The 72,089-nt window shown below is 35.3% G+C and overlaps 2 protein-coding genes, 1 long non-coding RNA gene, 2 other non-coding genes and 1 pseudogene across 7 annotated transcripts in view; 3 read left to right on the forward strand and 3 right to left on the reverse strand.

Annotated features, from left to right (window-relative positions):
• Positions 1-3,103: 3,103 nt before the first annotated feature.
• LOC147386354 (LOB domain-containing protein 21 pseudogene) lies at positions 3,104-3,613 on the reverse strand (annotated as a pseudogene).
• Positions 3,614-3,763: 150 nt separating this feature from the next.
• Positions 3,764-3,837, forward strand: TRNAI-AAU (transfer RNA isoleucine (anticodon AAU)). Its single transcript has one exon. It is a non-coding gene; the product is annotated as a tRNA-Ile (tRNA).
• A 10,401-nt stretch (positions 3,838-14,238) lies between these two features.
• Positions 14,239-30,742, reverse strand: LOC147386356 (putative phytol kinase 3, chloroplastic). 2 transcript variants are annotated; one of them, XM_086422575.1, is made up of 6 exons: positions 30,321-30,728; positions 16,747-16,814; positions 16,216-16,347; positions 15,563-15,678; positions 14,917-15,031; positions 14,239-14,792 (listed from the first exon to the last, which is right to left on the reverse strand). In XM_086422575.1, exons 1-6 carry the CDS (start codon positions 30,648-30,650, stop codon positions 14,609-14,611), a joined length of 945 nt encoding a protein of 314 aa, XP_086278701.1. In that variant the 5' UTR covers positions 30,651-30,728; the 3' UTR covers positions 14,239-14,608. The 2 variants fall into 2 exon arrangements, with proteins under 2 accessions (XP_086278701.1, XP_086278702.1); XM_086422576.1 differs by lacking the exon at positions 16,216-16,347 and having other exon boundaries at positions 30,321-30,742.
• Positions 30,743-64,505: 33,763 nt separating this feature from the next.
• Positions 64,506-64,612, reverse strand: LOC147386357 (small nucleolar RNA R71). Its single transcript, XR_015172368.1, has one exon. It is a non-coding gene; the product is annotated as a small nucleolar RNA R71 (small nucleolar RNA).
• Positions 64,613-65,832: 1,220 nt separating this feature from the next.
• Positions 65,833-66,240, forward strand: LOC147386358 (uncharacterized). The gene has a single exon (XM_086424535.1). It carries the CDS (start codon positions 65,833-65,835, stop codon positions 66,238-66,240), a length of 408 nt encoding a protein of 135 aa, XP_086280661.1.
• A 4,259-nt stretch (positions 66,241-70,499) lies between these two features.
• LOC147386359 (uncharacterized) overlaps positions 70,500-72,089 on the forward strand; it is a 3,271-nt gene continuing 1,681 nt past the window's right edge. Inside the window, exon 1 of one of the 2 annotated variants that reach the window (XR_015172021.1) lies at positions 70,500-70,658. This is a non-coding gene — a long non-coding RNA (uncharacterized LOC147386359). The remainder of the gene's footprint in view (positions 70,659-72,089) is intronic. The other variant, XR_015172020.1, reaches the window with a different exon arrangement.

The raw sequence follows: 72,089 nt of genomic DNA on the forward strand, positions 1-72,089 counted from the left end.
TTATAATTGAGCCGTCTACTTTGTCTGGGCGAATCTTCCTTGTTCTTTTCATATTTTGCTATTTTGTCAGTTATGCCCTTTGTTATGTGTGGTTGATCATTTTGCTGAGATTTTGTGTTGTTGAAGATCTTTTCTCCTAGTGTCACCAGGGGTATGGTTTTGCCTTGTTCCAACTTAACCTTCTCCTTATGTACGACTATCTAGTTGGTGTTGTTTGTTTGAAATGGTGGCACGGCTTCTTGGGTTTTACCGCATGGTCTCTGAGTTTAACAAGGCTTCCCACGAATGACACCAAAAGTGTGGAGAGGTTTTTAGGCTTTCCACTCCTTGAGATATGTGTAACTTTTGGATGAAGAGCTCAATTTTTAACTTTTTTGTCTTTTCCTTGGGATGGTCAAACATTGACTTCCTCTTGCTCCTCTGATGTCTTCTCAATCGATTATAAAGGAAGAGGTGGTTGAGCTCGATTTTAAGCCTTCTTGATTGGATTTTCGTTTTGAATTCTTTTTCTCAAGGCCCTTTGTGGGTTGTTTTTAGATCTTTTCGGAAGCCTTTTGGCCTTCCACACCTCAGGAAGACAGTTTCCGTTCACTTCAATCAATGACCTGAGGTGCCTCTTCTTGCATGTACTTCTACGTCATGACCAACTTCTTTGGTTTCTACCATTGATTTTCACCTTTTTTTCTTGGTCGAGTCTGGTTCCTTCCAGTTTGAAGTAGTAGCAATTGGGGTTTCTCTTCTGGTGGCAACCTGACTCCTCTTCCTTGACCAGAGTTAGGTCGGATGCCTCCCTATGTTGGAAGACTTGACTTTGAAATTTATTCTTCAATTTGTTGATCCCTTCTCCTTCCTTGCTGACTTATGACTTTCCCATCTCTTCTCAAACCAAATTTTCTCCATTATTGATGGGGGATGGGCTGGATCATTATTTCGTTGAACTTTATTCCACTCTCTTTGTTTCTTTTTCGTGATGACAATAGTTTGGAACTTCTTCACTACTTCGAGACTCATGAATGATAGTAGTCCTGAAGGTAAGAAATAGAGTCCCTGGTGTGGGGTCAGCCAACATTCCTCCGACTATCTTATTAGCATAATCTTACGAAAGAATAATAAGCTTAAAAATGCAAGAAAGATGATGAATAATATAACTGCAGAGTCTTATAGTACTAACTCGCATTCATTTTTTCAACCCAACACTCTTTCCAAGGGGTGGATTTACAATAAGGGCACTTATCCCCACAATAATTTTCGAAGTCTATGGATAAGTAAGCTATTGCAACAGATTTTAACTGTGGATAAAGAAATCTGCCACTATTGCCCCCACAATTTTTTTATACTCTTAGTTGTCCCCACAAAAAGAGTTCTACTCTTGGTTGCCCCTATATGAGCAAAATCCTGGCTTCGCCCCCCTTGCTTTCTCTTTTCCTTCTACTCACTTACTCTTTCTAATGTCTCTAGCTTAGCTTATATAGTGAAGTTTTCTAGACAAGTGATGTTCTGCTACTAATCCAGGTGTTCTTCTATGAATCATGCTATGTTAGGTTTGCTCGAATGTTTTAGGCAAGGAACATATCATGTCAGTGGGATTGGATTTGATGTGCAAGTGTTGTGGGTTCTTAAATATGGAGAGAAATATCTTTGACTTGTAGTATCTTGCCAACTAGATTCAAATCTTTCTTGAGCTTATCTTTGATATGCTCGATCTTGAGTGTTTATCTTGGTTTTCATTTGTATACTTTGTGCCTAATTTACTAGTGTGATTGTGGCCTAGATCCTGAGCTCGATCTATGAAAAATGATTACTAGGCTTGTTTGTAGGTTGATCTTTTGTTCCCATCTTCCTGGATCTTTTATGTCATATTGTTCATATGTTCTTGGTCTATACCGTGCTCATAGTACGAGATGTGACTTTCTATTCGTTCGCGTTTACGCTCCTCAATGGTCTTCATTTTGGCGATATACTTCTCGATCTATGATTTTGCATAAATTTAGCTAAGTTGGATCTTAGTTTCTATTTTTTACTACACGTGTCCCTATCGCGTGGTGTGAAAAATATGATCTCCACAATCATCAATAAAGATACATGTTTCTTTTAGAAATCCAATTGTCCCTCTTAATCTTTCTTCTCAAGCCTTAAAATATTTTAACATTATAATTGTACTTTGTAACTTGCATACTTGAATTATATTTAGGCACAAGCCAAAAAATGATTTATATTTTCACACCCCTATAAACCGGATTCGTTCTAGAGGTGAGTCCTGAATTTGAATCAAGTAAATAGGTTTTGAGAGAGTTTTCTTAGCTTTATGGGATAATATATAAATAGTAATTGAATTTGCTACTTCTTTATGAACAAAATGGATAAATTGGAAGAAAAAAAATTAGGTTCGATGAAAGACGAGCCCCTATAGTTTCTATCTATTCCATCCTGGGCCTTGTTTGGATAATTGAGAGTGTCATATGGCAAAGAAGTAAAATCACTTCGTTTAAATTTAAGAGTTCAATGGCCATCTATTTTGAAAACCTTTGATCAGATCAAAAAAGTTTTATTTTATTTTTGTGAAGGCCATGAACCCTAGAGAGCTGAGGTGTTATTTTTCTTTCCAATGTGATGGTCTCTCAAGGGTTGATTGATATATATTTAAATTTTTATATGAAAGTTTTTAATATTATAGGAGGGCTCAGATGGAGGAGGGAGTATATTGTTCATGATTGCCAAACACGTATATGTAGAAAATCAGTATTGGTGAGTAGGAAACTATTCGACTCGCATCTCAAACGTCATTAAAAGTTACAACAGTCCATCTCAAATTATAGATAGATGCGAACTGTTCTTCAATTCTTTTACTGTTTTCTTCTCAGATAATGTCAGAAAAAAAACCCCTGAACACACAGAGCTAAATTGGTTGATGTTCTTTACTGCAACTGAAATGTGGTGTGGGTTTGATCCCACCAACTTTATTTACAAAGAAAAGAAAAAGAAAAAGAAAAAGAAAACTATACTGATGATTTATTAACATTACAAAGGCACCCATTGATGGAAAGCCAACACCAATGAAGTATAACTGATAATAAACATTAAAACATAATTTGGGAGAGATATATTATGGTGGAAATGAAGTTCCAATAGGAGGAACATGGAATGACCATGGTTGTTGAAATTCCAAAGAATTAGAATTAGAATTAGAAGTATAAGTGGTCTCACTTCTCATTCCATCAGAAAACTCAAAATCGTGATTAAAAGGCATGGCATCATGATTGGCTTTAGCCGAATAATGAGCAAGACGAGCTCTTGCTATGGAAAGATCATGTTGGAGCTGAGCCATTTTGGTTTGCAACAAAGCCATGGTTCCTAGACAACCATAAACAGGATCCATGAGTCTAGTTTCCGCCTCGTAAGCTAACGAGTTAACCGTGTCGGCTCGTCGTTCCACGGGGACTTCACTAAGGATCTTACTCACGTTGCTTGCACCAAACACCTTGTGAACTTTGGCAAATTTGGGCAATTCGTCGGATCGAAAGTAAGGTGCAAAGATACAATTTGGTGTGCATTTCCTCTTGAGGAACTTGCATGCTGCACAAGAAGAGGTTGAACGACACTCTTGCCCTTTCATGGTTTCAACTACACAATTTCTTCAAGCTCTTCCTTATCCTCACATTCTATATATAATTAATAATATGGGTCTTTCTCTTTGGGAAACTTTTTGAATTTGATACTTAAAAAAGGTTTTATAAATTAATTGATAATGTCATCAAACGAAAATGGCCTATTAGCTCAGTTGGTTAGAGCGTCGTGCTAATAACGCGAAGGTCGCAGGTTCGAGACCTGCATGGGCCAACTTTTTTTTTATGTTTTCTTTGCAGAATTTTATGAATAGTGTTGTAGTTCAGTCTCCCATTGCAATAACGAGTTGACTCACCCGAATACATAAATCATCTTGTTAGCCAGAGATTAGATCGTTTAACTCAGTTTAAATTATCAATTAACATATATTTATATTTAAATAATATTAAATAATAAATTCTTATAAAATAAGTAATTACATGGTGATCAATTAAAAGATCAGATTTTATTCAGATAATAAATATGTACATCACTATAAAATTAATTATTTAAAAAAATATATATACAAAATCAAAATTGACTCAACCAATATTTTCAAAATATTGGACAAATTAAAGTCACACTAATACTATAGACATTAAATATCCTACTTGTTCACAAACAATACACTCGAGTTATCTCGATCTTGGATGATTTTTAAAAGAAAAATATTAAATTAACTTTAAAAGAAAAATGCTAAACTGACTTCGAAAATAGAACTGCCTTTAAGACGGTGTGTGCATGAAACCATAGATGCTTTTTCCCGAGATACGAATGTTGTACAATCAAGAGAAACCAATGGTTCTCTGCAAACAGTGCTGAGGGCAATGTGGTAGGAAGTCAATAACGTTTTTAAAATCATGCTAGACAGGATAAAATGAAATTATCCAAATTTGTTTAGTTGAAGTATTCCACTTTTAGTGTGACATGGATTAGGAGAGTTTTTTTTTTTTAGTTGTTGTTGTTGTTTTAAAACTTGAAAGGACCTCTCCTAAAATTTTTTCTTTGTAAATAAATGAAATGGGTCCACATAATTTATCCCTAAGATTTGAAAAATGGGAATTCAGACAAGACAGTTCATAAGATCAAATAATGCAGATAAGATATTTTATTGGAAAAGAAAAACAAAATGAGAGAGTTTCAGAAGAGAAAGAGAACCTCTCTTTCTTCTTCTACTTCATTTTGTGATTAAAAGTCATAAAAAGTTTTGATAATTCAAGGGGGAATCAATGGGTTGTCCCTCCCTAGTGTCCAACATCATTGATTTTAGGACAATAGCATTTATAACTAGTATAACAACGACATCGCAACAGCTTATAAGTTACCCCTAGAAACATATGGTGTTGTGGAGCCTGATATTACTGGTCAATAAACAGTAACTATTAATCAAACTACATGTCCCCACCGGTCGAACTGTAATTTATAATTGTGTTTTTTTTTTTTTTCATAGCAGAATCAGTGTGATTCATGTACATACCTCAATCTTATTGAAATCACATAAAAATCTTTGTGTTTTGTGTGTGGTGCATCTTGATTTAATTTTCTTTATGTATTGTTCTTGGATCGATTTCTTTACCTATGGAATCACTATTTTTTTTTTTATTTGAAATTTACCTTTTAATACTAACTGCATTTGATAAGTCCAAGTTAAAAAAAAAAAAAAAAATGAAGTTGAGTGAGATATCTCGGTTCAGTATGATTATAATCTAGATGGAATGAAATGACATGGGTTATTTATTCTTTGTTTTTTGGCTAAGCAAGCAAATGAATCAAATAAAGATAAAACTTGGATATTGTTTGGAATTCCAGAAAAAAAAAAATCAAAAAATGAATTTAACTCTACTCCGAACAATTCCAAGAGAAATTAAACTAAAAAAAATGAATTGAGCCAAATAATCTTAAAATCTGATAAGAGTTGATCTTATATATTTGAATTTATTGTCAATTAGGGATCTAAGTAGCACCAAGACTTTTTCCTCCTCGATCTACCCTTCTTAGGCCATGCTACTGGTTCAGATTCAATAGCTCGTATACCTACCTCTTCCAAGTAGTCTATTCTTACATCACATGCTATTATGATACGAGTCTTAAAAGAAGTGGGCACTTGCCATTTCACATTATGTTCATTTTAAAGATAAAAAATATTATTTTATTTTATTGATAGATTATCTATCCATTAGTGAGAAATATTTCTGTGATTAAAAAAAATTTAAGATAGATTTCAATCAACAATACTCACCTTCTCTTATTATAGTTTAAGGGAAAAATAGCTCAAGCATCAGGAATCGAGAGACTAAACACTAGGCCATGGAATATGTATGTAGGCCACGAGCCGAAACAATGCAGCCTAGTCAGACTCGGATCATCCCTCACGCCAAATTTTCTCTTTTCCGACACCTATTAATAAATGAATTGCATAAAAGCCGAAGCACGTGTTTATATGGAATTGCCAATCAACCAAAAATCGTCGATTAGATATCATTTGACAATTGCAAATGTACTCATGGAAATTAATCCAAGAGGTGAGCTTACCCGACATATGTAAATCGTAACCATCACAGGAAAGCATATGGATTGAATTTTAACACCAATTTGACAAAGTTCAGTTAATTTAAAATCGTAACTTTGTCAATGTTCTATTAATATAAAATCACACTTGAAGTTTTTTTCGATTGTTTTCGTTAGCTTTTTTCTGGTCTAAGGGTTTTATTTTGTAATTTTCTTTGAGAGGTAATTTTGTATGTTTGTTAATGGGTATTTAAGATCATTTTTCGAATCTGTAGTTAGTTTATTTATTTATTTTATATTTTGTCGTAATTTGAAAGAAAGAGATAGACTCTTCATCTTTCATCATCTTCATCTCATTTTGCTTAATTATGTTAACCTATCAAAAACATACAAAGGATAAATTCCGAAAAATGACATCATAACACAAGTGTACACAAGAAGCATAGCACTAACATAAGAGCCAACATTTAGTCCAAGGATCCCAAAATTTTATAGATAATTATCCCAATGAATAAAATAATGTCTGAAATCTTCATCTCTTCTAAGCTAAACTTTATCAATTTCAGAATTAACTTAATAATCAAAATATTTTTAGGAGGGTCTATTGAAAATTCAAAGGGGGAAAGCAATCTAGTTTCAAAATCTTACAAACATAGTAATAACATGAGAGTACAAATAAAAAGTCTTATATATTCAACAATCCTAAACAACTTTTGAATTTCAGTTCTTTAAAAGAAATGGAAATAAAACTTATTTTATTTTAAAATTGTATAATAGTTTTTCAATTATAACTGTTTGGATTTTTTTTTTTAAACAAAAAAGAGCTCTTAGTTTTCTACCATGTTTAGATTTAAAATATTTTCAATAAGTTGAAGATTTTTCTTTTATTCTACCAAAAAGATACATTTTAAAGGAAGTGAGCAATTTTTTGAAAGAAGCTAATGACAGCTTATAAAAGGTAGTTCCGAATGGCATGGCCTCAAACCCCACAAGTAATGGAAATGGTTAAGGTGAAAATTCCTTAGATATAATTTTCCATAAAACAATATGGCTAGTATGGGAGAAAAACAAAGGTTTTCCCATTGACTAATAAAGACTCCCTCAATAATCTCCAGATGTAATTTTCACAAGAATCCCTAGATATAATTTTCCATCTTGATCTATGTTTAGTGTTTTGCATATAATGTCATTTGAGACTATTTTTTTTCTAAAAATAAAAATATTAAATTGGAATTGTTGAGTAGAAAAATAACTTAAAATAATATATTATTTCTTACTGTTGTAAAATTCATAATTTTATTCATGTATTTTGTTGGGGGTAAGATTTGAATTCAAGACCTCTTGAGTATTATTTGTAAAGTGTACAGATTTCCTTGATTGATAAAACCTAAGCTAAGTGAATTTTTTCATTTTTTATATAAGTTGAAAATTAAAAATTCTCTTAATTTTCTTGTTTGTGAGAATTGTGGAGACAACTCTTTAAATCTTTAGTCCCACATCAAATAAATACAAAAATTGTATTGTACTAATAAAGGATCTCACTCTCTTTCTTGCTTGGATGTGAGTGAGAAAGAGAGTGAACCTCACGTACATAGGGGCCCAAGACATCATGAGATTGATACTCATTGTGTTTTGGGGCCAATCCATTGGAAAATCTTAGTGCGTGTGTGCACATGCGATGCGTGCTGGGGGGGGGGGGTGCAAATTCCGAATTTAAACCTCACATGGATTCACGTGAAAAACCCACTTTTCATCTCAACCATTGATCTGACTAATCTTTAGAGTTAATGTGTTAACCATTTGGATCCTCCAACATTCAGAAACATGCCAATTAAGGTCTAAACGTATCTATGATTACTTTAGTGAACCGTTGGGCCTATTGTCTATAAAACAAATCCTTTCCTAATGTTTGATCTCTCTCTTCATATGTTTTTTTTTTTAACAATATCTTGTTGCTTGTACAACGTTCGATTCGATCGAGTTTGACATAAGTCCACTATTTTCGAGTGCGCAATTAGTAGAATCATAGTTAGTATAGACTGTGACAGTTGAATCTTGGAAACTAAATACCTGAGATCGACTGTACTGCAAATTCATTTCTAAGGGGGCGAAATTACTTTTAAGGACAACAACTTTTTCGTGCCTTAATCACCAATAAGTTCTTCCAATTTCTTCATGCTTTTTCATTCTATTATTGTTTAGAATCTTTTTGTTTCAAGGACACAAAACCAAAACACAAAACACAAAATTACAACATTTACTTCTAGCAAGTGATAGTTAGCATAGTTGGTAGAGTCGACAGGTGACGATGTCTAGACCTAGGAACAATTCTTAGCCTACTAATAAAAAAATTATGAATATCAAGTTGATTGTTCTCTACAAAATATTTAATAATATAGAATAACTAGAGTTTGCCTACAACATGACATGGGCATCCTCTTTGATGTTAAGGGGGGCAAAAAGAGAGACAGAGTTATATTGGAGGAATATTATTGTAGAGAAGATGAAATATAATACAATGGAAGGGGGCGAAGAGGAAAGGCAATAGTGAGGTAGTGTGGAGTGTGGACCCTACTCCTTTATAGTTGAGTGGGGATGTTCATTCGACACAAAATTATAGTTGATTGGGGTTCATCATTGTGTTTTATTATATAAATTTGTTGTTATAAAAACTAATTTTATTTTGTTATTATATAAACTAATTTTATATTAAAATGGTGTAAAGAATAATATTAATAAATAACTCATTTTACTATATAGAAAGTAATATAATATTAATTATAAGTTTGACCATACCCAATAATTATAGTTTTGATGATAAATAATTCATTATAGAATATAAAATTTAAAGTTAATATTATATACTTCATCTATATAATAAAAACAATAGTGGATCGCACTCCAGCTATAATTTTGTGGGGTTATAAACGTCTTACTCGAACTACAATGGAGTGGGTCCACATGACCCCTTTAATGTCTTTTCTCTTCACCCATTCAACTTTATTGTGTTTTATTTCCTCCCCACCCCTCTTTGTCAATAACATCCCTCCAATTTGATAAAATTTTCTTGTTAAGTCTTTTTTCAATAATACCCCTCTAACATTATCATCTTTTCTCTTTTACCCATTTAACTCCAAGGAGGATGCATGTGCCGTAGGTATAGGCAAACTGTAGTAATATTATAAGTCATATAACCCATTTCAAATTAGTTGGCTATATTTTATATTTTTTTTACATAATAAAATATAAATATTATTTATATTAAAATTAAAAAAACATTTATATATATATATATATATATATATATATATATATATATATATATATATATATATATATATATATATATAGGGAGCGGTTCAGCAGCCCTAAAGTTTGCCAAACATTTTCATAGAGATCATCCTCATAAAAAATCAGCCCATTCCAAAACTTCTAACCCCATCAAAAGTGATTCAAAAATATTGGTCGATTCACGATTCTTCAATATGTAAATTAGGGTTAGAAATTTCAAAATGAATTGATTTTTGGAGAGGATGATCTCTTCACCAAAGATATCATCCTCACAAAAAATCAACTCATTCCAAAGTTTCTAACCCATTTTTTGAAAAATGTTTGGCAAGCTTTAGGGTTGTTAAACCGCTCCCATATATATATATATATATGGGAAATGTTCAGCACCCTAAGTTTTACCACACACTTTAACAAACGTTTTTTGTCCTACATGGGTTAGAAGTTTTGGAATGAGTTGATTTTTGGTGAGGATGATCTCTATGATTAGAAGATCATCCTCCCCAAAAATCAGCCCATTCCGAAATGTTTAGCCCCATGTTTACACGTTGAAAATTCGTGGACCGTCCATTTTTTGTAAATCAATTTTGATGGGGTTAGAAGTTTTGGAATGAGCTGATTTTTGGTGAGGATGATCTCCTCACCATAGAGATCATCCTCACCAAAAATCAGCTCATTCCGAAACTTCTAACCCATGTAAGACAAAACGTGTTTGTTAAAGTGTGTGGTAAAACTAAGGGTGGCGAACGGGACCCTATATATATATATATGGGAAATGTTCGGCACCAAACATTTTGGCAAAACATTTTTCAAAACATGAGTTAGAAGTTTTGGAATTGGCTGATTTTTTTTGAAGATGATCTCTACGGTGAGGAGATTATCATCACCAAAACTCATCTCATTCCAAAATTTCTAACCCCATCAAAAATGGTTTATAAAAAATGGATGGTCCACGATTTTTCAACTTGTAAACATGAGGTTAGAAGTTTTGGAATGGGCTGATTTTGGTGAGGATGGTCTCCTCACCATAGAGATCATCCTCACCAAAAATCAGCCCATTCCAAAACTTCTAACTAAGACAAAAATGGTTGGTTAAAATGTTGGTCAAAATGTTTGGTGCTGAACGGGACCCTATATACTAACCCATGTAAGACAAAAATGGTTGGTTAAAATGTTGGCCAAAATGTTTGTCCTTCAGCACCAAACATAGGGTCCCGTTCAGCACCAAACATTTTGGCCAACATTTTAACTAACCATTTTTGTCGTGAGGATGATCTCTACGGTGAGGAGATCATCCTCACCAAAAATCAGCCCATTCCAAAACTTCTAGCCTCATGTTTACAAGTTGAAAAATCGTGGACCGTCCATTTTTTGTAAATCATTTTTGATGGGGTTAGAAGTTTTGGAATGAGCTGATTTTTGGTGATGATGATCTCCTCACCGTAGAGATCATCCTCACCAAAAATCAGCCCATCCCAAAACTTCTAACCCATGTTTTGAAAAATGTTTTGCCAAAATGTTTGACTCAAACATTTTGGCAAAACATTTTTCAAAACATGGGTTAGATTTTTGGTGAGGATGATCTCTACGGTGAGGAGATCATTATCACCAAAAATCAGCCAATTCCAAAACTTCTAACCCATGTAGGACAAAAATGGTTGGCTAAAATGTTGGCCAAAATGTTTGGTGCTGAACAGGACCCTATATATATAATATATAATATATACATTTTTACTAGATTCATTTGAAAAAACTCATGAATCATCAATTGGACTTGATTGGCTGGTTATTTGATTCAATTTGAGTTTTCAAATTTTAAAAGTATGGTATTGGCCCTATTTTAGTTCATCCCAATGGGTGACAGTAATTCCTGTTCTAGAGGTAAAAGCTTCTCTTGAAGACCGATTTCCTAGAATTTATTATAGTAAATAATAGCAAATATTGTTTAAGAACACTAGCACATAAATATTATTTGAAGATGCAACTTAACTAAGTTGGAAAGGCTTAAGGAGTTTACTCTGTTGGCCACCATCTCCTTGCTTGTTGAAAAATTTTTGATTAATAACATTAAACTATAAATTAAAATAAAAACTCAATGTTGTTTCATTTTTTTTTTCTTGTCTATTTTAAAATTTAACAACGTTGTTTTCAAATAAGCCTATGAAACTTGTAGAGGTCGACTTTGTGATAAATCAATCAGATAAGTCACTGATTTTTTATGTGATTCAACAAATATACTTACTTTTACGAGTTCGAGAACCGTTTCACTATAAATCTCATGGTTATATAAACTCCTCTCAGTTTTTTCCTCTTCTTTCCTCCTCTTATATCATCTTTTTTATGATGACCTCAAGATTTTTAAATAGAAAAATCTTAAAAAGAGTCATAACTCTAATTAAGTTATAATTGATCATATTATTTTTTATCCAAATTAATAATTACATAAAAAGGAAAATAATTCTCTTAAATTGAGATTGTTTATTAATAAGATAGAGTCATCTTCAAATAATGCCACATGTCCACCTCTAAATACATGTTGATGGTACGGATGAATGATTTGGATGAAGGACGATTTTATCCCTCCACAAAGTCAATTATACATTTGTCTTTTAATTTCACATAATGAAAGGTAAAAATGTCACTTCAACTATAGCACTCAGTAGAAATAATTTTTAAAAAAATGGGAAAGAGAAGATAACGTTGCAATGGTCCACTTAAAGAGAGAAAGTGGGAGTCGTTCTCCAAAAAATTGCAGACAATATCCCTTCACAAACATCATTGATAGTTCCACTCTTATATGTTGTTACAAGAGATCAACAGTGCTTATTTCTCTTGCTTGTGTTTATGTTTCTTTTGCTTTTTTTCTTTAGAGTGTAGTGTGTGTTTCACACTATACTTTTATACTTTTCTGTGCATCACCATATTAAAGGTATCCACGTTTCGATTCCCCTACACCCAATCACAAAGGAAAGAAAAAGAGAAAAAGCAATAACAATTTGCTCTCTCTCCCCCCAAGCAGATATCTTCTTCAAAATAGGGATGGAGACATGATTTTTGGTCAGTTGGGGCTAAGTGTTAATTATAATTGTTGGCCAATAAGTTTGATTCCTTTCTATGCAAATGTTAGTCTCGTTACGATAAATTATATTTAATCAATAATCCTCATAATAATAGTGGAGGATTCCCACTAAAACTATATATCTTAGGACTTTGTAATATAAAAAAATTTGGTTTAGACTTGATATCCCCAAATTTTATTTTCTTCAACATTAAAATCTCAAGAATAGGAAAATATTTTTAGGGAGTTGAAGATGATGGATTTTAGCAAGAAACTCTTAAAAACATATTTTACATTTCTAAAAATTTTCTCGACTTTTTTAAGAAACTTTTTCAAATTTATCAAAGATTAATCGAAATTGAATCTCCGTTGAATAATTACTGAATTCAAACTTTATCACTATGTTTCTTGAGACTTAATAACGGTTTTCATTAATTTAGGAAGATCAAGGCTGCATGTCATCAGTTTGAAAAACACCGCAATATTTTTAATATATATCACAATTTGGGAAACTAAATCACCAATTTTTTTTAAAGTATAGTGGGGTCCCTGCAACGGACGCAAACACAGGTGCATCTCTAATATTGACCAAAAGGCGGGGGCGTTAAATCACATTATTTTTCAAAAAAATTGAATAAAGGTTGAAAGTGAGGGTACTTAAGTCATTTTTCATTAGTATAGTCACCGGAGATCGAGGCTAAGAGCTGCATGTCATCAATCAAAACGTGAGGGGCTAAATCATCGCTTCTAAATCACTATTTTTGTTTTTAGAAATTTCAGTGGGGGGCCACTATGTAACTCCACCCCTTATCTAACTATGCAATTATTTAGCAGGATCCATTCAGTTTTGTTTGGATTTATCCAAATAAGTTTTTTTTTTTTTTTTTTTAAATATTTGAGAAATTTTCAGATATTATACAAGGCTAATGATTTTCTGACTCGATTTTTTTCACTCAAACAATACTTGGCTGATGTGATAAGGGCACAGAACCATACATCGTTTTTCTTGTTTCTGTGCCCTTGCCACGTCAGCCGAGTATAGACCGAGTGAAAAAAAATCGAGTCAGAAAATCACGACCCGTTATACAAATAATATTTTTGGATTTCTTTCCATAAACCCATTTTCAACACCTATAAAACCTTACCTTGTTCTTGGTACTTGAAGATTGAAGAAGATATCTTATGGTTGAAGGATAAAATTTTTACCAAAGAGGTTGAAGAATAGACAAAACAAAGTTCTTATATTGAAATTTAAAAATAAATTAACATTTAACAAGTTTTTGGGTAAGGAAGAATGAAGGTTAAAGAATTGGTTTTAAGGAAAAAAAATCAAAATCAAAATTGCAAAATAGACCAATAAACCAGCTTGGATTGGCAAAGGGGAGAGGACTCATCGATTAATCAACAAATGACTAATTAATTCATTGTTTAAATTGACTGGTCCCTCATTCAGTTAATTTTGTTTTTTTTCCAAATTTTCAGAAAAAATTCACCAAATTTTGTGACAGTGAACTGTTCTACACTTTGGGCCATAAATGGATAGGTTAACTGGCTAATCCAACTCGAGTCCGATATCCATCTGGAACCCAATAGTCAGATCCAATTCAAATCCTGGGATTCCAGCCTACATAAAACTTCGGAAATAATTAGCATGCGTAATATTGCCGAGCTGCTTAAATCTATCGATGATTATTAAATTACACTTGATGACAGTTTTCTGTATAATTGTTATGTTCACAATCAATCCCATACTTTTACAATGATATTTAATCATTTTATGATACACAAAGCAGCAGATAGTATAAATAGAAATTTTGAAAAAGATATTACAGAAGTTGGTGAAGAAAAAAAATTGACAATGTCACAATCACCTCAATTGTGATGCAAAATGACTAATTTAATGGGTATAATAATACAAGTGAGTTTTTCATCTATAGCAACCATGAAATTCAACTCTGAAGCAATCCTCAATAGTCATCAAATCCTGTTATTTTGAAATTGTCGTGTAGGATTCGAAAAGTGAAACAAGTTGCAATGAATCGGGTAATGGTGGCACCATAGGTTTCCACATGCCTAAAACTCCAATTGACCTGATAAATGTTACACAACTTTACAACAGCCTTCGATTGGAAGGAAGTTGATTCTACCTAATTAGGTATAAAAAACAAGGCTGCCCACCAATAGAGAAGTCAAGGGAACTGTAAGGTTGTCATCAAGCTCAGAACTAATGGGGAGTGACTCCACTAGTGTTGTGGCCACAGAGACAATGAAGAATCCAAGAACCATACCCCAACTTCCTTGAAGTAACCCAAACAAGGAGAAGTAGTGCATATACCTGTAGGACATCATCCATCACCAAAATCAACAGTATCTATCAAGTTGTCCATTTGGAAATTAAAATTAAAAAAAAAAAAAAAATTTGAATTTTCAAGATGTTAGGGTGGCCAAAAGAAAGTTACCCAACAGATGCTATAAAACCAGAAGTGGCCATTGCGATGCTCCCTGCATAGGACTTGTTTCTATTATATGGAAGCTTCTCATTACCAAACCGCCTTCCTGCTATGTCTGCCATACCTGAAAACATATACACAAACATATGCTAAGCCCATGGACGAGACTTTTGAGCCGAGTTAATTCTAGTGTTGCTTTCTTCTTTGTTTTGAAATAGTCTCAAGCAATTCTTTCCTGTTTCTTCGAAAGTTGGGGGGAGATACTTTTGTGTGAATGTCTTTTATTCTATTGGTGGTACACCGAGTTGCAGGGACCCAAATTTTTTAGGATTACGGAAAAGGCAATTGTGTAATATTTTCTGAAGGGTTTTCTATTTTTGTGGAGATAGACGCGTTTTAGCAACTCCCAGTTTTATAAATAGAGATCTCTTGTGCTGTAAGACTCGAAAGAAAATAGTGATTTGTTCTTGTTCTGATCCGTGGAAGTAGGCACACTGCCGAACCACGCAATCCTTGTGCTTATGAGTGCAATCTTTGTTCTCTTTGTTGCTTTGTTTCTTCACAGATACAAAGTCTACAAGGTGTTTCAACTCTGCGTCTTAACTGAGTTGTCAACTAAATGAGAGTCAAATTGAAAACTAAGTAAGAGCAGTACCATCTCCAGCACAAAGGTTGCAAATTGCCGCAATCGCAATAGGAGAGGTTCGCCAGTAAATTGCAGAAGCCAAGGTTATTGTGCTAGCATAATATAATGGTCCCTTCATAAGTTCCCTAAAGTGTCGAGGAGGAAAGTTAGAACCAAAATGAGAAGTTAAATTGCTACATAAAATAAATAAATAGATCAATGTACCAGTTGACAAAATCTTAAAAATGTCCAACCAATGTCCAGAGCCACCAACAAGTAATAGCAGATCTCTTTTTGAGAACATGTACTCACCACCCGACTGGCTCCTCTAACAATATTGCCTTTAGGGATTTAGACCCATAGCTCAGTTGGTTTGACACATGCCAAGCAACTTTGAGGTCGTGGGTTCAAGTCCAGCTTACCCCTAAAAAAAAAAAATTATTGCCTCCAGATAAAGTCAACCGGAATGGATGATCCTAACAATCTCAGGCATACTTTTGGATTGTTGGAAGACAAATGATCCGGAAAAAAAAAGGAAGCCTATTAGATGGTTAGGATCATCCACTTGGATAGATTCTTGGCTTATAGTGGTGGAACTGAATCCTCTGTATAGGCACCAAACATAAGGCACAATTGGATCCTGACAGGTCTGACGTGCAAAATAGTCAACATTAAGTTGTAACCTGTAGTCTCCAGATCTGCTCATTGACTTGACTATAGCCTCATCTTTCAATATTCCAAGTCCCAAAAGAAGCATCCGTATAATGTTGATGCCTGGGAGAAGAGCTGCCAAAATTGCTGCCTCACGTCGATAACTAAAACAACCAGAGACAGCTGATTCATCAGGCTGATGTGACCAGACATAGTGAACTTCTTTACCAAGTGGAATCATAGTGACAAAGTCAGGGTTGAGAATAATTCGGCAAGAGAGAGCTTCGGAAAAAGTCGGTAGAAGTTAGGAAAACATCGGATAAGTTAAAATGTAAAAATAATTATTTTAAGTATATAAAATGTATTTTATATATTAAATGAAAAAATAATACTAGAAAAAACAACAATCTGTAAATTTTCAACAAAAGAAAAAAAGTTGATTAAATCACAATTAATCGTGATTTTTTTTAAAAAACTGTGATTTATTGGACAACTGTTAAAATTGTGATTTAATTGCTATTTTTTCAAAAAAATTGCAGATTTTTTAAATTGTGTGAGATCACCTGAACAATGGCCAGAATAGCATGAAGACCAGTCCAACGCTTACATGCGCAAGCTTCCTGTTCAGATTCTAAGGAAAAAAGACACTTTTAGTGATGAATGAAACAGATATTAGAAATCTAAACTTAATGGGAAATTAAACATGAAAGTTTTGTTAAAAAGATATAGTGGCTCATTTCCATTATCTGCTCTCATCATTATCAGAATCATCATTGAAGCCTTATCCCAAAAATTTCGGGTCGGCTGAACGAACACAATTTCTCCACTCAATTCTGTCTTAATTCAATCGATAATTCTCTTTAAAAATAACAATTGACCAGGAAACCATTTGGGATCCCTTTTTGGAGCATATATTTGGGGCGAGGACATTGTCATTCTTCACACTGTAGAGAGCTTATCTAGAAACCGAATTCAATTAAAGTCCCTAATTTCATTCGTAAAGGGACATATTGTTTACTAGGCCAAAAAGGACAGAGAGCCGTGCAATTACTTTGACATGCAGATTGGACGCAAGTGTCAAGGTGGCCGGCATGACAACCTTCATAAATTCCAATAAAGAGACACAGTTGAACAAATATCAAGTAATTTGTGGCACATTAACAAAACTTAGAGTGAATAGCCATCCAAGTTACTAAAGTACATGATCCACACTCTTAAGGTTAATTCATTTTAGAAATTTAGGGAAAACTGGTTCTACCATATGTATGGAAAGTGCCTAGAAGTATCATATCGTGCCATGAAGTGGCATCTTGTGTTCGGCAGGCTCGTACATAACAAAAGTGGGAAATTTGAAGTGCCAAGGTAACAAACACTGCACGACACATGGAGGAAATAACAAGGGTAAACTGTTGTTTTCCTTTATAGGGCATTTTAGTCCATCATATTGTAGTACTAAATCATTCATAAAAACCAGACAGCCTTGAAGACATGGATGCACTTGAGCAATGGAATGAAAATCTAAGCAAGTATAAATATAGAAAACTCTTATAATAATCGGAATAATTGAGATCTCATTGATCACCTGTGAGATTCCATTAAAAAAAGAAAAGAAAGAATAGTTAAAATAGCTAAATGCACACAAAAAGATTTCTGGAGTAATGGTAGTTAAATTGGTCTCCCGGGATCTCTGTCTTTGTTTTTTTTAATAACTTGATCTACAGGATGAAAAATCACAAAACCTGCTCAAAAAGCAGGAAAAAAGATGAACTTAACACAACATTAATAACCTATAGTGTGGAATACCCAATATACACTGATTAATTGACCAAGTTGTTACCATTATAAAGCTTGAACTTTAAACTCCTTGACTCCAACCCTAAACATTGGAATAAGGAATGCTTTTGTTTCAGTTATTGGAGGGGATGCTTATTTGAATCATAAGGTACTATTTCTAGTTGAAACCTAAAAGCAGTTCTAGGGAGAAGATTAGGACAATTTATTTCACAATTGGTGTAAGTTGGTTAAAGGGAGACAATAGCATTTTTATTTTTAGTTTATTTTTACTTTATTTACATTTTAGTAGCAAAAATCTTCTAACCGAGACTAATAATCCTGCTTTAAAATCTAGCTCTTACTTCAAGACTTCAAGATTCTCACAATTAGCAATCAGTAGTACAAATTTGGAGTAAGCTTGGGGTTAATGAAAGAAAATTGCAATCAATGATACAAACATCTTCTAGAATCATCCAAAAGCATGCTAGAGAACCTATCCAGAAAACTCTGGAGAAATAACAAGAAACTCATTTTGTTAAAATGAGTCTATATGTGTCCTTTTTGGTCTTTTCCTCTACTTAGGTTAATGTAATACCTTTAAAGCCTAATTAGGGCTAATTAATGAAATTAATCTTCTTTCTCAATTTTAACTTGGTATCAGAGCCTCCATCGATCTTCCACTACTTCTTCTTCTGCAACAAGCTCCGTCGACCTCCTTCTCTTCCTTAAAACAGCACCCTACAACCCTCTTCTTCAATTCATATCACCCCTACTGGGTTCTTTGTGGATACACACCCTAATCGCATCATGCGATAGGGAGTTAAGATCAGTTCAAAGCCTGCGATTAGGCTGTATTCACAACAGTGATACTGTTGATGACCTGCGACACTCAAGATGGCCTTGTCTAAGCCTTACGACACTCAAAGTGGCTGTTTTTTAGCATTGCGACACCCAAGACAGCATCGTTCAACTCTTACGACGCTAGGAGGTTGCTGTGTGAGCCCTGCGATCACAGCAGGTGTTTGTTTTTTAGCAGGTGAGTGTTTTTCAGCAGGCAACACCAATAGGTGACTCCCCTGCATTGTGCGACACCAATAGGTGACTCCCCTACTTTGTGCGACACAGCAGACTGCTGTTATGAGCCTTAAGATCACAGCAGGTAACTGTTTTTTTATCTTTCGATCACAATAAGGATTATATGAGGGTAGCGGCAGTTGTTTTGAATACTTACGGAGGCCGGTGATTACGGCAAGGTGCTGTTTGGAGTGGTTCTAACAGTAGTATTACTCCTTAAGTCTCTACACTTGCACGAATGACTGCTCGGTAACTCACAGCAGTGTTTTAATCAGCTCTCACGGCTTTTTCTAATCGTGTATTGTCACCTTTAGGGTACTGCGGTCACGTTATCCTAGGGAGTCATGCCTCATATTACTTGCCCTCTCTTCCAATCAAAATACTCGGATTTTTTGATGGCTTCTGAGACATCCTCTTCCTCGATCACTGATAATAGTAATGGATCGAGTGGTCCTCTGTCTCACTCAACCGACTTTCCAGGTATTCAAATTACTACCGTGAAATTAGATGGTCCTTATTATCTCCTTTGGGCACGATCAGTTGAAATATTCATTGGTGGAAAAGGGAAGATCAATTACCTCACAGGGGCAGATAAACAACCTGCACAGACCGACATTTCTTACTCCCAGTGGTTTGCTAATGATTCTATGGTCTGTTCTTGGTTAGTTACTTCTATGCAACCACACATTGCGGCTAGTTTTATGTTTTCCTCAACAGCAAAACAAATATGGGATTCTGCAAAGAGCATTTTCTCGCAACGTCAGAACAACGTCAGAATTTTTAACTTGGAACATGAGATTTCTCGTCTTTCACAAGGAGACTCTTCAGTTACCACCTATATATCACAACTACGTGCTCAGTGGGAAGAACTGACCTTCTATTCCTCGTCCTATACCTGGAAGGACCTCTTAATGAGACATTATATGCGTCGATTCTAGATAAGAATCGGGTCTTTCAGTTTCTAGCTGGTCTCCGAGATGAGTTTGAGTATGCGAGAGTTCATTTATTGGGTATGCATATTTTTTCGTCCATTCAGACAGCGTATTCGTATGTTTTGGCTGATGAGAATCATCGTGCAGCTGTCTTACCTCATTCTTCAGGAGATCACTCCACTATGCTTGCTCGCCTATCTTCTCCACAACCCCCAGTGGGTCTATGCCTACCCATCAACGACATAAGTGTGATCATTGTGGAAAGTTGGGTCATGTGAAGGCTCGATGTTATGCATTTCATGGTCGTCCTAATCAACAACGTCAACAATCTCAATGATCTTCAGCTCATGTAATTTCTCAGTCAACTTCTGATTCAGCACCTCCTTCAACAACTACATCCTTATCAGATTCGGTATCTCTATCCCAAGCTGAGCTTGACAAGTTCAGAAAATTCTTCAATTAGATGGAGACTTCATCTCAGCCAGTTTCTACGTTCACTCACTCAGGTACTTTTGCATCTGCACACAGTGTTTCCACCACTTCCTTACCATGGATCATTGATTCTGGTGCCTCCGATAACATGACCGGTACGTCTTCCCTATTCAAAACCTATAATGTTTGTTCTGGTCATCGCAAGGTTCGCCTTGCTGATGGTTTTTTATCTTCTATAGCTGGTCAAGGTCATTTTCCTATTACACCTTCTTTATCTTTAACTAACACACTACATGTTCCTCAACTCACTACTAATCTTATATCTGTTAATAGCATTACAAAAAATTTGAATTGCGGTGTAATTTTTTCTCTCTCTCATTGTGTCTTTCAGGATCTGGGGTCGAAGAGGACGATTGGCACTGGACGTGAAATGGATGGCCTGTATCTCTTGGACGTACCTGGTTTACCTAGCACCCATTCTGCTTCTCAAATTAGTAGTAGTTGTCAATTTAATAAGGCTCTTGTAATGCGTTGGCACTTACGCTTAAGCCATATTTCTTTTCGACATTTGAAACACATGTTTCCTGCTTTATTTAATAATAACAATTTGCTTGATTTTTCTTGTGAAACTTGTCAATTAGCTAAACATGTGCGTTCTTCCTATCCTATTAGTATGAATACTATTGCATCTGCTATATTTGACTTAATTCATTCTGATGTGTGGGGTCCTTCCCCTGTCCCATCTACTCTTGATTTTCGTTTTTTTGTCTTATTTATTGATGACCACAGTCATATCACTTAGGCCTATCTTATGAAACACAAGAGTGAAGTTTGTGGAATCTTTAAGCAATTCATTGCTATGGTTCATACCCAATTTGGTCGTACCGTCAAGACCTTCTGATCTGATCATGGCACTGAATACACTTGTAGTGAGGTCTTAAAATTTTGTTTAGAGTCTGGCATTGAACATCAAATGTCCAATGTCAAGACTTCTCAGCAGAATGGTCGTTCAGAAAGAAAAAATTGCCATATTCTAGAGTTAGTTTGTGCCATTTCTATTGGTATGAATGTGCCACAATATTATTGGGCCGATGCCGTTCTTACTGTGATTTACCTTATCAATCGAACCCCTTCCCGGATTCTTCAGTTTGCCACGCCCCTTTCTCGGCTCTATCCGAATCATCTCCTGTTTCCCCTTTCTCCATTTGTGTTTGGATGCGTCTGTTTTGTTCAAATTTCTTACCAAAATCGTACTAAACTTGACCTCAAGGCTATAAAATGACTTTTTTTGGGTTATTCTTCTACTCAGAAAGGCTACCAGTGTTACCATCCTCCTTCTCGACAGCGTTTCATTTCTCGGGCTATTTCCTTCTTTGAGCATACCCCATACTACAATGGATCCATTGGCACTCAATCTTAGTAGTTTCCCCTAGACTCCCTAGATGATCCCCTTCCTGTTTCCTTTCCTCTTTCCTTATCCGTTCCTTCCTCTTTACCCCTTGTCAGTTTGTCACCTCCTCCTCTGCAGGTTTACTCTCGGTGTCTACGCGATACTACCACCACTTCTATGCCAGACCAGCTCGCCTCCTTGCCTCCAGATCCGCCTCCTTCAGTTCTTTGTGATGATCGTCTTATTGCCACTCGTAAGGGTAACCGCTCGTGTACCTATCCTATTTCTAATTATGTATCTGATTCTGCACTCTCACCCTCCTATCGGAGTTTTCTTGCCTCTGTTTCCGTTGTTTCTCTTCCTACTACTGTTGTAGATGCTATTACCCATCCTGAGTGGCGAACAGCTATGATTGATGAGTTGAATGCTCTTGAAAAGACTTAGACTTGGGATCTTGTTCCTCTTCCACCTAGAAGGAAAGCTGTGGGATGTCGTTGGATTTTCACACTTAAGCATAATCTGAATGGTTCTACTGCTCGTTATAAGGCCCGTCTAGTGGCTAAAGGTTATGCTCAGACTTATGGCATTGATTATCAGGAGACATTTACTCCGGTTGCCAAAATGACCACCATTCGCGTTCTTCTATCTGTTGCGGCTATCAGAGGTTGGCCTCTCTATCAATTAGATGTTAAGAATGCGTTTCTCAATGGTGATCTTCAGGAAGAGGTTTATATGGTCCAACCTCCTGGGTTTCTTACATCTACTTCTTCGACAGATGTCTGTCGTCTTCGTCGTTCTCTTTATGGCCTAAAATAGTCTCCTCGCGCATGGTCTGAATGCTTTACTAAGGCCATGCATCAATTTGGCTTTCATCAGAGTTCTACTGATCACACCATTTTCTTGCGTCACTCCCAAAGTAAAATTGTTGCTCTGATTGTTTATGTTGATGATATTGTTCTTACGGGAGATGATGATGATGGCATTACTGAGGTTAAAACTTACTTAGGCCGTCAATTTGAGATTAAGGACCTTGGGCATCTTCGCTATTTTCTAGGTATTGAGGTTTCGCGGTCCCAGTTCGGTATATTTATTTCTCAGCGAAAGTATGTCCTTGATTTACTCAGTGACTCAGGTCAGCTTGGTTCTCGTCCCGCTGATACTCCTATTGAGCAGAATCATAGGTTGGCTGATTCTGAAGGGGAATATGTGTCGGATATTGGGCAGTATCAGTGACTTGTGGGAAAATTGATCTATTTTTCTATGACTCGCCCAGACATTACTTATGCTGTTAACGTTGTAAGCTAGTTTATGCACTCGTCTCGAACATCTCATCTTACTGCAGTTTATCGTATTCTTAGATATCTTAAGGGATGTCCTAGTCGAGGTATTTTGTTCAGTAATCATGGTCATTTTCGTGTTGAGGTATGGACAGATGCAGATTATGCTGGTTTAGTGACTGATAGACGTTCTACTTCTGGGTACTCTACTAAAGTTGGTGGTAACTTGTTAACTTGGCGCAGTAAGAAATAGGATATGGTTTCTCGGTCGAGTGTTGAGTCAGAATACAGAGCCATGGCACTTGGAGTGTGTGAGTTGTTGTGGCTGAAGATTTTATTCGCTGACCTACGTCTTCCTGTGCCAATCCCATTCTTACTATCTTGTGATAATAAATCAGCTATTAACAAGTGGCAAATCCGGTTTAGCATGACAGAACAAAGCATATCGAAGTTGATCATCATTTCATTCGAGAAAAGATTGTTTCTGGACAGATTTATACTCCTTTTATTCCTACATCTCAATAACTCGCTGATGTTCTTACTAAAGGTGTTAGTAAAACCACCTTTGAAGGTGTCTTGTCCAAGTTGGGCGTTATTGATATCCACACACCAACTTGAGAGGGAGTGTTAAAATGAGTCTATATGTGTCCTTTTTGGTCTTTTCCTCTACTTAGGTTAATGTAATAACTTTAAAGCCTAATTAGGGCTAATTAATGAAATTAATCTTCTTTCTCAATTTTAACTCATTTATTGTTAGAAAGGGGAGAAGAAGAAAAAAGCTACTATTCTATTAGCTTCTCTAGAAGTATGATTGAATGAGAAAGTAGTAAACTTCGACATAAAGAGGAAACCAACTAACGAATTCTTCCCGAGTGATGTGGGAAATCCAAATGGTTAAGAAATTCAACTACTATATTCTGCATGTTTCTTGAAATTGAAAGGTTTAGTCTATCACCAATAGCTCCTAACTCAAGGGGTGAAGGACTGATACTTGGAATCTAGCTGAACAAAACCCCAAAAAAGTAACACTACTGTGATGGTATTCACAATAGGTTTTAATTATTTTGGTCTTATTTATAGTTAGAGGTCAAAATACATATAAATAAAATTAATAAATTTTCAATGGCACCAAATGAAAACATATGATTAGTTCTTATGTAATATAACATAGAACCCTTCAAGTTGTTCATGCTAAATTTCCTTTTTGAGATACCATTTTTGAGCCCCTGCACTTGAATCCACAACAACCTCAGGCTCGCTCTTCCCCACTTTGTTACTACACATTTGATTGCAAAAAACAATCATATTCCTAGGTAAGTGATGGGCAGACTGAAAGAAATGAAAATAATAATCTCAAATGAATTTGTATTTTTTGAACTTGAAATCGGGTTTGATGATCTTTAACATCATCCTATTTGCTTCTCTAGATCAAGGGCTCTGATAACTGGTTCTACCGCAAATCAAGAGAAACCAAACAGAAAAATGCAGTATTGTTCTTATTCTGCGTCATTTTTTAAGTCCTTGGTCAATAAACAATCAAGGGCGTCAACTTCGAAAGATTGAGGGCTTCAAAGTGAACTGCTTAAAGTTTCAAAACCCCAAAACTTGGGCTCATAGATGACACCATTATATCTTGGGATGCTTTTCCTTCACAATTTTCCATCATCATGTCAAAGCCTTATCCCAAAAATTTGGGGTTGACTGAACGAATCTGGTTACTCTTTTCAGTTATGATTAAAGCCATGTCTTTTGGTTCATTCAAGAGTGTTTATATCCACTCCCACTGCCTCAATCCACAATTTTTTTGGTCTCCTTCTCGTTCTTTTAAAACCTTCAACTTGGACTGTTAATAGTCTTTGTTGCACATGTCCAACCATCTCAATCTCATTTTCCTTAATCAATCACCTATTGAGGCTACTCTTACAATTTCACGAACGTGTCCATTTCTGATTTTATCTTTCTTAGTCTTTCCACTCATCGATCTCACGTCCACATCTTTGCTATGCAAAATCTATGAACATGTTGTTTCCTTTTTGTCTAACATTCAAGTCCATCAAGTATAATTGGTCTTGCTGCAATCTTATAGAATTCTCCTTGTAGTTTGACTGGAATAGGTCAATTACACATCACTCAAGAAGCACAACTTGACTTTCATCATCTGGATTTAATTATGTGGACAATATCATCCTCAATCTGCTCATCCTTAAGGATAATAAACCAGGGTTACAAAAAGGTCGCTTCAGGGTAATTAGGGTCATCAATTTCTATTGGCCTTCCTCTCTGTGAGTATAATTACTAAAAGTGTACTTACTATGCGTTAGCTCTCCTCTCTGTTTGTTCTCACATTAGTCACAACTCTCTCATACATGTCCTTAATAATATCAGTAATTCAGTATATCCACTTTGGACTCATTTCTTTCCCAATACTCATCAGGTTAACTTTCTAGGAATTTTCTCATATGCTTCCTCTAAGTGAATAAGAACTATGTAGAGATTCTTCCTTTTCTCTCCAAACTTCTCTATTGTTTGTCTAAGTAAAAAGATTGCCGAGATAGGTGACTTCTTTCCATAAAACCAAATTGGTTATCTAATATCTTTGTTATTTTCTTAATTTTTATTCCATCACTATTTCCCATAATTTCTTAATACGACAAATATGTTTGATGCCCCGATAGTTTGTTTAGCTATGTATCTCATTTGTACTTACCTATAGGTATTACGACATTATTTTTTCCAAGCAAGCATCTTTTGTCTGAAAAATATCATTGAAAACTTACTTAGCAATGACATTTTTAGGATTTGTTCATCCGGCCCCAAGTTGAAGATTCTAAAAGAGGTAGCTTGTGTGGTAGTACTGATATGAACACCCTTGAATTAATAAAAGACATGACTTTAGACATTATTGAATGGAGTAGTAGAATTTGTTCAGCCAGCCCCAAATTTTTGGGATAAGGCTTTGATGATGATTAGTCAGCCACGACAATCTAATACTTCCCATGTATATTGATCTATGTACTTCTCGAATATTCATCTAGTCACTAAGATGATTGTGTTTATGCTTGGAGAGTTCACATTGTTGAGTGTATATTTTCCTTTACTCTCGGGTGAATCATACCCAGTTAAGCCCTGTGACCCTCTTACATTCATAGTTATCCCCCTCCGCAACAGATCGGTCTTTTGGAGTAGTTGGTTGGTTAATATGGTATCATAGTGCTGGATTCATATAGGTCACGGGTTCAATTATTTCCACCCTTATGGGTGAGGGAGAATGTTAAGTGTATATTTTCCTCCACTCTCGGTGAGTCATACCCCAGTTAGACCCTGTGATCCTCTTACATTCATAGCTCTCCCCCTCTCCAACAGATTGGTCTTTTTGAGTAGTTGGTTGGTTAACACACATTGCACTGCTCCCTAATGTAAAACTAGGTTTGATTTGGAGTGTAATAGAGGAACTCCTTTTGCTGTTGATATCCCTCTTTTGGTTGGTGATGGATGAAGATGTTAGGGACACTTGATTATCTTGAGTGGAGATTCAAGTGGCTTAAGATGCATTTGGTTTGTGCAACTTGGAGGCAGGAATTGCCAAATTCGCATGACTTGGTTAATTATATGTCTGATTAGACAAATCACATGACTCACAAGTTCTACTGGAGTTCAAAGTTGCAGTCTCGATTGGGGGAAATGCCGCATCCCACTTACAACTTGGGAAGTCATGTAAGAGTTTAGCATTCAATTCCTACACCATTCCTCAACCCCTTCATTCCAAAGTTAGCAATTTTTTTTGTGAGGCAAGCTAGGGTTAATGGTCAGTGTGAAAGTGGCTTCACAGGGAAACCAGTTCATGAGATCAACAGTCCACACGCCTTACCAACTTAGCTAAGTTGGCAACTTCATCCCAAGCTTAGCACAATCTTATTATCATTTCCGTTGCATCTCCGATATATTCATACTAGTGATGAGCGGTTGTGAATGATGGAAAGCCCAACATTGCTGAAATTTTTTGAAATGGGAACAAATTTTCTGCTTTCTCTCTCACACACAAACACAAACAACGGCCATTACTTTCTTTATCAAATTTCTCTTTGTTTGTCAATCTTTTAAATATGTCCCCACTCCCCCACCTAATTTGATAGGAATGAGACGGACACAAGATCGAGCTACATGGGTAATTTTGGTACATGGGTTACCCTGTTCCCATTCATGTGTAACATATACAACTATCCCCATATAGAATTATCAAGGTTATTCCAACAATGAAAAATAAAGTCATATGACTTTTCAATTCAATCCTCATGGCCAAACAAACACCATCAAATTCAAAGTCACATAACTTTGGAACTTTAGAAACTGTGATGATGCACAAGACAAGCACACCCTTGGTGTTGTTTTCTCAAAGGCATTCCAAAAAAATACTTGGTTAATGGGTTCAATTCTTCGATAGTCAACTAGTAAGAGTGAATTAGATTTCCAATACCCATCACTATTGTTTGAGACAATCTTATATGACTACATTCCAACATGATTATGATGCTGTCCAAATGTTTATTTTATTTTTCTTCATTCGTTTAGATAACTAATGCGGGACACAAATGAAATCAATTGTCATAGGTTCCAATGGCAATTTTGTGATAATTTAGGTAGCCACTTCTTTAGATCTAGAATTATTTTTTATCACTTTTATTTTATTGGGATTAGTTTTAGATTAGTTTATTTTAATTTTAGATGTCTTTCGATTATTTTAGGAGTCATATATGAGTCCTAGTATTATTTACATTACTTTTATTTAGGCCTTATTTTGTGGGGTTAAAACAAGTCGTATTAGGTTGATTTTGTATCCTTTGAAAAGTTATTCAGTAACATATCCAACGAGTCCAAAATTTTGCGATTTTGATAAGTTTTGAGGAAGTTATAGTCAAAATACTGATCGGGTATCAGTTCTACATGGGATTGACTTCTCAAGATCAAAAACGTCAATTTTTTAGTTATATTAGGATTAGGGTTTTGAGTCTAATGTGTGACAGTCTATATATGACTATTGTAATTGATTTTACATAGTTAATGGAATAGAAAAAGAATTATAGAAGTTTATATTTTTTTTCTTGTTTGAATGTTGGGGAATTCAACTTGGTGATGCCTTGGTCATTGAGGTGATTCCAAGGTAAATCTATCATTTTTTTCTCTTTTAATCTTCTTCTTATCCTCTAACTTCTTCTTCAATCCATCTTTTCTAAAAGAAATTTGTATTAGTGAGAGATTAAGAAACCTTAAAAAAACACCTTATTAAGAAATCCATCAAATTCTTCATAAACCATAAACACCTATACCAATAATCTTTTCTCCAAATCTACCCTATAATTTATTGTCTAATCCTATTTCTTAACCCTAAACCTTATTACAATACCCTATTGCAAAATTTTGTGTTTTACATACTCAATTGGCCTTTGTTGAAACTTTTCACAATGACCAATAAGACCTTTTGGGCTTGAAACCCCTTTCCTTCAATCTGTAACTCTTTTCTTTATCCTATAAACCTATACCTCACAATAATTGCAAAAAGTCTTAATTAAACCCCACAATCCAAACCCTTTTAGGTTTACCCTAAATCTTTATGGTGATCGTATTGTAGTCTAAATCATTAACCTAAATCCCAAATAAGATTTCCTACCCCAGATTACATCTTCTTCCCTTTTCGTGTTGCATCAATAAAATATCTTTTTGGTGGGTTGTTGTGCAAAAGCGTTTCAAGAGCAAAATGATAAATCGAAAACAATCACACAAAGAACAAGAATTTACATGGTTCAGCGAATTGTTTCCATCCATGGAGAAGAGACAGATCAATCCACTATCAATGATAAAGATTACAATTTCACAAACCTCTACATTTCTCTCAGCCGCCAGAAACCTCACAGAGCAATCAAAAGAACAACCAAACTCTCAAAACACTAATTCGAAAATACATATATCTATATACCCAGGAATTTTTGCCTAAGGGTGCTGCCCCCAAACCCTTGCATGGGCTGGTCAAGTAGCTTGATCAAGTCCTTTACCTCCATCTTCAGGTTTACTTTTGAATTAGCCTTTTGAAGCCCAACCTAGGAATACTAGACATCTCACAACCTAGGTAAATGTCAACCGAGCTAGGGTCCAAACCCATAAAATTCTCATATATAATCAATTACCAAAATTCACAACCTATGTAAATGTCAATCAATTGAGCTGGTGTATAAACTCCATAAAATTCTCATAAATAATCAATTACCAAAATTTTCGTTACACCTTGCAGGTAGAAATGTTTCTAAAACCTTTCATTCCACAAAGCACAAGCTCCTTTTAATTGCACCTTGCAGCTCCCTTTCTCATATTTTTCACTCTTAAAACCTCACTATGAGGTGGACCCCACAAATGTTGAGAAGATAGAATGTCCCTCTTTCCCCAACATCTTTCACATGGGTGGTGGTCGTGGTTGGTAAAAGTTGAATGCTTCTCTCTCTCTCTCTCAATCTATCTCCTCCATTTTGAGCAAGAAAAGACTTTTTTGGGTTTTCTTCTTTAACACATTTCACACCAAAAGAAAGGAAGAACAAGAAAAACCAGCCCCATTGAAAAGTGATTTTCTAGCTTGTTTCCTTTGTCCTTATGATTGCGGTTTTGATAGTGCATCATCAGATTTTTGAAGAAGTAATCCACAAGTTCAAGGCACACATCAACATCTCAAAAGTGGTTATGTTAGTGGCAATTAAAGCTGCCCCAATTAAAAATAAAGAAAATAAGTAAATGGATGAAAATAAGTAAAAGTTGGGGTGCCAATAGAAGCTCTCTCATTTTTTATTGCTGGATTCCTATTTTTTGGGTTTAAGAGTTTATACGAGCGTAATCATAATTGTAAACAACTAAAGAAATTGTTTGAATGAGTGTTATAATGTTTTGTGATGCTGAGATAATAATTGGAGCCGGATTTTTAAAGGTTAGGGTACAACAAGCCACTAATGGTCTGCAACTAGTCAGTCCCTATCTTTTATTCCCCTTTTTTTTTTACTTTCTACTTGGTGAATTTCCATTGGTTTGCACAGTAGTTTCCCAAAACAAAGAACTATCGAAATGTAAACCTAGAAATTCAAATCCCCTCAACAAGTGGATTCTCTTTCTTGAAGATTACTATCGTAAAAAAAAAAAAAAACACTAAATTCAAACGAGATTCAACTCTTACAATTACAAACTAACTAACACCAATTGAGAGCGAGAAAATTTGAAATTAAAACCTGATCAAAGATCCCCCGCTTTGCGGTTTCTCCCCACAATCGAAGCAGCGAAAGAGCGACACCGCCAGCTACAGTTGCGACAAAATAGTCGTTCAAGACCGGGTCATTCGGAAACATAGTGGCTCCCACAGTCAAGGACGTCAGATTCCGGCGAGAAATTCCGGCGTTAGACGTTCTGTTAGAGCCGAAATTGGAGATAACAGACCTACAAACAAACTTTGGTCTGTCTGTTAAAATCCTGTTAAATTGACAGGATCGTGTGGTAGAGGGCACATAATTGAATTTCGTCACCAACAACACTCCGTTCGTTACCGTTAAGTTTTTTGTCATTTCCTTTCTTTTTCTAAACCCCCTGATTATGTTGCTGTGTGTCACGTAAGCTAATATGATATCCGTACGACATTCATCTGGTGCGTATGATATACCCACCAGGCTGTGGCGCTCTCTTTGCACACGCCAAATGCATCATGCATTGTACCCCCCAACTCTTATTACCTTGAAAAAAAGAATTGTGGTAATCTGACAATCGACTATTTGACATGATATGTTCGGAATCGTTGATCTGCGCTCCTTGGGATACACGGTTCCCTCTAGATATATTTTTATGGGAAAGTGCAATCGTGTATCTTGAGGAGCACAAATCTATGGTTCCAAAACTTGTCGCGTTAGTATAGTCGATTGAGTTTGCCACATGGGGTAGACAGATCATCACGATTCTTTAAAAAAAATGAAAAAAAAAAAAAAAGTCGTGCTACTTGCGCCTACCTACCCACTATGTTTGCTCTCCATTTGTCGATTGAAAACTCCAAATCATCTTCTCTTTTCATTCTCTCATTCTTCTCCACTATCTGCCCATCTCTCACTCTCTCTCCCTCAATCTTCTTTGTTCTTCTTCTTCAAATTCATTTCCCTTTGATTGTGAGAAGTTGAATCAATGGAGACTAGGTTTTAGGGTTTTTCTCTTTCAAAAATCTTTTTTTTTTTTTTTGAACTTTTACTTTTTTGCATTTAATCATTAAAAAAAAGATGGAAAAATCACCATTAAAACCTTTAAAAATGAAGATTCTAAATTGAAGAACTCAAATTTTTTTTACAATTTTGTTTGATAGGATCAGATTGAACTTGTTTTAACAAATTCAGTAGGTACTTATCAAAACGGTATTGTAATGATCGGTAAAAAGTTATGTTCAATAGGTATCTACCAAATTTGCTAAAACAAGTTTTGTTTAAATCTACCAAATAAAACTGTAAAAAAAACTTCGAGTTCTTCAATTTGACAGGTCAATTCTTCTTAAGTAACAGGACTTTGTTCAAAAAATTGCATCACGAGGTTTTCCTCTATTGCATCGTAGAAGTAGAAGTAGAAGCTAAATAATTGATCGAGACTGTACATAGGGGGTTTACGAACCTCACATTAATGATCACATGCTCGCCATAAAGATCATGATAATGTGATATTACTGAACGATAATGAAAACTGATTACTATCAGTACGTTCGTAAATGTCATCTTTATCAGATTTACACCAACAAGATCAACGCTTTACCTTCAAAATTGCACAACATGACTACCCCTTGGCCCTTCTTACTCTGGGGTATGGACATCATTGGACAGATTTCATCGAAAATTTTAATTGGATATCATATCATCTTAGTCACTATTGATTAATTTACAATAGTGAATAGACAAGCCTGTAGATACACGGGCTTCGAAACCTTTTGAGAGGTTTTGAGCTTATCTACACAAGTTTAGGAATCACCATCATTCAATTAAAGTGTGAATAGACATTATATAAAAAAATTTAAAAATTTTGTCTTTTGGCTTGTGATGACTTACATATCCAATGATAAGAGAAATTGTCTACCTAGAAATCTAAGGTAAGAAAGTTCAGTTGAGGGACAAAAAAGATATTAGGCACCTTGCCCCCCACCCTTATCCTAAGATGGTTACAATATATGACCATAAGTAAAGATTATAAGTTCTTCTTTGGGTTTTGTAAATAAAGGCAATTATAGAGAAGAGATGAGAAAATTTAACTATAATTTAGTTTTAGAAAATGAACAACTTAAGACAACGAACAAGACTCTTTTGTGAGCCTAGGATTTTGGTGGAAATCCATATGGATTTCATTTTCTTAGATCCCAAGGCTCTTTTAGAGGGTTATGTGCTCACTTAGGAGCATTTTTTTGTTGGTCTCGTCTTTAAGAGATGTCCATGAGTTGGACACCACCATGAAAGATTAGGAACCTTATACCTGAGATGTGTCCTCTTTGGGATTGTTTTTGTTAACTTAGAGGATTAGGTGTAGATCTAGATAGATGCAAACCTTTGACCCTTAATTATTTTAGAGAAATATAGTGTGATGTGTGTGTACATAGTGAATGCATGTAATGGACTTAGAAATAGAAGATTACCTCTAAGAAGGAATTACTCTCTACCTTTTAAGCCATTAGGAAAGAAAGTAGAAAAATCTATATTCTAGGAATTTAAATTTGTAAGAAAAGTAAAGAACAACTAATCTAAAAAATTAAAATTTTTCAAGAAAGTAAATGATCATCTAATTTACTTTAATACTCTCATGGAGCTTATTGAGGGCTTATAGGAGGAGATTACCTTTAGAAGGTTTTATTCTCTACCTCCTAGCCTCACTAAGGAAAATGAAGATCTATATTGTTACAAGCAAAGAAATGAAATAAACTTGATTAAATGAGTACAATTTCCAACCTGGTTCATATTTATCTTCCTCTATCTCTATAAAAAGAATAGTTTCATTTGAAAAGTTGGTTTTTAGTGGTTCATAGTATGGAAGAGGGTGCTCTACTAGATGGTCTGCAATAGCCTGCCCCTTGATTGCCTTCTGTGTGCATATTCGATATCAAATTCAGATAGTAATAATTTCTACTTAGTAGTACAACCAATAAGTGTAGGTTTCTCAAACAAATATTTCAATGGATCCATCCTAATAATAAGTTGTGCTTTATAGCTTAACAAATAGTGGCGCGATCTTTGAGATACCCAAACTAGGGTGCAACATGTCTTCTCAAATGGCGAATACCTTGCTTTGTAATCTATAAACTTTTTACAGAGGTAGTATATCGTCATGTTTCGTCATGTTACCCCAGTAGACACCTCATGGATGTTTCAAGTACTGACAGGTACATTAACAGAGATTTCCCTGGGATAGGGAGAACTAAAACTAAATGATTCAATAAATACTTCTTAATTTTGTCGAATGCTTCCTGGCAATCTCTATTCCATTTTAAAGATTCATTTTTTCTTAAAAGTTTGAAAACAGGTTCACAGATTGATGTGAGTTGTGCAATAAACCTACTGATGTACTGAATCTTTCCCAAGAAACCTCGTATTTCTACTTCTGCCTCTTATGTTGCCATTTTAATGATTGCTTTTACTTTTGTTGGATCTACTTCAATACCTCTTCGACTTAAGATGAAACCTAGTAACTTCCTTGAAGTTGCGCAAAATACACACTTTGAAAAATTAAGCCTTAAACTGAACTTCTTCAAGCGGTTGAATATTTTGCATAAGTTGACAAGGTGATCTTCTTCCAAATCAGACTTAGCGATCATATCATCCACATAAAATTCTATTTTTTTTATGAATCATATCATGAAAAAGAGTGGTTATGGCTCGTTGATAAGTTGTCCCGACATTTTTGAGATCGAAAAGCATAATCATGTAGTGAAAAGTACCCCAAGGTGTGATAAATATAGTTTTCTGTTGGTCTTCATCTACCATCTTGATTTGATTGTAACTAGAGAAACCATCCATAAACGAGAACATGTTGTGTCCTGCTGTGTTATTGACGAGCGTGTCGATATGAGAAATTGGAAAGTCATCCTTTGGACTAGTGTTGTTCAAGTCTCAGTAATCTACATACATCCTTATTTTTCTATCTTTTTTTGGTATGGGTACTATGTTTGCAAGTCATTCTGGATAAATTGATACTGTTAAAAATCCTACCTAAATATGTTTCATCACCTCATCTTTCACTTTGAGAGTCCATGTTGGTTTCAATTTTCTGAGTTTCTGTTTGATCGGCATTGATGGGTAGGCGGTGTACTACAAGATCAGTGTCAAGTCTCGACATATCTTGATAGGACCATGTAAACACATTTTGGTACTGTCAAAGGACTTCGATCATTTCTGTCTTTTGGGTTGGGGTTAAAAGGGATCCAATTTTAACTATTTTTGGGTCATCTTCGGATATGAGATTTACTAACTCTATTTTTTCAACATTTACTTAGCGTTCTTCTTCATGACGCTCTACAAGTTTTTTTAGTTCTTTTGGCACATCGACCTCTTATGCACCAGACTTTTCCTCAATCTTTATGAGATCAAAGTTGGGTTTGAGGTTGCAATCATTCAATCCCATATTTCTTAGTTCAGACAACTTAGAAAGCCTTTGATTTTTTAAATTTTTTTGAGATTCTATTAATAAAGGTGGACCTTCTAAATAAATACCCTCCAAGGATGAAGGTCCATTAGGATCCTTAGGGAAAAAGTGTGAAACTAACAACATTTTATTAGGCTACAGCAGCCTCAAAGGTGATTGGGACGATGTCCCAGTTGCGAAGAACATTTGTTTCTTTCGTAGGGTAGACTACTAAGGGGGAGAGCCTCTTTCGACTCAGTCGTGATAACCATCACAAAATCATAATGGTCATCTAATAGTGATACCTCTCCCAAAAGCAGGGTTACAATAAAATCCCAATCAACACTGGGTGTGAATAAAAAACTACCATTGCTGGCGTCATCCGTTTTCACGGGTTCTCTTAGCCTAAAGTTTTCCTTGAATAAGCTATTATGTTGTCCTCAAGGGACAGCTCATGTTCAAGGAGTACTTCTGGTACTTTCTGACCTTGTGGTAGTAGTTGCATTTGCTGGTTATTAGTTGGGCTGTCATCACTTATCATTGTATAAGCCGGCACAGGGAAAATCTCCTTGATGTGAAGAATCTTCTCAAGATCCCAGATCTTGGATTCTTAATGCTCCATCCTTGCTAGTTTGAGCTCTCTTTCTTTTTCTCCATCGCTTGCCTATCCTCCCATATGGGCTTGTAACCAAGGCAAAACCATGGCATGGATTTCTAAGTCAAAATGATCCTAGCTCTACTTTGATTTATCTTCCTTAGCCATTTCCCTAAATAGAATCCAAACTGTTTCATCACCCTTTCTATCATCATCACAGTTGGTGATAAACTTGCCTTTTTTATCTTTATACCTTTTGGAATGTGACTAACTGACTTGAATTGGAAGGAGTGATACATGAGCTGTTCACTCAACCCTTCAATATCTATGTATGGCACACCCGGAGATCTGTTTGTTGGCAATAAACCTTCTACTTTCACTAAAACCAATTCTTGGTTAATGATCAACTTCACACTTTGGTGAAGAGATGATAGCACTGCCTCAGCCGAATGGATCCATGGCCTCCCGAGAAGAAAATTGAAAATGCTTAGCATACTTATCACTTTAAAAGTGATCTGGAGTGTGCAAGGTCCAATTGTGACCGATAAATCAATTTCACCCTTTGATTTTCTCTTTGAGCTATCGAAAGCTTGGCTTTTCCTAATATTAGGTCTTATGAGAGATCGGTCCATGCCTAACTTCTTCAAAGTTGTGTAAGGACAGGCATTCAATATAGATATATTAACTAGCAACACGTGAGCAATGATCATACCCTTGTACATCAATGCGATATGTAGTGGTTCTATGTGATCACAACACATTGGAGTAAATTCATCCTCCGTGAATGTGATGACATTCGGTGATGTGATCATTCAGACCATCTTACCCAACTACCCCGGTGAAGTGGCTTCTTTCATATATGACTCATTGAAAACTTTGAATAGTGTCTCTCTGTGCTTCTTTAAACTTTGTAGCAACCCTAGTATCGATACCTGAGCTGGTACTTTGTTCAATTGCTCTATGAGGCTATATTCACTTTTCTTAATCAGCTTAAGCAAATATGCTACCTCCTTATCTGTTATTTTCTTCTTCTTCTCTGCATGTTTGCTTTGTTCTTTTGTGATGACTACCTTTCCCTTTCCTTTGTCATTTTTTTCTATCCCGGTTTATATCACTTCTGTCTCAGGTACCTTTTCTTTTTCAACTACCTCATTATCTCTGGTTACTGCTTCTATGCTGACTGTTGCCTACTCTCTATTGATTGTAACTACTACTTCAATCGTTCATTCTAATTGCTTCACACCAACAACTAATCCTTTGTTGATTGCCTATTTTGTACCCTTATTTTGTTCATTCTAGACCTCTTTTCTACTCTAACCAACCTCTATCACTATCTATTTCCCTTTCTCTTTCTCAGTCTTCTCATTATCTTTCCTTTTCTATGTTGCCTCATTTCCAGTCATTCATACCACTCTTCTTGCCCTAGTAAGGAGATCTACATCATTGGACTCATCTTCCTTCTCTAATTTCTCAATTTTTTCTGTCTCTTCGACTTTCCCTCCTCTTTTTAGGAATACTAAACCCTTTTCGTAACTCCAAGGCACAACCTTATTAGATACATAAGGGAAAGGTTTGGGAGCTTTGAAAGTGAGTTGGGAAAGTTTTGGTTCAACATGAAAGTTGAGAGGTGGCAATTGTGTAGTGGGTGAAGACGAAATAGGTGTGCGAATGATGAGTGGTGGCGGATTTGAAGGTAATGAGAGTGGTGTGATGTTGGATGGAGTGATAAAATTTGAAGATAAAATGAAAGATGGTGGGTTTGGAGAATATGGTAAGGGATTTAGGATGAAGCCTCCGACCTGGGTGGTGATGTGAATGGGAATGTTATTTTGACTTTGAGGGAGGATAGTGTTGACTGAGGTGTTTGAGGTGTTGGGTTTGAGGTAAACTTTGACCTTTGACCCTAAATGAATGATTAACTGTGAGGGATTAAAATCTAACTCTTCATCAAAGATTGTGTTTATTTGTCGATCCTACACCATTTCCATTATCATTATAAGCTAAAAGGGGATTTTGATTGATATTCTGTTGTGTTGGTGTGGGATTTAAAACTATAAGCTTCCTATCTATGAGGGTCTGAACAGCATTTTTTAACTATCAGCACCGGTTAGTAAGGTGGCCGAGAGCTCTCATATGGAACTCACAATGGTGCTAAGATCATACCCGAATGTGTTCTCAGCTTTTGGATGTGGCTGTCTTAGTGTAACATAATCTCCCTTGACGATGGCAGGAAAAAGTTCTAACAATTTCATCAACAATCGAGTAAACTCTCTTCTTCTCTATTGTTGGTTGTTGTTATTATAGGGTTGTCGATATTGTTGCTGCTGTGGTTCTGCTTGAAATTGAAATTGTTGTTGATTATTGTATGGCCTTACTTGGGGTTGTTGTGCTAGATACGGACAGTTCGGTATAACTTGAAAAGTCATGGGTGTTTTCGGTGTTGTAGTTGGGAAATGAACGGGTACTTGAGTTGGCTACACATAGTTAACGTGTCCTCCATCCTTCTTCTTTGTTGCAGCTATCGATTTCTTTTGTACTGCTCCACTGGACGAAGTACTTTACTATGGAACTATCCAATTTATAATCATCCATGACTTCAAACCTTCCTTTATCTTATCAGCAATCTGAAGCAATGAGGAAAAATTGGACGCGGTGTGCCCTATGAGATGAGTATAGTAATGTTGTCTTAATGTTGAGATGAACGTTGTGTTCATCTCGATTTCTATCATGGGAGGCCTCACTTACGAAGTGGACTCCCTCCATCACTGAGCATACTCTCGAATGGTATCTTTGGGCTTCCTTGTCATCCTGGCTACACCTACCTGTCCAGTGCCATATCAATATTAAATCTGTAATTACCCATGGAGACGGTGGCCAAGTCTCTCCAATACTAGATTTTATTGTGGTCCAACTGAGTAAATCATGTTTGTGTTACCCCAGTCAAGCTCCTCTGAAATATTTGTATTAGGAGTTTGTCATTTCTTCCAAATTGGCACATAACGCCACAATACAATTTCAAATGGGTGAGTTGGCACCCAATGCCATTGCATTTCTTGAATTTCGAATACTTGAAATTAGTTGGTGGTATGAAGTTCAGATATAAACATAGATCATCAAACTCGAAGCTATCTAGGGAATCTCCCCCTTTTCAGTCGGTTCAACTCATCTATAATCGCATACATGCTACTTGACAACTTGTCCTCAGCATAATTCCTCTCGGGCATTCTAACCTAATTTGACTTTCCCTCATGTGTTATCTTGGCATGTTGCAGATCTAGACATTAAGTAAAGATGAGGAAAAGAATGTTTGTAGTTTGATTTGGCGCCAACATTGGTGCTGGCGCATTATTATAAGCTTGTGTCGACGTAGGATCAATATTTGGTGCCATCGGAGGAGGTACCATTGTCGAATTGGCTATTATGGGTGTTTGCTGGCTAGATTGTCCTAAATTGTTTGCATGATTCTGAATAACTTGAACAACTCTCAGAATCTGAATCAGTGCTGATAGCATGTTACCAATTAATGTCACTTGATCAGTTAATTTCTTAAATGCTTCTTCATTAACCAAATGGCTACCAATCAGATTGTCTGTAACAGATGGGTTTTCTATAACAAGAGGTTCAATTCTATCTGTTGGCCTCATAATAACAGTCTTAGACTGGAGATAATATCAAATTTGTGTTGTAGCCCCTCTTTTCAATCCTCTGTTCTTTAGATGGCCAATTTTTACACCCTTAGTACAGAAGATTGCTTTGAAATGTAGGTACCTTGGTTAAAGAAAAAGACAAAAGATCCATTTTCAGTTCCAGGAAAATGATAACTTTATTATATATATATATATTAGGTCAATAGAAAACCTTTCTCATGGTGAAGTTAGAAGAAACCCTAAAAACTTTAGGAGGACGAATGATCCTAGTTGTAATCCTTTATTGTTTCTCTATTTTTTTTTCTTGACACCTAAAGGAAGGTAAAGGAGTTATCCTAGATGAATCTAAGATGTTCTATTAAGGACCCTTAAGCAGTGAAAGAAGGAAAAAAATGCGATTATTTTGAACTTTAAGAGGTCCAAAGGTCTTTTAGAGATTCGAACTACAAAAGAAATTCAACTAATTTGACCTTTAAGAGGTCCAAAGGTATTTGAGAGACCCAAACTATGGAAGGAAATACGATAAATTTGACCTTTAAGACGTCTAAAGGTCTTTGAAAGATCCGAACTATGAAAAGATATGCAATTAATTTGACCTTTAAGAGGTCCAAAAGTCTTTGAGAGACCCGAAATACGGAAGGAAATGCAACTAATTTGACCTTTAAGAGGTCCAAAGGTTTTTGAAATACTCAAACTATGAAAGAAAATACAGTTAATTTGACCTTTAAGAAATCCAAAGGTCTTTGAGAGACCCAAACTATGAAAAGACATACAACTATTTTGACCTTTAAGAGGTCTTTGAGAGACCCGAACTACGGAAGAAAATGCGATTAATTTGACCTTTAAGAAGTCCAAAGGTTTTTGAGAAATCTGACCTACGGAAGGAAATGCTACTAATTTGACCTTTAAGAGGTCTAAAGGTCTTTGAGAAACCTGAACTATGGAAGTAAATACGGTTAATTTGACCTTTAAGAAGTCCAAAGGTCTTTGAGAAATCAAAACTATGAAATGACATGCAACTAATTTGATTTTTAAGAGGTCCAAAAATCTTTGAGAGATCCGAACTAAAGAAGGAAATGAGACTAATTTGATCTTTAAAAGGTCCAAAAGTCTTTGAGAGACCTAAACTATGGAAGGAAATCCGGTTAATTTGACCTTTAAGAAATCTAAAGGTTTTTTAGAGACTTGAACTATGAAAAGACATGCAATTATTTTGACCTTTAAGAGGTCCAAAAGTCTTTGAGAAACCCAAACTATGAACAGAAATGCGACTAATTTGATTTTTAAGATATCCAAAGGTCTTTGAGAGACCTAAATTATGGAAGGAAATGCTACTAATTTGACTTTTAAAATATTTAAAGGTCTTTGAGAGACCCGAATTATGAAAGAAAATGAGAGATTGTGAATTTGAGCTATAGAAATGAAGATAGGTCCTTATCCAAACCTTATATCATTAAAGTTTGATCTAAGTTGACTTTTAAAGGGTCAAAAGATTTTTTAAAAAACCCAATCTACGCTCTAAACTGACTTTTAAGAGGTCTAAAGGTCTTTGAGAGACCCAAACTACAAAAATGTCTCGAATGTAGGAGACATCAAGGAAAAGGTCCTTTGTATGGGTGTTATGCCCAACCTTTGAGTTGGGTGCCTCGACTGTATGAGGCAAAACCCGAAAAATCTTAAATAAGGTTAGTTGTATAGGGTCATCTTGCCCTTGAACCTTGGAAGTAGGTATCTCGAATGTATGAGATTTAAACCCCAAAGGTTTTGAAATTGGTTCGTTGTATAAGGTCATTTTACCCTTAAACTTAGAAATGGGCATCTCGATTGTATGAGATTTGAACTCATGAATTTTTTATAGGGTTGAATACTGAGGTTTTAACAAACCTGCAACAGATAAGGATTGGTTATGTGCACGACCCTTGTCAATGAAAGATGGTTGGGGTAACCCACATGTAGGGTCAATTATGAGAAGTTCTACCAAATCTAAAATAGAAGAGGATTGATAGTAGTACACAGCTTTTGTCGATGAGGAATAATGAAGTGACCCATGAGTGGGGTCGATCATAAAAGGTTCTAATAAACCTAAAATAGATAAGGATTTATGGCACTATGTTTCTTAAGAATCTCGAAGTTCTAAGGAAGGGAGAACAGAGATCTATCTTAGGAATTGAGGTAAAAAGCTTTTCACCTTTCTTGGGGTTGAAGTGACTAGCAACTTGGACTTAGGGATTCGAGTTGGATTTGAAATGATAAGTACTTCTAGACCTATAGATACACCTAGGTCTAAAGAATCGAAACCTTAAGTTTAATTTGGAAACAACTCCACAAATCCTAAAAGTTGGTATGATCGAGATGCAAAACGGATTCCTAACTTCTTTTAAAATTCTCTAAGTTGAAATCACTCGAATGGATTCACACAAGTAATGATTAACCACTTAAATGCATAGGAAAACCTATGATAATAGAAGTGATGGCATTGAATCCTAATCCTACACATGAAAAACTACAGAAAATTTCAATGGACCTTAAGTTTATATCTAATAATAAGGTTACTCTTGATACTAACGACTCATTGGCTTAACTCTAAGTGAGAATGTGAAGACACATTAGATTTGGATTTAAACTCACCACGAAAGTCAAAAAAGTAGATAAGGTCAAGATTTTGTTCTGGTCCATGGCCAAAGTTCAAATTAGACTTCTCAATTTTTCTGCCCATGGGTGAGGAAAGATAGCACCAAAATTTATCTCTGGGCGTAGGTGAGGTCATTGCCTAGTCATGGGTGAGATACGGCCAAGCAATAATTTTACCTTGGCCAAGGTTTAGGTACGGCCAAGCAGAATTTTTACCCTGACCAAGGGTAAGGTACAACTAGGCAAAAAATTTGCCTTGGCCAAGGTTGAGGTATGGCCAAATAAAATTTTTGCCTTGGCCATGGATAACCCATGGACCATAACTATTTTTTTTTGCAAAAAATAATTTCTTTTCAACATCATATTTCAATTAGTTTTGTTGGATTTTGGCTCCCTTCAAATTGAAAACTGACTTTGGGGAGTCTAGGTCATTAGGAAATGTTGTGTAAGGCTTAAAAGAATGAGAAAAGGAGAAAATCTTCCTTTACCAAAGGTAGGATACTCTATTCTATAACATGGACCATCGAAATGAGACCTTACCAATTGACCTTCGTGGGTAGACTTGGACTTACAATACTTTAAGGAGTTGGCATACAATCCATTGAAATTCATTTTTTTTTCAAAACATGTCTTAAACCTTTAACCGAAGTCTATGCATGATTGGTGATAGGTAGGTTGAGAGTTCTCAAATCTTCAAACCTCCACACAAGTCAAAGCAAGTGTTTCATAGGTTGGTGATTGAGTTAGATATTTTTATCTCCGTATCTTAAGGTTAGCAATCTCAAGGTGTAAGATTATTTAGATCTGAGGGTTAGAAAGTTTTTATAGGACAGGTGGTTTGTACAATGGCTATGATCGAGAGGTGCACAAGTGCATTTTACAAGTAAATCAATCCCATAATGTAACCCCAAATCAATCTCCCATTATTACATATATTCACCACTTATTAAGAAATAATATAAAAGAAATACGAATGTTAGTGACAAGAACAAAATAAAAATAACAAGTTAATGTTTCAAAATCTACACCAAATGTCATATTTAAAAGCTAGTTTGAACCCTTTAATCCCCAGTAGAGTCGTCGACTGTAGATATGCGGATTTCAAAATCTTTTGAGAGGTTTTGAGCTCATCTACACAGGTTTAGGAGTCAATACCATTCAATTAAAGTGTGAATGGATACTATAAAATATTTTTTTTGACTTGTAATGACTCACATATCCAAAGATAAGGAAAATGATCTACCTAAAAATCTAAGGTAAAGAGGTTCGGTTGAGGGATAAGGAAGGTATTAGGCACTTTATCCCCCCCCCAATCTAAAATGGTTACCAATATATGACCATAAGTAAAAATTATACTCTTTTTTGGGTTTTGAAAATAAAAAAAAATTATAGAGAAGAGTTGAGAAAATTTAACTGTAATCTAGTTTTAGAAAATGAACAACTTAAGACAGTGAACAAGTTAAAAACAAAAGAAAGTGCTCACTGAAATTTTTTGTGAGCTTAGGATTTTGGTGGGAATCCATATGGATTTCACGTTCTTGGATCACAAGGCTCATTTAGAGGGTTATGTGCTCACTTAAGAATATATTTTTGTTGGTTTAGCCTTTAGGACGTATCCATAAGTTGGACACCACCATGAAAAAGGAACCTTATGCATGAATGTGCCTATTTGAAACTATTTTTATTAGCTTAGAGAGGTAGGTGTAGACCTCAGTAAATCCACACCTCTGACCCTTAGTTATCTTAGAAAAATATAGTATGATGTGTGTGCACATAGTGTATGCATGTAATGGACTTAGAAAGAGAAAATTATCTCTAAAGAGGGATTACTCTCTACTTCTTAAGCCATTAAGAAAGAAAGTAAAAAAAAAAATCTTTATTTTAGGAATTTAAAATTGTAAGAAAAGTAAATAATAACTAATCTAAAAAATTGAAACTTTGCAAGAAAGTAAATGAACATCTAATTTACTTTAATGCTCGCATGGAGCTTCTTGAGGGTTTATAGGAGGAGATTACCTCCAGGAAGTTTTACTCTCTACTTATTAGTCTAACTAAGGAAAATGAATATATACATTGTTACAAGCAAAGAAAACATGAAATAAACTTGATTAAATATAAATAGGTGATTACATAAAAAAAATCTTAAAATTAAAGCCCTATTCATTTGGACTTCAGGAGGCAGTTTTTTTTTGTTTTTTTTGCTTTTAAGCTAAAACAGCTAAAAAAATTATGTTCGTTTGGACTTTTTTGGCTCTCGCAGATTTCAATTGAAGCCCAAAAGTAGCTCCTAAAAGAAGTTGTCTAAGAAGGACTTCTTCAAATGACTTTTGCAGGAAGCCAAAAACATAAAATGACTCAAGTGTAATTACCAAAATACCTTTCATCTTTAATCAAATTTCCAACTAAATTTAATCTTAAAAAATAAAATGAGATTACTAAAATACCCTTCATCTTTAATCCAATTTTCAATCAAACTTAACCTTAAAAAATGAAAAAGAATTACCAAAATACCCTTCATTTTTATCAAAAGGGAATTATCAAAATACCATTCATCTTTACCAAAATATCCTTCATCTTTACCAATTATCAAAATACCATTCATCTTCTAAAATGCCCTTCATCTTTACCAAAATACCCTTTATCTTCTAAAATAGCATTCATCTTTACCAAAATACCCTTCATCATCAAATTTCAAACCAAACTTAACTTTAAAAAACAAAAGAAAATTACCAAAATATCTTTCATCTTTACCAATTATCAAAATACCCTCATCTTTAATCAAATTGTCAACTAAAAATAAACTTAAAAAATAAAATGGAATTACAAAATACCCTTCATCTTTATGTGGATGTTGGATTGTGTATTATGCAGATATTTTTTTTATCATATGTTTATTTTTAAGAGGAGATATTGTCGAAATTTTAATAAAATTATAAAATTTTTAAATTTATTTAAATTAAAAAGAATTATTTTTATAATTTTCTAATATAAGTTTATTATATATATAATGTAATTATATATATTTATTAAGGTATTCTACTAATTTTTTGTGCATTCTAAATACATTATCAACATTTAGGGTATTCTAGTCATTTTACCATAATCCAACAATAAAAAATTGTCAAACGAATATTAATTTTTGGCTTATTGAAAGCGCCCTCGATCCGCGGGGTGCGCGGATCCGCTTTTGACCATTGAGGTTTGGGAGTCGCCACCTAGTTGTTATGGTCTAGGAACCAAACTGACTCTAACATGGATAAAAAGAACTAATCTACTATAAAAAATCTGAATTCGGGGATCAAGTTACGGGGTTGGAAGGTGTTAGGCACCAACCCCGCCCGGCCAAAGCCGGTCTCTACTAACTTCCCAAGTAAATTACATTGCTAAAACCTAGATAAAAATAAATAAAAATAAAAATTTACCTTTCCGATAGCAAGGACTTTGTTCCCTCAGATCTGACAAAAAGAGCTCCTTGTACCGTGCTCCCTTGCTTCGTTCTGTCTCCGGATTTGACTTCGGATCTCCTAGATCAAGGTATCTCCTTGTTTCTGAATCTGAACTTTTCAAGTTTGTTGCGGATTTGGGGGTATTTTTGGAGGGCTTTTAGGTGTTTTCTAGACTAAAATTGAAGGGGGGATGTTAGGTAAGGAGTTGGGGCTCCAAAACTAGGGTTTATGGGGGGCTAGGGGAGCTTCTAGACCTACTTCTCCTAGGGTTTATGATTTGATACGAAAATAGGGTGTGAGCACCTCTATTTATAGAATTTTTTTAAGGTTGATTTGGATAGAGTTAGTGTTTAATTAGAGATCTTTTAATTAGAGTTGTGTTTTAGTTAAAATTGTTTTAGGTAGAATTGTGTTTTAATTAGAATTATTTTAGGTAGAATTGTTTTTAAGTTAGAACTCTATTAGATAGAGTTATTATTTAATTAGAATTCTATTATGACTTTTGGTCTTATTTGATTGACTTTTAATGTTTTGACTTTAGTCTTAATTGATTGACTTTTAATATTTTGACTTCAGTCTTGCTTAATTGACTTTAATTTTGACTTTAGTCTCACTTGATTGACTTTAATACTTTGACTACAGTCTTGCTTGATTGACTTTAAATTTTGGAGAACCCCCTTTCATTATTTCTTTAATTCTTTGGACCCCCAAATGGAGGGGTCCTTAAAGAAATATCCCACGAACCCTCAACAATTTTGCCTGAGAGTCCGATTAATCTATTTTTTAGGTTCAAAATTTTAAATTAATTTCATTAATATTTCACTTTAATTATTTAATGTTTTATTTATTAATTTCGAATTTTTTAATTATGAAAATTGTGAAATTACCGTTTTGCCCCCGGAGAGGACTTTTCACGTTTTAAGCCGGTTTTTAATGTTCTAGGATGTTTTAGAATCAATTTTTCGTAAGGAATTCAATAGAAATATTATTTTGTGTCATTTATGAAATTTTTTGTGTGAAATGGTTGTGAACTTTATGAGGGGCATTTTCGTAATTTTGTCGAATTCTTTTAAAATTGGTGAAATGATTTATTTGGTTTCGATTTGTTATTTTATGTGTTCGAGAGAGTTTTCCTAAGCGTAATGTAGGCTCTAGGGTTGTTTTGAGGTTAGGGGTATTTTGGTAATTTAATCATTTTTAGTGATTTTTATCGTGAAGCTTCTTTTTGGTCTACAAGATGATGATTTCTATGTTTCTGGGGTCGTATTTTCCTAGCGTAGCGTGGTTTCTAAGGTTTTGTCAATTCGAGATACCTCATCCGGATTTCTGAAACACATCTGGTAACAAAGTAAAGCAATGGAATACACATCCATCATTGGGAATCATTGCGATCGGATTGACGAGTTGATTAATCAGGCGGATGCAAAAATGGGGTGTCTACAGATGCCCCTCTTTGGCAGAGGGTTGAAGCAAATTAGATAGCAAATCTATTTTGGTAGATAGTGCGATATCTGAATGCCAAAGCTAGTGACAGTTCATTTTGCAGCCTGATTTAGCAATTCGTCGGTGTTCGGATCCTTGAGGGTAAAGCTCTCCCCGAACTAAAACGTTGTCAGGTCCTTGAGCGATAGCTCTCACTGAAAGTGTCAGATCCTTGAATTTTAGAAAATTCTCCCTGACTAAAAAGTGCAAATGTACAAGTGTGTGCACTGTGTGAAACTGAGTAAAACCTGAGCATAAATTGAGCATAGTCTGAGTATAAACTGAGCATAATTTGAATATAAACTGAACATAAACTGAGCATAATTTGAATATAATATGAGCATAAACTGAGCATAATTTCGAGAAAACCCTCGGCGGCATCTGAGCATAGTTCTAAGAAAACCCTTGGCGGTAACTGAGCATAGTTCCGAGAAAACCCTTGGCGGCATCTGAGCATAGTTCCGAGAAAACCCTCGGCGGCATCTGAGCATAGTTCCGAGAAAACCCTCGGCGGCAACTGAGCATAGTTTCGAGAAAACCCTCGGCGGCATCTGAGCATAGTTCCGAGAAAACCCTCGGCGGTAACTGAGCATAGTTCCGAGAAAACCCTCGGCGGTATCTGAGCATAGTTCCGAGAAAACCCTCGGCGGCATCTGAGCATAGTTCCGAGAAAACCCTCGGCGGTATCTGAGCATAGTTCTGAGAAAACCCTCGGCGGTAACTGAGCATAGTTCCGAGAAAACCCTCGGCGGCAACTGAGCAAAATCCAAGATAACCCTTGACGGAAACTGAGTAAAATCCAAGTTAACCCTTGGCGGCAACTGAGCAAAATCCAAGATAACCCTTGGCGGAAACTGAGCAAAATCCAAGTTAACCCTTGGCGCAACTGAGCAAAATCCAAGATAACCCTTGGCGGAAACTAAGCAAAATCCAAGATAACCCTTGGCGGAAACTGAGCAAAATCCAAGATAACCCTTGGCGGCAACTGAGCAGAATCCAAGATAACCCTTGGCAGAAATTGAGCAAAATCCAAGATAACCCTTGGCGGCAACTGAGCAAAATCCAAGATAACCCTTGGCGGCAACTGAGCAAAATCCAAGATAACCCTTGGCGGCAACTGAGCAAAATCCAGGATAACCCTTGGCGGAAACTGAGCAAAATCCAAGTTAACAAAATCCAAGATAACCCTTGGCGGCAACTGAGCAAAATCCAAGATAATCCTTGGCGGCAACTGAGCAAAATTAGTAGAGGGATGAATGAATTTTGAGAAAGAATGAACGAATTTGGAGAAAACCGATTAGAACAAACCGGAGAACGAATAAATCTGGAAGATAATGAATCTGGAGGAGAAATGATTGATTCCAAGAATGATTGAATCTGGAAAAGAATCTGGAGACTGAAAGAATGTTATATCTCCTATGTGAGATCTGAAATGCTTTTGTTTGAACCTCAAGGATTTATCAAAAAAATTTTAAAACCTGAATTTTTATTTCTTTCGAACCTCAAGAGTTTTTTGAAAAACTGTTATCAAGAAGGTTACCTTAAATTTGGGGTTGTCATTATCTCTTAGGATTAACACTGCTCAAAAGCAAAATGCCTCTAGTTTGACAATGACCATGGCCTTGAAAATAATTGAACACATCATAAAAAATGCCCCTAGTATAAGGGGGAAAAGTTACATTAAAAAAAGAAAGAAAATGCCCCTTGTATGAAGGCTTGAAATAATTGATTACCACAAGCGCAATACAGACTCAACTTTTTAATTTTGATTAATTTTATTGAAGGTTTTGAGTCAGGCTCAAGAGTACAAAATTATTTCCTTTCGAGACTCATCATAGAATTCACCTTTATCTCCCTTGGTTCTCTTGGGGAAGTAAACATTTTCAGATCGATCATAGACAAGATACTTGTGGCTTATGAGTCTATGCCGGGTTTAAGCTAAGTATTGAACTTGAATATTCGGACTTCTGATGTTTCAGCTTGGACTGCTCTCAGCTTAGGATTTTCTTCTATTTTTTCTTTATTGCTCTAATTTTTGCCTAGTGTAGACACCCCATTTTTGCACTCGCCTGATTAATCAACTCGTCAATCCGATTGCAATGATTCCCAATGATGGATGTGTATTCCATTGCTTTTTTTTGTTACCAGATGTGTTTCAGAAATCCGGATGAGGTATCTCGAATTAACAAAACCTTAGAAACCACGCTACGCTAGGAAAATACGACCCCAGAAACATAGAAATCATCATCTTGCAGACCAAAAAGAAACTTCACGATAAAAATCACTAAAAAATTATCAAATTACCAAAATACCCCTAACCTCAAAACAACCCTAGAGCCTACGTTACGCTCAGGAAAACTCTCTCGAACACATAAAATAACAAATCGGAATCAAATAAATCATTTCACCAATTTTAATAGAATTTGACAAAATTACGAAAATGCCCCTCATAAAGTTCACAATCATTTCACATAAAAATTTTCATAAATGACACAAACCAACATTCTCATTGAATTCCTTATGAAAAACCGATTCTAAAACATCCTAGAACATTAAAAACCGACTTGAAACGTGAAAAGTCCTCTCCGGGGGCAAAACGGTAATTTCACAATTTTCATAATTAAAAAATTCGAAATTAATAAATAAAATATTAAATAATTAAAGTGAAACATTGATTAAATTAATTTAAAAATTTGAACCTAAAAAATCGATCAATCGGACTTTCGGGTAAAATTGTTAAGGGTTCGTGGGATATTTCTTTAAGGACCCCTCCATTTGGGGGTCCAAAAAATTAAAGAAATAATGAAAGGGGGTTCTCCAAAATTTAAAGTCAATCAAGCAAGACTGTAGTCAAAGTATTAAAGTCAATCAAGTGAGACTAAAGTCAAAATTAAAGTCAATTAAGAAAGACTGAAGTCAAAATATTAAAAGTCAATCAGTTAAGACTAAAGTCAAAACATTAAAAGTCAATCAAATAAGACCAAAAGTCATAATAGAATTCTAATTAAATAATAACTCTATCTAATAGAGTTCTAACTTAAAAACAATTCTACCTAAAACAATTCTAATTAAAACACAATTCTACCTAAAACAATTTTAACTAAAACACAACTCTAATTAAAAGATCTCTAATTAAACACTAACTCTATCCAAATCAACCATAAAAAAATTCTATAAATAGAGGTGCTCACACCCTATTTTCGGATCAAATGATAAACCCTAAGAGAAGTAGGTCTAGAAGCTCCCTTAGCCCCCCATAAACCCTAGTTTTGGAGTCCCAACTCCTTACCTAACATCCCTCCTTCAATTTTAGTCTAGAAAACACCTAAACTCCCTCCAAAAATACCCCCAAATCCGCAACAAACTTGAAGAGTTCAGATCCAAAAACAAGGAGATACCTTGATCTAGGAGATCCGAAGTCAAATTCGGAGACAGAACGAAGCAAGGGAGTACAGTACAAGGAGCTCTTTTTGTCAGATCTGAGGGAACAAAATCCTTGCTATCGGAAAGGTATGTAATTTTTTTATTTTTATCTAGGTTTTTAGTAATGTGATATATTTGGGAAGTTAGTAGAGACCGGCTTTGGCTGGGCGGGGTTGGTGCCTAACACCTTCCAACCCCGTAACATGATCCCCGAATTCAGATTTTTTGTGGTAGATTAGTTCTTTTTATCCATGTTAGAGTCAGTTTGGTTCCTAGACCACAATAACTAGGTGGCGACTCCCAAACCTCAAGAGTCAAAAGCGGATCCGCGCACCCCGCGGATCGAGGGCGCTTTCACCTAGATCGCCTTTTCAGGTTTTCAATCTAGCGAGCTTGCTCTAACTTTTGCCTAAATCGCCTTTTCAGGTTTTCGATCTAGCGAGTTTTTTTTTTCTTCTTGGCTCTGATTGTTGCCAAAGTTGTCCTTTCAGATTTTCAACCTTGCGAGCTTGCCTTAATTTTTGCCTAAGTCGCCCTTAGCAGGCTTCATCATTTTTTATCTTATTATTTTTTTTTTGTCTCTGAACTTCTGGAGTTGCTGTCTGATCATGCTTTGATATCTTCCTTGACTTCTCACACGGTACTTAGGAGGACTTTTATAGGTAGGCTTAGGACTGGGTATAAAAAAGAAAGGGATTTTGAGGCTCAAAAACCAAATGCCCCTTGTGTGGCATTTCATTTAAACTTTTTTCTTGAATTTTCTTCCCCATTTTGGATGATATTTCTTTCTCTTTGAATTTTTTTTTTTGATTTTTTTTTTTGATTTTTTTTATTTTTTTGATTTTTTGTGTGGGAAATAGATTTTTTTTATTTTGATGTGGTCGGGCCTGAAGTAACTTCTCAGGTTGCCTACGTACCCCAGAATTTTAGGATCAGACCAAGACGTAGTTCGAATTTTTCCCTCCCCTAGGTTAGGTGAATGGGCTGAGAAAGAAAAAGGCATAATTTTTTTTTTTTTTTTGAAAATACTACAAAAGGGTTGAGAAAGGATATATTGAACTGGGTAACTGGGTAATATGAGGATTGATTCGGCCAAAGATGGCCTCCTTAAATGTAGTACCGTTTGATTTAGTCAAGGTTGGTTGGTTCTGGTAATTCAATTCCATCATGATCTTGAAGTTTGACAGCCTTTCCTGGTAATATTTCCTTAACGAATGAATTTCTCCAATTGGATTCAGACTTTCTCCTATAATCGAGGAGGAGTGTTCAATTTTCTTTGAAGTCTGATAGTTAAATCCTTGACTTGTAAATGATGAGCTTTGACCTTTTTGTCCAATGCACGGGTGACTCTTCTTAGATAAGTTTGCACATGGTACAGGGCTTTAACTCGTTTTCTTCTATCAAGTTTAATTCTTCATACTCTGACGAACCCAATCTGTTTCTAACAAATGATTTTCCAACAAGACCCTGAGAGACGGAATTTCCATTTCAACTGGCAAGACTGCTTCCATGCCATACACTAAAGAGTAGGGAGTAACTCCAATAGAGAATCGACTTAGGGTTCGATATGTCCACAGCGTGAATGATAATTTTTCTGACCAATCTCGATGTTATTGACTCATTTTCCTGATGATAGTCTTGATACTCTTACTAACCGCTTCAACCGTTCCATTGATCTGAGGACGGTAGGAGGATGATTTGTGATTCCGGATCTTCAACTTTGAACACGGAGTAATGATTTAAGCTTTGAAGTACGACCCATTATTAGAGATCAGTTCAAAAGGTATCCCCATATCGATTGATAATATGTGATTTGCAACTCAAGATGTAGTAAGGATAGTGCTGATATATTTTATAACATCTTCTTTGATTCCATCGATATAGACGAGTATCTATTCCGTGTTGAACAACACCCAAGCTTGTACCTAACATACCCTCATATGATCACACGATCAAGTCTTTTGAAATTTCTGAGAAAATTCATTATCCCCTTGTGTTCCTCTAGAGATAAGATGGTTTCTATTTGAATCTCTTTAGGAATTTATTTCTGTTCCGAGGTCAATGACCTTTGCTTTCTTGAGCCCGACTCTTATCTTTCTTGTTCAGGAGAAAAATATATCCTTGAAGCTAGATTATTAGTTAATTCTTTAATGTGCTTGAGGTATTCAAAAATTTCTTTTGTACGATCAATTCAGAATGGGCGACAGACACCTCTATAAACTCGACGAACTAACTTGACTCAATAAGAAAGAGTATGTTCAATCTAAGGAAGACATGACCTTACTAGAAAAAAGGACTCGAGCTAACCCAAATGACCCATGAAAACTCAAGACTATCCAAAACGGGCTTGATGAGAACTGAGACATTACTTACAACCGATAGGATTGAAGCATTATGATTTTCAAAGAACAATTGGATGATGTTGAGAAATTTTGAGGTCATTTCTGATTGTTGACTTGATATTGACGTTTACTCTAACTGATCGGATTTACAACCCTACCTAGACGATGGACGATTGAGCTTAGATACAATGATAACCTTTAAACCTCTTTGAAGATGAATTTAACCAATTTCAGTGTCACCCCTTGATAACATTTTAAATGAACCCTGAGATTTTATTGAATTTTGTGCACCAATCCATTAAAAAGTTCATCTATTTAATGATTATTCAGAAGAAAAATAATTTTACTGCACTCTTGAAAAATATTGACAAATAATGTTTTCATTGAATAACAACTTCAAACATATTTCAATAATTTTTCATGCAAATATATATCTTTTGTAAATCATTTTTCCTTCATTTTCTTTTCTTTTGGAAAATATTTTCTTCTGGAAAATATTTTTTCTTTGAAAAATAGTTTTTATTTGGAAAACATTTTCTCTTGGAAAATCTTGTTCTTATGGAAAACATTTTCTAGAAAACATTTTTTTCTTAGAAAACATTTTTTCTAGAGAATAACACTTTTTCTGGAAAACACTTCTTTTGGAAAACATTTTTTCCTAGAAAATACTTTCTTTTTCTTCTTTGAAAATTCGATTTCCATTTTGATTTAAATGGCCTGGTCCATCATGATTGTTGGATCGGGATGGACTGGGTCATTATTGTAAAAGAATGGATTTTTTTATTGGATCGGTGCACCCATTTTACTTTTCAAAAGTAACATTTTTATCCTTGAGATCAATTATGCACTCGGATCTCATCATTCACATACATCCATTTCATCATTCACATGCATTTTGATCTCATCATTCACATACATTCATATCAATCACAAAGTCTCATAAGATTCCATTCAATGAACAACCCGGGAACACCCACGATAAGTTCGAGTCGTGACCTACTGGGAAGGTTTCTAGACTCTAAGCTTACTACGTGCAATGCATTTTTATCTGGCCACCCTTGCCCAAGCACACCTATATACCTTTCGATACGTGGTGACTTGGTTTGATATACCGTATAGGTGATAATCTAAAACCTCAATTCACTTCTCTGAAGCCAAAAACAGCCAGTTTGATCTCCAGTTGAGAGGTGGCGCACAATGCTGAGCAAGGGCCCACTTAAATACCTCTCGTCTAGAATAGACGTAGTTTATCCCCCTCGTACAGTAGGGTACAGCGGGGCAAGATCTTGCTTAGGCACCGGTTTTGACCAAGAAGTGCAATTGATATACTTAGACTATCTTTTATACCTACGGGTACGAGTCAAGAGTTGTAGCTTTCATAAATGGTTTGGCATCCCACGAGGGGACCGACCACGTACTAGTACTACGTTGGCAATCGGGACATGTAACTGTGTGGCTCACAATAGGACAAAGGCTCAGGTCACCCCAGCCTGGGTGCATCAATATGTCTCTCAGAATCACCTGATCAGACGGTATTGATGCCCCAGTTCGATATACCCTAAGGTACGTGACTGGAGTTGTGGGTTTCGTGAATGACGTCGCATCTCCGAAGAGACCGGGCCACGCACTAGTGCCACGTTGGCTAAATGGGACGTGTAAGTGAGTAAAGCGGTAAACGTGCATGTGGTGTGTGCAAAGTAGGGTGGGGTGTGCCCGGGGCCTTTTCAAACAAATGGGCCCATGGCCTAATCAAACCAATCATTGTAACATGAATTATATGGATATTTAACATGAACACAATTCCAATCACATAAACATTTAATCATGATCAACATTATGACCAACATCAAACATGCATTCCCAATGACACTATAGCATATTAAATAGGCAATTATCATGAATTAACAATATGGTCCGAACCATGGAAATAAGCTCATGATTCCAAGTCTCACCTAAGTTTATACAGTCCAATCAAGATTATTTTGGGGCGACCAAAAATAATTCAAAATTTCTAAGAATTTCGAATTAAGGGTATAATAATGATCAATGAAATAAAGAGGATGGTTTTGTTCATTTTTTTTTATTTTTTATTTTTTATTTTTAAAAAAATAAATTGAGCCCAATCAAGGAAATTCAAAAAACAAAACAACTTGAGCATATGTCGCCATTAGCAACATTTAAAAATTTTGACTTCATTATTTTTTTAAACTTCCCTTTTTTTTAAAAAAAAAACTTTCTACTCTTTATTTTTTTATTTTGATTTTCCCCTTTTTTTTAGAAAACCAATTGATCTTAAAAAACCAAGATAATTTTGTGAAACAGATTATATGCCGCTGCCAATAATCGAACTCATCCGGCACATGTCGAGATCGGCCTTGCTGTTTTAAAACAGCAGGATAACGTCGAGCTCAGCTCATAACAGCAGCTCAACGTCGAGATCAACAGCAGCTTAACGTCGAGATCAACGGCAGCTCAACGTCGAGATCAACCTATAACAGCAACTTAGTCGTCGAGATCAGCAGGTTAATCGTCGAGATCAGCCTATAACAGCAGGTTAGTCGTCGAGATCAGCCTAGAACAGCAGGTTAATCGTCGAGATCAGCCTGTAACAGCAGATCAGCGTCGAGATCAGCCTGTAACATGGGATTTTTCGACGAATTGTTCGTCATTTCAGTTCTGTGACGAGAGAAATCTCTTTATGAACTTCTCTAATGGGGATTAGAGACTTTTACTTAAAAGAATAAGAGTGAGAAACCGTGATTCTACTAATCATCACAAAGATCTCCACGTTCGATCGAGATCAGAGGTATCTTTCTTACAAGAACAGCTGATCGGGCAAGAACAGCCATTAAAGTCGAGACATGGGACTATTTTTGAGCGAAGAAGATGCGAAGTAATTCAGGTAACAGCGCCCCATACCAGTCCGTTAATCCATCGTTGATCAATCAATAATCAGGATGAATGCAAAACTCAAACGGTTGATTCTTAAATCGGCCGAGTTTAATGAGCCAAGAGGTGGGTTAAACCTTTGAGGAGCAAGGTTTTTCGAGTCTCTGTTGAGACAGTAGAACCGAATGAAGAAGATGATGGTTTTCTTTAAAAAAAAAAAATTTTAAAGGGTTGAATGGGAAATAAATAAAATGGGTTTTTTATTAACAGCCCCCCCAAATTGATTTGCTATGCACACACCCCCCAACAGTTTCTGCCGACAGAAATTCAAGAAATTTTTATTTTATTTTATTTTATTTTAATTTTACTGTTTGAGATGCTGTCAATGGGCAGCCTCTCTTGCCTATAAAACATCTTTAAAAAAATGAAAAACAACTACCTAAAAAACGAGTTATATCGAACATGTTTCCCTTTTTTTTTTTAAAAAAAAAAAAATCCTTTGTCATCCAAAAATGGATCGACATGCTTTTAAAAATAAAAAATAAAAAGAAACCTTTGTTTCATTATTTCATCCTCAACGATCATTATTCCACCCTCAACAAAGTATCCGTTGAAACTTGGTATTATTTAAAGTCACCCCAAGTGACTCTCAATTGAATTATATAAGAATAATAATATGCTGGAATAACGTATTCAAAATTGAACCGAAATTAATGGTTAAACCCACCAATATAAAAACTAGAATAACGTATTCAAAGTTGAACCGAAATTAATGGTTAAACCCACCAACATACAAAAAAAAATCAGATAAACGAATAATAGAATTAACTAACTAGCAATTAAATAGAATCAACTAAAACTAAAAAAAAACTAGGTCATTGGAAATGTTCCCATACTTGGGGTTTTTCAAGTCTGATCCTCAATGTCCCCAGTGGAGTCGCCACTGAAAGCGCCCTCGATCCGCGGGGTGCGCGGATCCGCTTTTGACCATTGAGGTTTGGGAGTCGCCACCTAGTTGTTATGGTCTAGGAACCAAACTGACTCTAACATGGATAAAAAGAACTAATCTACTATAAAAAATTTGAATTCGGGGATCAAGTTACGGGGTTGGAAGGTGTTAGGCACCAACCCCGCCCGGCCAAAGCCGGTCTCTACTAACTTCCCAAGTAAATTACATTGCTAAAACCTAGATAAAAATAAATAAAAATAAAAATTTACCTTTTCGATAGCAAGGACTTTGTTCCCTCAGATCTGACAAAAAGAGCTCCTTGTACCGTGCTCCCTTGCTTCGTTCTGTCTCCGGATTTGACTTCGGATCTCCTAGATCAAGGTATCTCCTTGTTTCTGAATCTAAACTCTTCAAGTTTGTTGCGGATTTGGGGGTATTTTTGGAGGGCTTTTAGGTGTTTTCTAGACTAAAATTGAAGTGGGGATGTTAGGTAAGGAGTTGGGGCTCCAAAACTAGGGTTTATGGGGGGCTAGGGGAACTTCTAGATCTACTTCTCCTAGGATTTATGATTTGATACAAAAATAGGGTGTGAGCACCTCTATTTATAGAATTTTTTTAAGGTTGATTTGGATAGAGTTAGTGTTCAATTAGAGATCTTTTAATTAGAGTTGTGTTTTAGTTAAAATTGTTTTAGGTAGAATTGTGTTTTAATTAGAATTGTTTTAGGTAGAATTGTTTTTAAGTTAGAACTCTATTAGATAGAGTTATTATTTAATTAGAATTCTATTATGACTTTTGGTCTTATTTGATTGACTTTTAATGTTTTGACTTTAGTCTTAATTGATTGACTTTTAATATTTTGACTTCAGTCTTGCTTAATTGACTTTAATTTTGACTTTAGTCTCACTTGATTGACTTTAATACTTTGACTACAGTCTTGCTTGATTGACTTTAAATTTTGGAGAACCCCCTTTCATTATTTCTTTAATTCTTTGGACCCCCAAATGGAGGGGTCCTTAAAGAAATATCCCACGAACCCTCAACAATTTTGCCTGAGAGTCCGATTAATCTATTTTTTAGGTTCAAAATTTTAAATTAATTTCATTAATATTTCACTTTAATTATTTAATGTTTTATTTATTAATTTCGAATTTTTTAATTATGAAAATTGTGAAATTACCGTTTTGCCCCCGGAGAGGACTTTTCACGTTTTAAGCCGGTTTTTAATGTTCTAGGATGTTTTAGAATCAATTTTTCGTAAGGAATTCAATAGAAATATTATTTTGTGTCATTTATGAAATTTTTTGTGTGAAATGGTTGTGAACTTTATGAGGGGCATTTTCGTAATTTTGTCGAATTCTTTTAAAATTGGTGAAATGATTTATTTGGTTTCGATTTGTTATTTTATGTGTTCGAGAGAGTTTTCCTAAGCGTAATGTAGGCTCTAGGGTTGTTTTGAGGTTAGGGGTATTTTGGTAATTTAATCATTTTTAGTGATTTTTATCGTGAAGCTTCTTTTTGGTCTACAAGATGATGATTTCTATGTTTCTGGGGTCGTATTTTCCTAGCGTAGCATGATTTCTAAGGTTTTATCAATTCGAGATACCTCATCCGGATTTCTGAAACACATCTGGTAACAAAGTAAAGCAATGGAATACACATCCATCATTGGGAATCATTGCGATCGGGTTGACGAGTTGATTAATCAGGCGGATGCAAAAATGGGGTGTCTACACTTATGTGCTTCTGTAACGAACAAGCTTTTGTTAGATGTGATTTTTCAGGTTCTGGGCTTCTACTTCTTCTAGAATCCAGTTTATAGAGCTGAAGTTGGCTTCTATAAATAACAAACCCTAAATTATCCCCACATTGGTCTCTTCTTCTTCTTCTTCTTCTTTTTTGTTAGAGGTTCTTGAAAGTTTAAGAAGGGATTTGGATAGAATTTTGGTAAGCTAGAGAACTTTGAGGAGAGATTTTGATAGAATTTTTATATTACTTGAGCTCCTTCCTTTTGCCTTGGTTGGGGTCCTATTTCTAGGATTTTAGAAGACCCTTGAGGATAAACTTGTCCTAAATCATAAGGTTTCCAATATTTTCAATAGAACCTCTAAAGAAAATCCAAATTACCTTTCCTTTCCTTGGACTTGATGGTCTTTCATTCACTTATAGCTCTTACCAATCATGATAACCAAGAGGATATAGTTTCTAGAGAATTCTTTGAGGATAGTAAAATAGTCCTAAGTCATTGGCTTTGGGTCAAATCCTAGATAACTAGGCTAGATGGTATGTACATATTGACTTGAATTTTGGATATTAAGGTCATCTAGCCTAATTAATCATTTAACAACCTAAAGTTAAAAATTTCTTTGAACTTGATCTAATTACATTGACTCTTCTTAGATTGTGGATAAACTTGGAGGTCATAAGTATAATCTACCTTGATTTAATTCAAACAAGATGAGGTTAAGGTAGTAATTACACTTCTGTGGAGACCAATTTGACCAAGGGTCTTTGTTGGAAGAATATGCAAATTATAAGAAGGCCATGATGATAAGTTTATTGAAGAATTAAATGATGGGCAAAAGTACAAAATGTAAGAATTTTCTTGAGAAAATAGTCATTAAGGGGATTGTAAAGGGGTAATTAATCTTAACCAAATTTGAATGCACATGGGTTAGAAAATTGCCTAACAGAATTGGCCTTAGATGAACCAAGGCCTGAGAAAATTTTATGCCTGGCCGTAGGTTACACTTGGACCAAGCAAATTTTGTGTCTGGCCGTGGGTGACCCTTGGCTAGGCTTAAAAATTACTTTGGTCATAGGTTTCCAGACTAAAAATTTTTCTTGGCTGTGGGTTATCCTTAGCCAGGCTTAAAAAAATCTTTTGGCCGTGGGTCACCCTTAGCTAAGTCAAATTTTGTTGAAAATGGTCCTTGAGCCTTGGTTACTTGGAAATTTTGGGTTTTTGAACCCTCTAGAAATTTCATTAGGTCAAACCCCTTCTCGGAAAGTTTTGGTGCTCTCAAACTCGACTTGGGCAAAAATGGGATGTCTACAATACCAAATATGGGCTTGAATTTTAGACATTTAGATCATCTAGCCTAACTAATCCTCTAACAGCCTAAGGTTAAGACTGTCTTTGTTCACAAGTTTTAGAAATTCTTTAAATTGGGCTAATTTTTGAAAACATGTTGAACTTGGTCTAATTACATTGACTCTTCTTAGATTGTGGATAGACTTAGAGGTCATAAGTATAATCTACCTTGATTTAGTTCTAACAAGATGAGGTTAAGATAGTAATTACACTTATGTGAGGACCAATTTGACTAAGGGTCTTTATTGGAAGAATATGCAAATACAAGAAGGCCATGGTGGTGGGTTTATTAAAGAATTAAAAGATAAACAAAAATGTAAAATGTAGGGGTTTTCTTGAGGAAAAAGTCATTAAGGAGATGGTGAAGGGGTAATTAACCCTAACAAAATTCAAGTGCACATGGGTTAGAAAACTACCCAACAGAATTGGCCTTAGGTAAACTAAGCAAATTTCGTGTCTGGCCGTGGGTGACCCTTAGCCAAGCTTAGAAATTGTTTTGACCGTAGATTACCCTTGGCAAGTCTAAAAATTTTTCTTGGCCATGGGTCACCCTTGGCCAAGTCAAATTTTGTTGAAAATGGTCCTTGGACCATGGTTGCTTTGCAAATTTTGGGTCTTCGAACCCTCTAGAAATTTTTTCATGTCAAGTCTCTTCTCGAAAAGTTTTGGTGCTCTCAAGCTCAGCCTAGGCAAAAATGGGGTGTTTACAATGCCAATGTCAGAAAGAGCAATATTTTGAAGTTCATTAAGAACAATATCATCTATCGGTATGATCTCCCCAGCAGAATAATAATCGACAATGCCAAAAACCTTAAGAACAAAGACATGGTGAAAATGTGCAAAGACTTCCAAATCACACGTCACAACTCTGTATCTTATAGATCCAAAATGAACGGAGCAGTTGAGACTGCCAATAAGAACATCAAAAGAATCACTGAGAATATGACAGTCACTTACAAGGATTGGCACATGTTGCCTTTCGCTCTCTACGCTTATCAAACTTCATTCCGAACCTCAACTAGGACAACTCCGTACTCGTTGGTATATGGGATTAAAATAGTCTTACCCGTCGAGGTTGAGATTCCCTCCCTCCGAATTTTAAAGGAAGCAAAATTGGATGAAACATAATAGGTTTAGGCTTGGTTCGGTTAATTGAATCTGATAAAAAAGAAGCATTTTGCAACTTTCTTCCATGGGTAAGTCTACCAACAACGAATCGCCCGTGCTTTCAACAATAAGGTCAAACTTTGAAATTTCTCACCAGGAGACCTCGTCTTGAAAAAGATTCTACCAATCGAAGAAGATGCTAAAAATTTTGATCAAACTACGAAAGATCATTCATCGTGCAAAATGTAATAATAGGAGGAACTCTGATCCTCATAGAAATTGACAGAAAATTCTTTCCTCAACTGATCAATGCTAATACTGTCAAGAAATATTATGCTTATATTTGACCCCGAGATGACAAAATGTCATCTTTGCTACCTTTAAGACAAACATTCAACCTTAGTTAGCTCTTTTGAGCTATCACATTCATTTCCTAGCCTACCCAGGCCAGGTCACCAAAAATAACCAAACAAAACAAAACAAAAAATTAGAATCATCAAAGAATCAAAATACTTCTAGCATGCATGAGGATAAACTATAAACGGCTAAAAATATAAAAAATTCAAAAACTAGAACATCTGATCTTGAGCTCGACCCAAATCTTCAGCCTAAACAAGTTCAAAAAATATTGAAAAGAAACGTAAATCACATTTTCAAAACAAGAATAAATACCCCATAGGACCAGCCCACTCTAGATAAGTTCAGACCTTAACCTTTTCGTTTCCTTCCACTACCCTTAACCTAAGCCAATGTTTTGTCCCACCAAAAGTCCTTTCAGATTAGGAAATGGTCTAAGGCATCATAATGACAATGGCAACACTATACAAAGACACTAATCATTTTGCAACTCGATCCAGACCTCATGTCTTATTAGTCATTGGAAGACTCGAAAGAGGAATCCAGATTGGATATTTAGAAAAAACAAACATCTTCAAGAGTAAAGTAATCGATCTCGTAGCTCAAATTAAGTTATCGAACGACACGAAATCGTCGAAAAACTTGAGAGGAGAATCTAGATCGAGCACTCAAGAAAAAGTGTCATTACAAGAGTAGAATCGCCGATATCGCAACTCAACATGACTCACTAAGCCACAAAGACACGAAGACTCCGAGTAGGAATTGTAATGTAACAATCCAAAGAAAATATGAGCATGATCTAAAAGGACACATTGAAAACTCAAAAGGGCACTATGAGTAAAAAAAATCAAACCATGTCAAGATCAAAGTCATCGGCATGATGAAAACCTGGAAAAGGCGTCATTGCGCAAAAATGTGGAAACTAGGTCTGGTGAAAATCGTAACTGGCACCAGGGGTAATATGGAACCAAAAAAACATTATTAATAATAATATACTCCTGTCCTGCATGAGTATAAATTGTGAACGACAAAAAATTTCTCGAAATCCGAAGTCCTACGCTCAATCGATATTCACCCAATACTAGTGCATTGGGGATGACTTTAAAGGAGCCTAATAGCTACTAACATTTGTATTTATAGTAGTTGGCAGAAACACATAAATCATTGAAAGGGCACTATGAGTAAAAAAAATCAGACCATGTCAAGATCAAAGTCATCGGCACGATGAAAACCTGGAAAAGGCGTCGTTGCGCAAAAATGTGAAAACTAGGTCTGGTGAAAATCGTAACTGGCACCAGGGGTAATATGGAACCAAAAAAAACATTAATAATAATAATATACTCCTGTCTTGCATGAGTATAAATTGTGAACGACAAAAAAAATTTCGAAATCCCAAATCCCGTGCTCAATCGATATTCATCCAATAATAGTGCATTGGGGATGACTTTAAAGGAACCTAATAGCTACTAACATCTGTATTCATAGCAGTTGGCAGAAACACATAAATCATCGAAATAACAAATATTTTTCAACAATTTTCATATTTTGGATCTATAATATTTATTCGACAAAAATAAATCACAAAAATTCAAATATTTTTAAAACTATTATTTTGACCGATGAGGAAAGATTTAGAACTTATTCTAACTTCATGTTTTCAAAGCAATAGATACACCTGAGGCCAGGTAAATAAAAAATCTATTTTCAGTCAAACTTTTAAAAACTTTGTATTACATTTTTGCTAACAAAAAGAAAAATACAAAAAAAATATGTTGAGCCAATCATACTTGTCGATGAGAAATGTCTCCTCTAAGGCACGAATTGGGGCGACTTGCCCAATCATCACCACCTCGGTATCTAAAGCATCACGACTCACTAAGTGATGAGTGAGTTTTATACCTGCGAATTAATCACTTTTAAATATAATATTTTGTTAATTTTAGAGTCTTTTAATTGTTTTTATTTAAGTTTAGTTTGTTTTATACCTTTTATGTGATTCTATGTTTTTATTTGATTTTTATGCTTATTTTGCAGTTTAGGAACAATATGGAGCATTAGGATATTTGTCAACGTTTAGGAGAAATTCTGGATTCAAATTGATTTACTCTCGGGAGAAGGAAGCTAAGCATACAAGGTAAAAAGTCTTCAAGCCGCAGTTTAATAGAAAACGAGGCCGCGACGGGAATTCAAGAATTGCATAACAGAAATATAAAAAGACAAGCTGCGGCATGACATGTTTTGAGGCCATGGCCTGCTTACGTTTCCAACTTTACACGTTAATTTTTGGGGCCGAATTAGAGATGGATTTTGGGACTCTTAAACCCTAATGACTCCATACCTATAAATAAGAATGATTAAGCTTTATTCTAACATCGGAAGTTTTGGATTTTTCTAGAGGGGAAGATTGAGAAGAAGGACGGGAATTGGAGATTAGCTCTTGAGTTTTATCTTCCTTAACTTTAACTCTTCTTTTAACTTTGTAATCTAAGAATGGTTAAATATTTTTGTAATTTTGTTTTCTTTTCAATGATGAACTAATTTCTATTCTAGGGTTATAATGGAACCCATTCATGATATTTGATTAGTTTTATTTCTTTCTTCTCTGATTCCACATGTGATTGTTTATTTTATCCTATGTTTAATACGATTTAATTAACTGGCCATTGATTGAATTGAATCGGTGAAGCTTAATAATATCAACAGAGTTGTTTTATGTTCATGACCTCGATAGAATAACATACGCTAATTTGAGATAGACATATACTCACGTTGCATGTGCATCCCTTATGAGAGCTTATTCTTAATGAGTTCTACTTGATTTAATTCTCATAGACATATAGGAAGTTAGTTTAAAAGGGTATTTTTACATGACCATCGATAGAGGCTTGTAGAAAATTTAGTGCTCTTGGGTGACAATTATAGTGGATTAATTTATCATAGAAGGAAAGATAATTTAATCAAGTGGATTGTTTGGGGGAAATTATAAACCTAGATTTTAGCACTCATTGATTTTAAGTCTACAAATTTATTCTCTCCGTTATTGTTCTTGTTTATTTTTAAATCATATTTTTACTTTTGTTTGGATAAAATTGGAGTGAGATAAATTGGTAATTAGCAATAGTTGGCATTTAGTCTCCGTGGGAACGATACTTTCTTATCACTTCATTATTTGTTTCGATACATATACTTGCGTGCGCAAATTTTAGACAACAAATTTTTGGCGCCGCTGCCGGGGACTAATTTATTAATCTTTTTTTTTGTTAATATTAATTCAATCATATTTGATTTTAGAGCAAACTTTTCTTTATTTTGTAGGTGTTTGGCTAGTGTATGCATAGTACGGGAAATTCAGAGCTTATTCCTTTGGATTTTGAGATTGAGAAAACTTGTCGAAGAAATAGAAAGAATAAGCGAAAAGCTTCTCAACACCATATAATGGCCGATCAAAATATGGTAATGAGGGTCCTAAGTCTATGCAGGACTATGATGTTCCATTGGTGGATGGAATTCACATTAGTATTCATCGTCCAACGATACAGGCCAACAATTTTGAGTTCAAGCCAGTTACTATTCAGATGGTACAAGCATCTCAGTTTGGGGGTTCACATGTTGAAGATCCTAATGCACATTTAGCTAATTTTCTAGAGATATGTACTACTTTCAAGTATAACGATGTTGATGATGATGCCATCCGATTGCGATTATTTCCATTCTCATTGAGGGACATGATGAAGAATTAGTTGAAATCATTACCAAGGGAGTCTATCACCACTTGGGATGACTTGACGAAAAAGTTCCTTGCTAAATACTTTCTACCGTCAAAAACTACAAAGTTGAGAAATGGTATCACTACTTTCATGCAGTTGGACAGTAAGTCCCTCTACGAAGCCTGGGAAAGGTATAAAGATTTGCTTCGGAGATGTCCTCATCATGCTCTATCGGAGTGGTTGATCATCCAAATTTTCTACAATGGGTTGGTTGAATCTATCAGAACGATTATTGATGCTGCAGCAGGTGGAATTCTTATGGAGTAGACATCTGAGGATGGGTATAATTTATTGGAGGAGATGGCCTCTAACAGAGAGGATGAATCCAAGAAGAACAACAGGAGTGCATGAATTAGATATTCTTACGATTTTGACTGCTCAAGTGACATCCTTATCTAAGAAAATTGATTCATTTGGAGTTCATGCCATTCAAACTCCTACCATTACATGTGAGAATTGTGGAGACAATCATTCAGGAGATATGTGCCCTAATAATCCAGAGTCTCTCAATTTTGTTGGTAGTAGGCAAAATAATCTATACTCCAACTATTACAATCTGGGCTGGAAAAATCATCCAAACTTCTCTTGGAGTAACAACAATCAAGCTGGAGCCTTTTCATCTACAAATCCCATGTTTCAACCAAGTTATTATCCTCAAGATCCTCCTAGAGAAAAGAAGCCTTCTTTGGAAGATCTAGTACATCAGATGGGAACCAACACTAATCAATTCATGACAGAGATTAGAACTCAATTCCAGAGCCAAGTAGCTTCTATCCGGAATATGGAAATTTAGTTGGGTTAGCTTGCTTCAACAATTAACAATCGTCCTCAAGGAACCTTGTCTAGTAATACAGAGATTAATTCGAAAAGAGATGGTAAGAAGCATTGCAAGGCTATCACATTAAGGAGTGGAAAAGAACTGAATGATGTGGTCTAGGAACCAAAGGTTTTAGTAGCAGAAGAAACAGTTTTTTAAGAGAAGGGTGAGCAAGAGAAAGAAGCTACAAACCAGGAGCATAAAAAGTCAGGCTTGAAAAATATTACTCCTTACAACCCACCCCCACCATTTCCTCAATGTTTTAGGAAACAAAAACATGACGAGCAGTTTGCAAAATTTTTGAATGTCTTCAAGAAATTGCATATTAATATCCCATTCACTGAAGCTTTAAAGTAAATGCCAAGTTATGCCAAGTTTATAAAAGATATCTTGACTAAAAAGAGGCGATTGACTGAATTCAAAACAGTGTGTTTAATTGAAGAATGCAGTGCTATCATTCAAATGAAACTTTCAACAAAGCTTAAGGATCCGGGGAGCTTCACTATACCATGAACCATAGGTAATCAATTCTCTGGTAGAGTTTTGTGTGGTTTAGGGGCTAGTATTAATCTAATGCCATTATCTATATTTCAAAAATTGGGATTGGGAGAAGCCAGGCCTACTACTGTGACACTCCAATTAGCTGGTAGATCATTGAAGTATTCGAGAGGGGTAATTGAAGATGTGCTTGTTAAGGTTAACAAATTTGTATTCCCTGTGGATTTTATTATTCTTGATATGGAGGAGGATAAGGATGTTCCAATCATTCTTGTTAGACCATTCTTAGCCACAGGTAGAACACTTATTGATGTGCAAAAAGGGGAGCTTACTATGAGAGTTCAAGATCAAGAGGTGAAGTTTAATGTTTTCAAAGCTATGAAGTTTCCTACTAATGAGCTTGAAGATTGCTATAGAATTGATGTAGTGGACACATGTGTTCAACATGACCATGAAGAAACAATCCCATTTGACCAGCTTTAATTAGCTATCCTTAATGCATACAATGAGGACAGTTTGGAGTTGGTGAACCACTTGGAGGCTGCACCAAAATTCTCTCACTCTAAGCCAAAGTTTGAATTGTTGACATGCCATCATTGGGTTCTTATTCGAAGCCTTCAATTCAAGAACCACCATCACTAGCGTTCAAGCCTCTTCCTAGTCATTTGAGGTATGCTTTCCTTGGTGAATCATCATCTTTGCCGGTTATTATTTCTGCCTCTCTTGAGCCTGAATAGAAGACAAGTTATTAAAGGTGTTGCGAGAGTACAAGAAAGCGTTGGGATGGTCCATAAAAATATTAAGGGGATTAGTCCTTCTATTTGCATGCACATAATCCTTATGGAGGATGACCATAAGCCCTCTATTGAGCACCAACGTCGGCTTAACACAATTATGAAAGAAGTGGTGAAAAAGGAGATTCTCAAGTGGCTTGATGCGGGCATAATTTATCCTATTTCTGATAGCTCATGGGTTAGTCCGGTGTAATGTGTACCAAAGAAGGGAGGAATGACTGTTGTGACGAACGATAATAATGAGCTTATCCCAACAAGGATAGTAACTGGGTGGCGTGTTTGTATGGATTAACGGAAGTTAAATAAAGCTTTTCGGAACGACCATTTTCCCTTGCCGTTCATTGATCAGATGCTTGATAGACTAGCGGGGCACTCCTATTATTGTTTCCTGGATGGATATTCAGGATACAATTAGATTGCTATAGCACCTGAAGATCAGGAGAAGACAACGTTCACCTGTCCCTATGGAACTTTCGCATTTCGAAAGATGCCATTCGGACTTTGCAATGCACCGGCAACATTTTAAAGGTGTATGATGGCAATTTTTTCTGACATGGTGGAGCACTTTATAGAGGTATTCATGGATGACTTCTCAGTAGTTGGTGATTCTTTCGATATTTGCTTGGATAACTTGGCATTAGTTCTCAAAAGATGTGAAGAAACGAATCTTATGTTGACACTACAACAATTGGTTTCCAGCAACGATTTATAACAGCGGATAGTTTTATCCGCCTTTATAGATACATTTTTTACAGCGGATAATTGTATCCGCCGCTATAGGGACCTGCGCATACGTAGAAAATTCACACTAAATAGTCTCATGTTTATTCATATGCATATAGCAGCGGAAAAATATATCCACCACTAAAAAAATCAATTTTTTTTATATAAAATACTCGGTTCTCTCTATCAATTTTTTTTTTAATTTAATATAGCAGCGGATTATATTTTCCGCACCTATAGAATATAATTTTTTCTTTTTTTATTTGAATATAGCAGTGGATTATATTTTCCGCCGTTATAGAGTATAATTTTTCTATATATAAACCTCGATTTAGTGAGTTATTTAAATAATTTTTTTTAATTGAATATAGCAGCGGAATATATTATCCGCCGCTATAGAATATAATTTTTCTATATATAAAATTTGATTTAGTGAGTTTTTCTCTAATATTTTTTTTAATATAGCAGCAGATTATATATTCCGCCACTATAGAATATAATTTTTCAATATAAAAACTTGATATAGGGATCAAGTGAGTTTTTCTCTAATATTTTTTTTTTAAATATAGCAGCAGATTTTATATTCCGCCACTATAGAATATAATTTTTCAATATAAAAACTTGCTATAGGGATCACGCATATAGCCTTCGGTATGACATATTTTTGGCAGCGGATAAATTTATCCACCGCTATAAGCACCACGCACATAACACAAATGGATCTCACTCAATTTGTCTTGAGATGGTAGCGGAAAATAAAATTCGTCGGTAAAGAATCCCACACCAAATTTAATTCGCCAAAGAAGAGCCCGCGAAAACCCATTGCCCTCTTCTCTTTAATTTTCCCCCTCATTCCTTCCCCTCTATCACTCTCGCTCTTTCTCTCGTCTATTGGTGCTTGTGAACGACTGGAATTCTCATATCTTATCGGAATCGATTCTCCCGAGCTCTCCTTCACTATCAAGAGAGACATCGCTCAGATCCAATCTCTCTGTGCTGAGATGGATCGTCTTTGGAGATCCATCGCATCTAAACCCCAAAGAGATTTTTGGGAGAGGTAACTTTCACCCTAAGTCTTGATTTAGGTTTGTTTTCTGGTTGTTTGATTAATTTAGGTTTTTAAGATTTGTTTAGGAAGTGATGCTTTGATTAGAAATCTAAGATAATTCAATCTGTTCTTCATCTTGTTGATCTACTAGAGTTCTTGGTTACAATTATGATAGATTCACTTTCAAAACTGTGTCATTAGGGTTTCTAAGATTTCTATTGGACATCAGTTGTTTTGGTGCCTGATCGATCTATTGATGAATTAAGGTATTAAAAGGATTGTTTGGAAAATGGAAATCTGGTTATTATCTTTTATAATGTAATTTGGCTGTGATTTTACTTTTATTTATTGATTTTAGGTATTAGGGAGGAGAAAAAGAACGCATGCATGGAGATTCTTTCTGTCGGTAGTTCGAAGTCCGGGTACACGGTAGATGATAGATTCCCTGTTGCATTCGACTTTCCTTTTGGATAGGAGATAAATCCTTGCTTTTTTCTCTCGCATTTGGTAAGCTCTCTCTTTCTCTCTCTCTTATGTTTCAGATTTTTCTTTTAGATTTTTGAACTTTTGGAGGGTTTTGGTGCTTTTATTGAGTCTCTAGTTGTTAATACTGATGATTTTTTAGTTATGCGTCAGTGATTTTTGAGTTGTTGTTAAGGGATTCAGTTTGTTGGTGATTATCACAAATTTATGGATTAGGGGGTTTAGAACATCTATTGATGATTTTGGTAGGATTTTGGATACGAGATAGCTGACAATTCCTACATCCTGAAACAAATAAAAGGAAATGGCATTTCAAATAGTTGAACAGGAAGAGACCAACACAAGGAAAACTAGAACAATCACCACGGCCAACACAAGGAAAACTAGAACAATCACCACGGAATGATACTATACTAAGTACCTAAATTCTCATTTATTTAAGAGAAAAATCACATACATAGTGGCTGATCAATAGGATCATCAAATAAGATTGATTTAGTTAATTTTGACTTAGTGTGTTCCAGTTAACATGTATCCAACAGGGCACTCTAGAAACTAATATAGTTTACCTGATTGCATCATAAGTTTTTCAATTCTCAAAATTAATTTTGTAACTTGAAACAAAAATTACTTGTCAAAACCATGACATATGACCTTGAGCTTTTCCCAAGCGTTTGTGAAACTATGACTATTAAGAGTTAAACTTTTCTAAATGGTTAAAGTATATGGGTGAACACGTTTTTCTGTTGTTTGGCCCAAAACATTTTCATATTCCTTACTCAACTAAACTCAAAACCCAATGCAACAAAGTAAATTCATTAGTAAGCATCTTACCCAAAGCAGATCTTCCCAAACTAAATGAGGATTCACGATTATAAATAAACCTATGTACACAAAGGCATTAGGATGAATGGTTATCAACAAACATATGTATGGAAAATGCCTTACATAACCATAAGAAGTTCATATTGATGATTAATGACTCATCCAACCTTGTATTTGTTCCATGTAATCTTCAACTCTATGTGATATATTCAAACTCTTTTGTCTATTCATTAGAAATCTCTAAAACCGTTATCTTCAACTCTATGCGAAGTTCATATTTGGAGCTAGGATCAAGGTTTTTGAATTCTTTAAACCTTAGAAGAAAATGTATCAAATGGGTTTAAGCTTAATAAACTTTTTTAGTTGGATTTAAATGTTCAACTACAAAGGATTGAAATAATGAACACAACAATCATTTGGTCCCAATATAAAAATTATTATAAATTTTTAAACTTTCCTCTAAGGCTTGAACTTTGATTTCCAAAAAAATAAAAAACAGAATAATAAAATCAATAAAAACCCCACTTTTAACACAAAAGCAAGAACTTCTAATTTCGAACAAAAAACAGAACACCAACCTTTAATAGAAGTAAATGTATATCATCCAAAGTCATATGAAATTGGAGGTAATTTGTAATTCTCTGTTTGTTACTTATTTATAATGAAACTAGTGTTATTAGCTGCCAAGTGGTTCTTAGAGTTCCTGATAAAATACGTTAAATCCCTACAAAGAAAACACTAGTAACTCATATTACAAGAGAGAGTAATGAATTACAAGTTTTTTCTCCATGAGTTTTATGCCATTGAATGATTATACTATAGCATGACTTACGTGGCAGGACATCATTCTTATCGTTGGCATTTATTATTATTCTACGATGATCTTCATCTGTAGGATAAGAGTTCCATATCCATTTCAATGGGGAGCACCTACATTTGATGGTGGTGAAGCATTTGCCATGATGCCTGCTTCATTTGTAGCTCTTGTTGGGGTCAGTTTACTTTCTTCACTGTGCTAACACAACTAGGTACTCTGTTGGGTTTTTTTGCTACTCTCCTCATTTAGCTTGGAATTCTCTTCATATGGTTATCACTTTGCAATCCTATGTACCCCGTACACAGTATTAAGAGCAGATTCATGTGGAACAAGTTCTTCACATGAATGGAGGAGAAAAATAAGCCAACTGTGCTAATAACTCCATACTTAAAGTATCTCTTCTCTCTCTCTCTCTCTCTCTCTCTCTCACACACACGCACACACACATACAAACATATTTTTTTCTTTGTTGATTGCGTATTGAGTTTCCTTCTAAATGATTTGCATTATATGTTTACAGAGAACAGTGATAGCCAAGGTGAAACCCATAGTAGAAGAGACCGTACTAAAGTTTTTCATGGATTGGAAGAAAATATGAGATGATTAGAGTTTTTGGAGATTGTTGAAATGCTTTCTTTTTTTTTTTTACAGTTTTTCAACTTAGATTTTAACATGTTTCAAGTATTTTTCTAGGTTCCATGTGAGAGAGTTGAACATAAGTCTCCAAAAATTCTTAGAGAATTTTTTTAGAATACCACTTAAATATTTCAATTACCAAGACATTTAGATTGGAGTTTATGTTTAATTCTTTCAATTATTGCTGCAGAAACTTTTCTTATTATATAAGTTGAAATTTAGGCATTTTAGTCTTTCTTCTCATGTTTGTTTAGAATTTTGAACTTATCTAAATTATATCTTCAGCTTTGAATCTCAATTTTCAACTCAATTATTGAATATCTATATAAGAAACACTCAATACTTCCATGGGTTTAACTGCTAAATGGGTCAGATGTTGAGACCTTCCTTCATTGTTCACTTTAATTTCAAATGAAGGCCAAAATGCTTTCTAGGAGAACTCCAATCTATACATCTCCAATCATGATGTTGACAGTTAAAAAGCCAAATAATTGATTAGCCATTCAAAATTGTGTACCGAAGCAAGCTTCTAAACTAAGTGCTCTGTACTTCAACCAATGGTACCTTTGATTATTTAAGCAAAACACAATCAATGATTTTTCATTGATTGCATTTTAAGTGTTTCATTCTTTTGATGTTCTTGTTTTTTCCCCTTTTAGATTGCTTTGATTTGGTAAGATTTACACATTGGCCTTCTATAGTTGTTGGCTAGGATCATCATTTATGTTGGGATAATTTCTAATATGTAACCAACTTTTATAGGGCTATAATAGTGTAAAAAGCATCCATAGTGCTGCTAGTGAAAATTGAACTGCAAATGATTGATGGATGACGAAGATCATCCTAACAACTGTTGTAAGCTATGAAGTTTTTCAGAAAGGTCATAATCAGAAATTGTTTGTATAAGCATAGAAACCTTAGTCCAAGCAATTCTCCAATAAATTTAGAGATATATGTAAATCAACACAGAAAGGATGGATATAAATTCCAATTTCTGGCCCTGTTG

This window comes from Akebia trifoliata, chromosome 14, assembly GCF_017979445.1.
Source record: "Akebia trifoliata isolate Shusen 1 chromosome 14, ASM1797944v1, whole genome shotgun sequence".
NCBI lineage: Eukaryota > Viridiplantae > Streptophyta > Magnoliopsida > Ranunculales > Lardizabalaceae > Akebia > Akebia trifoliata.

Bases quoted from the DNA above. Each gene is read 5' to 3' on its own strand.
- LOC147386356 (XM_086422575.1), bottom strand. From the start codon at position 30,650: ATGACAAAAAACTTAACGGTAACGAACGGAGTGTTGTTGGTGACGAAA. The intron at 16,348-16,746 runs GTGATCTCACAC...TGGTTGTTTTAG, and splicing joins CTATTCTGGCCATTGTTCAG to TTATCGACGTGAGGCAGCAA. The intron at 14,793-14,916 runs GTAACTTTCTTT...GATGTCCTACAG, and splicing joins GGTTTTATAGCATCTGTTGG to GTATATGCACTACTTCTCCT.
- LOC147386358 (XM_086424535.1), top strand. From the start codon at position 65,833: ATGCCATTATCTATATTTCAAAAATTGGGATTGGGAGAAGCCAGGCCT.